The sequence below is a fragment of the Seriola aureovittata genome, chromosome 24 (genome assembly GCF_021018895.1).
Source record: "Seriola aureovittata isolate HTS-2021-v1 ecotype China chromosome 24, ASM2101889v1, whole genome shotgun sequence".
Taxonomy (NCBI): Eukaryota; Metazoa; Chordata; class Actinopteri; order Carangiformes; family Carangidae; genus Seriola; species Seriola aureovittata.
In genome coordinates this window covers 307,675-360,687 of record NC_079387.1, presented here as the reverse complement: position 1 = coordinate 360,687, position 53,013 = coordinate 307,675, and the positions used below count along the sequence as shown (strand labels likewise).

Here is a 53,013-nt window from a genome sequence, read left to right as displayed (position 1 = left end):
TATGTTATGGCACTTTGAGATAAGTACAATTTTATACTCATAGCCTTACATATTTTTATTTCTTTATTTATATATTATCACATAGGTACATAGGTAAGTACATATTTTCATATTTTATGATTATATTTTATCTCTAACCGAATTTCCCCCTGGGATCAATAAAGCATTCCTATTCTAATTCTGATCATATATACCATTTCAGCAAAACAGGAAGATCTTCTGTTGAAGCAAATCATCATCATCATCATCATCATCATCATCCCTCGGTCTCAGAAAATTAGGTTAAATGGGTTTCACATTATTCAATGTGCAATAAAGACATTTCATCAGCCTCTTCCTGTGCAGCCTCGCTTCTTATCATTAGTCATACTTGTTGCAATTTGTTACCACAGGAAATATTTCTTATATTTTGTCTGGTGTGGATAGTATTTGCAAGATAAAAAAAAAAAAAAAGTAGAATAAAGCTCTGAATGAGCAGAACTAATCCCAGTAAATCTGCATCCAGGGGCCTCGTGAGGCCGGAACAGCAGAAACATTCTTCTTCTCTCGCTTTATCTGGACTACATGGTCTACGAGATGATGATTCAGGCGCCACAGGTTGTTGTTGCCTTCCTCCGATCCTGGTTTCACACTCTCTCTCTCTCTCTCTCTCTCTCTCTCTCTGGGTCAAGTTACAGCACAGATTTAAGGCGATATGATAATATACTAATTGGACACTGTCTGACGTCTTCCCACCTGCTCCATGACTTTCACATTTCTTCTTCTATTTGTCAATATTCTATCATTTTTAATTAGGCGGCCTGCACTGACTGCATCATTAAATTCAGCTCTATCAGATTTACTTCTCTACATTACATCTTCATTACAGAAATAACTTACAACTGCAATGAAATGATTTTATCATTCTATTGTCAATAACTTCAATAAGATCGGACTTTACTTCCACAAACAGAATAAAAACAGACACAATAAACACAACAAACTTGTCTTTGGAGTCAGTACTGATCAACACTGTGTGGATTGTTCTCTGTAAATCTGTGTTGAACAGCCTCTATAAATTAAGTTGATTGGAGCTGAAGGGTAAATGGCTCGTGCAGCAGGACGCTCCTCCGCTAATGAGGCGCGGTTCATTGAGGGTTTGGTGATTAAAGGCTGTCAGTGAGTTGAAATCTCTCTGCGGCGGTCTGCAGTCGGCATGACTCCATCAATAACAACAACAGAGAGGACGCTCCTCCGTCGCATGCAGGTAAAAAAAAAAGACAAAAAAACGAGTGTGTGATATAGATTTATACTTTAGAAGACAGCTACTCAATTTAAGCAACACTTTAAAAAAGGCTGCTTGAGAGTTCATATAATTGCTTTCCTCTGCAGCAGCTTCCATCAGTCTAATAGGCCTCCCTCTTTCATCTCATTGACAAAACCCAGATGATGCGTCCTAAAGCTGCTGTCAGAGCAGAGGCAGGAGTAGGTCTGGAGCTGACGTCTCCTAAAGACGACAAGAGGAGGAAAAACCCCGTCCTGAAATAATCAGCTGTTTGTGAAGATGATTACCTGCACATGAGGATTCAGTAAAGACTGCTGAAACACAGTGAGGAGTTTTAGTGAAGACCAGAACATCCACGTTTAATAATGTGCTCTTATTTCCTCCACATACACACATGATCTGCAGCTGCAACCTGTTATAATAATAAAATAGTCACAGTTCACATGCATGCTTTCTTTCATGTGAAATAAAAAGTGTTTTTGAAGATATGTGGATTCAGACAGCAGCAGCAGAGAGCACCATGTTTACAGCCAGCTGTCACCCTGTGAAGTCTTAAAGGTCGTGACCTCTGTTACTTTCTTTACACCGTGTGTTTGACAGAGACAAGTGTCTTTAAACTCTGAGGGCTGCAAACTATCTGCAGATCCCCCTCTCAGCTGACATGTTGTACATCCAACAAGTTCCTCCTGTCAAAGGTCAGGGCAGCTTATATGCAGCCTGATGGCAACAACTGGGAAAAAAGTTGAGGAGGACAAAAAGAGGATTGTGGTAAGTGAACGCCTCAGTATACTGAGGTAAATCAGACTAGTTGGTTTTGGTTTGGAACACAGCAGGCGCAGATCCTTCAGGTGGACTTTTGAAATCTCACAGCTGCCTGTGATGTGATGTAGACGTGAGCGTGCACAAACAACATCTCAGAGCAGGTGTGTGGACTGTGAAAGGAGGGAGTGAATCGTGGACAAAAACACAATCGGTTTGTTTACTTCCAGCTAATGATGGAGCCTGACGAGGACCAGGGTTCAGTCTGACTCAGTCTCCATCTTCCCCATCTTTGCAGAAGTGATGTTTGTTTTGTTCAGCTTCACTTCTCAGAGCCCCGCCCCCCCGGAGTCTGCTCTCCCAGGTGCTTTCTGGTTGGTTGATTTTGTTTTTGTTTTTAATATGTTTGAAACAGTCAAACTGTGGAAAAGAGCCACAGATCAGATGAGCAAACAGGACTTCCTATGTTCCTCAGACACATCTAAAAAAAGAGAGGAGTGACTGCTCTCACGTCTTCGAGTCACACAGGATAAACGGTAGAGATGTTGAGTTTAATGACCTGTGTGTTTACATCATCAAAGTGGTTGCATAATTACCGAATTGGTCATGTGAGGTCATATCAGAGCTCGGATGCTGGTGTTTTCAAAAGGCCGTGACTTGTGTCTTTTGTGCATCTTTGTAGTCTTGATGCAATGAATTGTGGGAATTGCAGTGCATACCTTCGAACAGTCTTTCCTCGAAACTGTTCGTGGTTGCGTGTTCGAAATAACAAGATGGACTGACCGCTGCACATCTGGCCAGCTGCTGCGTGATTACCACATCGTCTGTTTTCCAAGTTTACATTTTGAAAAAGTGGCTGGCGTTGCATTCACTGACAACTTGTAACTCTGACCCATTAAATCCACCATCGCGTTCAGAAGATCAAATCAAACAGTTGCCTGAGAGCGACGACCTCAAAGGCGTCGAGAGTCGACTCTCGGCTCAAAAGGAAACTTCACTTTGATCCGCTCCACGAAGGAACTGGACGACCAGAACGCGTTCAAAACAGAAAAGATACCACACGCTGCACTGATGCCTTCCCGCTCCCCCCTCGGTCAGGCCTGGGGGAGCTTTTTAAAGGCTGCACCCACAGGTTCCTACCAGGCTGCTAATTAGACCGAGCGGCAGCAGATGGAGAGGCGAGAGGAGCAACTTCTTTTACAGCTGAAACTAAACACATCATCCTAATTCATCTCATAACAGTCATGTGTTTATTTCTAAATTAAATATATCTTCCTTATTTCTGTCACTTTTCCTACTTGAAGCTTTTTATTTGAATTTCAAAAGCCTTCACTTTTAGCCTTTAGTCTTTTATTCAGCTGATGCTTTTGTGTCGGACTCAAACATTTCAGTCACATCCCAAAAGCTGGAGGATTTAGGAAGCCGTCAAACATCTCTCTGCCTCCCTGTCCGTACAGAGTGAATGCTGCAGCAGCTTCACAGCAGTGAAAGCGATGGGATTTATCCCTCCGCATGCCTTCTCACTCTGCACTGTCGGGGGGGTGGGGGTTGGGGTATGATGGATATCTGTGAGGCAAGTTATGAAGTGACTGGAGATCAGTGCAGGGGGCTCTGATATCCATGCAGCAGGCCGGAGTCACCTTGGACCTGCACCTTTTTAGAAAAGAGGATTTCTCACATTTTCAGCGTCTCCGGCTGAGATGGACATCGACTAAATCAGTCAGGCTGAAGTTTTCATTTATTCCACATGATGAAAAGCCCGCTGCACTTCAGCAGACTGAACCTGAGTCATTCTCTGTTCACACACAAAAAATAAATCACTTACTCAACTTGTGCTACATGTTCACTGAACGTCTCTACCAGGAAGAGATCGGATTATGTCCCATAAAGAGCTGAGGAGATTCTAATGTGTAACAGATGGTGTAACAGTTAAGAGCTGTTTTCAGTTTTCAAAAACATCTTGTGTTCCTCAGTGGATGGAGTTTTCAATTTATTGATTTTGAAGTCATTCATCAAAAAAAAGTTTTCTGGTTCCAGCGTCTTTCAAATGCATCCTTTGTTTCCCGGGCAACAAAAGGCTCCAACATGTGAATCCTTCATGGCCCAACCTATCCCAAGATTCATTGCAGTAATGAAAATAATATGTCAGTAATTAACACTGACAGAGAGCCTGAGGATCACAATGTTAAATGTCAGTAATGTGTTCCAGCTCAGTTCAACAGCTAACGGTACAACTGTTAAAACCAAGGGCCTTCAAACCTCAAGATTTTGTGTTAAAAAGTTACATGTTGTCAAGGTTGCTAAGCGACAGGAGCTGGGCACAGCTGGTGATACAAAATGGAAATCCCCTGTCTACGAAGGTGTGGCCCTTCGTAACCGTCGTAGACCGCGAAGACCAAACTGAAACGAGACGGTCCCTGAATTGGGACACAGCCATCAAACAGCTGTTGGGACATTTCACTGAAAAATGCAACGTATATATATATATAATATATATATATATATATATATACTTTTATATATGAGACAGGACTGAGCAACAAGGCATCTCTAGAGCCGTGCAGTTTGCATGGAAAATGACATTTATACACAACTAGCCAACACATACAAGTACAAAAGCATATTCAGCAAACTAATGCAGTATATATAAACATTTAGCAGGAGAGCTGAAGATCCACTCCCTGATCCTAAACTCCGAAAGTAAGGATTTGAAAATAGGCTGAGAGGTCAAGTGCAAAATGACGCTCAACTTGACCTCATGACTCATGCATGTGAAGGAACTCTGGGACCTCAAACTGTCCCAGCGTGTGATGGAGGTCAGAGCACGAAGAAGCAAATAGATCATCATCAGTGAAAAGTGTCAGGTGTGCAGATGGTTATGTCCCCACAGAAGCGGATCTACATAGTTTTGTTAATAAACCTGCCAGTGTTGTGATGTATTTTAATACTTGTATAAGTCTCTCTCAGAGAAGGGAAAGCAGACGCCTGCTGAAGTCTGGCACAAGAAGCTGGGAGTTGCACAGAGATAAACTGCTGGATTTGAGTCTGTGAGCGCGGCCGTTGCTGCCCTGTAGTTCAGCTCTTGTTAGAGGCCCAGACTGGATTGGACGCGACTATTCATCTGGGCTGAATGGGAACTGTGGGATCTGAAAAGGAGCTTTCTATTCACCGCTCTATCGGGGAGCCTCGCTATCAGCGCGGCTTACTTTGCATCAGAATAAGCGAGCGTTTGCTTGTCAGCCAGGTTGGTTATGGGAAGAAAACGCCAGGAATTTGGTTTTATCTCAGATGCTGCCTGAATGCAAATACAGGGATTCCTCAAAATGTGGAGACGAAGAAATTGTTCTAAATACTTAAAGGAAGCAAAGAAAAGAAAAAGGCTGCAGAGGATTTTCTTTGTCCTTTCAGACAAAAAGGGTCATGGGAAAACCTCCAAACATTCGTCAGGTATCACATTACTAAAGTAGAAGTAGTTCATTTCTAGCTTTGATTATTGATTGCCGTAACATCCACGCTTCAGTAACTGATAACTCAACAAGTGTTTTACTGAACTTTTTGATCATTGTGTTGGTGTCTGTATTTTAAATAAACAAAAATAAAGAATACCATGAACCCCTTGATGAATACTACTCATATTAGAGGTGATTCAACAAACCCTTTGGGTGCTTCACACAGAACCAGTTTGGTTCTGCTCATTTAGGCTTGATTTAAAAACAACCAGACCAGGACAGATGGTTTTCAGTCTGGTTTCAGGCTAAATCTGCTGTGTCTTGTTTGTATATGTGTGATTTTAAAGGTCCCATATAGTATAAAGGTAGAAGTCCAAGTTTTCATTAATTATAAAGCATACTGTGAAAGTATCAAATTTACTTCCAAAAAAGTTTCAGTTTGTTTGTTGTAAATCATTTTTGATTGCTCTAAACATTATTGTGATTAATTTATTTTTTTTTGTGTGATTTTTTTAAAGGTCCCATATAATATAAAGATAGATGTCCATGTGTTGTTTGATTATAAAGCAGGTCTAGGTTCTATATTAAGAGAAATACACACAGCCTGTATTCAGAAACTGAGCCTTAAAACCAGCTGTCAGGACTTCCTGGAACTTTGTGATGTCACAACAAAGCAGTCACTGCTCTCAGCCCCGCCCACCAGGACCCACCATCCAACCTTACAGGATTTGTTTTTTCTTTGACTGTTTTACCTGAAACCGCCTATATTTTTGTTGGATCACTCAGAAAACAGTCAAAACTTCAAAATAAAAGTAAATAATAAAAAACGTAAAGAGTAAAATATGAACCTTTAACATGAAATAAAAACATTAAATCCATCTGCAGATCATCAGAACTATCAAAGAGCTAGCCCCCTGTATTATTATGTTACGAGACGTCTCTTTATCACTATGTTTCCACCTTAAAAAGGCAGCAGTGGAGCATTTTCCTTTGGTCTGGATCAAGTGAAAGACTTTGAAGTACTGTAAAATCACAAAAATGTAATTATGGCTAACAGACACGAGTCCACAGCATTATCATCGTTCAAACACACCATGCAGAGTGTGAAACTGCAGGAAATCTGCTGTTTTTGCAGATAGAACAAGAGAATTCATCCTCTTGCTGTTCTCCTCTCCCCTCCATCTGTCCACACTTGAGGCTGCACAACCTGCTCACAGGAAATTTCTTATTCATCACTTGCTGCGGCGTACAACAGCTGGAAAAGGCCGCAGATTAGAGGGGTGTAACACACACACACACACACATACACAAACACACACCTGAAATATGCAGCCTCCTCTGTCCTTGCGCAGCATTTTGTAGGATTTAGTGTTAATTCCTTAAATGAGAGAAATTTGCATATAAGCAAACTATAAATCATTTCAGTAATCCTTTGGAGTTTCGGTCAATAGCCAGTTTGAGGAAAAGCTGAATATCTGCAGTCTTTATTCATCATTTCTTGTATTTTCAGCCTGTAGTTCAGTGGCTTTTTATCCGACTGCAAACTGAGAGGCTCCATCTTCAGAGGGAAACACACAGAAACCCAGTCTGTGAACGTGATGACACCCAATGATGCTACTTTCTGAAGGGTGGCCTTTAAATCCTCAAATCCTCAAATCCCTGGTTACTAAATGATGAACATTTCACTGGCTGGATCGTGTGCAGCGGCCTCATGTCTACAGCGCTCATCTTCTGCTGCTCTTATCCACAGCAACTTCACAGAGAGAGCGAGAGGGGATTTAGAGTTTCGCTCAAGGACGCTCAGACCAGATACAGGATGATTAACACCGGGTCGTGGTGTTTCCTCCACGCAGATGGATGTGTGGTGTTTGGCAGCAGCTTCAAGTGACACAAATTCATCTTGTAAAATGAAATAAGTTACGTCTCGTGTCGATGGGGTCAAATACTTTACAGCTCATTCACTTTAAAGCTCGCCTCTCATTCTGAGTTTCCTGAGAATATACTGAATAACCTTGTGAATGGCTGTCTTTGATATGTATTTGATAGATTTATGCTCTAAGTAACTCCAGTGTTTCTGCAGCAGAGGGAAGCTTTAGATTTAAACTAATGAGTCATCATTTAGTCTAAAAGAAAACGACCCATCAGATGTTCAAATATTCTTATATTGATCAACCATCAATCCAACAAAGACTTTTAATGTTATAATGAGCACCTAAGGAAATATTACATTACTGAGGTGAGTTCCTGCTCATTTCCATTAGTGCCACTGAGTTTCCCTCTGCTTTAATTCATAATTAAATTCAACACATCAGCTGTAAGTGTGTGTCTGGTTTTCAAACGATTTGTCTTTGACTTTGTTACTGAAGCCCAAAACTCAATTTCTGTCACTTCTAAAGAATGTGTGGATATTGAAACTGTTGTCAAAGAGCACCAACAGCAGCTGAACGCGACTTTAAATTCATACATAACATTTACAACATATGTGAGAGAAGTGGCTGCAGCTTGAAATGTGTCTTTGACTGTGTTTTCCACTGTGGTCTGAGGTGATCACTTCAGTGTTCAGACTGACACTTTACAGCTGGGGGCTAAATCTCATCGGGGACTTCACGGACGACCCCCCCCCCAGCGATCAATCAACAGAGACAGAGAGAGTCTGCACTGCAGAGCTGAGTCCTCTCAGTAGGATGTAAAATCAATAGCCGCGTTTCCACCACAGGAACTTTCCTCAGGAACCAGGAACCTTTTGAGGAACTATGCGTGTTTCCACCACGGGAACCAGGGTCTAAATTTAGTCCCGGGGTAATTGATCAACCCCCAAAAAAGTCCCTGGTGGGGGGTTATACTTTACAAAGGTTCAGGAACTTTGGGGGGTGTGGTCTGCAGTGCTGAAACTTTCTGACTGGTTGAGTACTCGCTGCATTTTTTTTTCACCCACGATGTTTAAAAATCCGCAGCGAGTGAGCGTCACGTATAATATGGGATAATCCCATATCTGAAAATAAAATGCTGCGTCCTGTGTTGAATATATACAGGACGCAATTTGTCCCGTATTTTCGTTCATGTTATATCCTCAAAGTGTTGTGAACAATGTAATGTCAAGTAACAATTTCATGCATGATCTTCCTGGGACTTTAGGCCGCGTTGGAAACACAGACAACAATGGGCCTGAAGAAACTTAAAGAACGTAAAGTTCCAGGTACTTTTTGGTCGAAACACAGCTATTATCCGTGAACCCTCCGTGAGCGCACTTCAGTTCAACACCAATTACCCAGGTTCCCCTCTGTCCGGAGCTTTCCCATGGCAACCTGAGCTGTCTGCCCGGATCACCTGTGAGAGTTTAATAAGGATGATAAATGAGTTTCTGCAGGAGTGAGAAGTTTCTTATTCTGATTTATAATTAATGATCATCACCACATTGTTTAACAGTATAATTGTAATGTGTGAATTACAGGGAGGCAGACATTAGTTTTTGGGTTTTTTTTGTCTGAACATATCTCAGGACTAAATCTGTATTTTTATTTTTTTTATTTTTGTTTGTTTGGTTGTTTTTTTTTTTAGAATAAAACCAAACTAAATTCTCCTCCCAGTCGATTCAAACACTGAGCTGGAAGTTCACGGACTGTACCTTTAATATGTTCTGCATATTGTTTTTAATTGCACATTTTCTCTCATCATTTTTCCAAGTTTTAGTTTTGTTTTTTGTTTTTTTGTCACTCTTCTAATTCAGTGACTTGTCTCTCAGGGCTTCCGTAATCTTGCCATGTGGTAAGTTTACATTTTATTTCTCATTTTTTATTATCGGCATCAGTTACAAAGTGACAAAATTGTAAAAATACAATATCAGTTTAAGAATGAGAATTGTTTGATGGGAAAAATGAATGTTAATAAATGTTTAAATGAAATATATGAAATATTAAAGGTCTAGAAAAATTTATGATCATTATTTAACCACAAATATTTCAGTATCAATTAGCATCAGTATCACTACCAATCATCTCCTTAGTAACCACTGACTGCTGTAGAAGAACAGCACAAACGATACAAAGCAGACTCCCAGGCTCGGTGATGTCTCATCTGTTTCCAGTACTCACACTGACGTCTCAGTATTAACGTGGTAATGATTTACTGATGTTAGCACTCCACCTTCGCCCTCACTCACTGGCTTCTATCGCCGTTAATCTCACACCTCTTCCTCACGGCGCATGGCGAAACGTTTCTCGGCCTTCGTTTGCCCGAGCTCCTCCCACATCGATCACCATTATCAGCCGTGATAGATGAAGTCGCCGCGGAGACAAGACATCCTCTCCACGAGGTCGGTCAACTAGCGGAAGTCGTCAAACTCAGCTTTAATCTCATCAAGAGTGTGTATGTGTGTGTGTGTGGCTGGGTGTGAGTGGCTGTATGTGTGTGGCTGAGTGTGTGTGTGTGGCTGCTCAAACCTGCCAAAAAGTTTATAGGGCTCCTGACGTCGTATAAATCTTATGTAACTGGGTGAACTTGGAGACTCGTTGGAAAGCCGAGTGAGAATTAAAGCTCAATTAAAAGGTTAAACGGCTGTTTCACCTCTGGACCAAACACCGGGTGAGGAGGGCAGCTGGTGTGTGGAGATATTTAGAGTTTAATGAGCTGAAGTGATGTTTGAGTAGAGCAAGAGGCTAAGACTGCAGGAATCACAGTGTCAGATCAACTCAGAGGTGCCTGACGGGGTTCAGGTCCGGGCTCTGTGCTGGTCTGTCAGGTTCTTCATCACCAGACTGGGAAGCTGGCAGCTGTTAGAGTTAAACCGCTGCACTGGTCAGTAGGATTCATCCTCTGGGGACCATGAATGTGTGCTCCCCTGAGGACGTGGTTTTATGAAGGTGAGACCTATGTAGACGTTGCAGGCTGAACCAAAATGAGACAGTCAGGTGTACGGAGGATTTCCACTTTGCATCACCTGTACCCACCCTTACCGCTGCTCCTGTTGCCTAGCGACCTTGGCTTTAAGACCTTTGGTTTTTAACAGTTCTAACATTAGCTGTTGAACTAAGCTGAAAGCTTTCTGTCAGTGTTGTTTGCTGCCATATAAGGCTCGCAATGTATGTTGGGATAGGTTGGACCACGAAGGATCCACCTGTTGGAGCCTTTGTTGCCCAGGAAACGAAGGATGCATTTGAAGGAGCCTTCAAAATGAGAAAACGTAGTCGCACTGCTGTGTTGCAAACGGTCTTCAAATGCAACCTGATCGAATGTAACGGGGGAAATCCCAGATCTGCTTTGCTCAGATCTCTATGCCTGTAAATGTTTGAAATACTGAGAGGAAACCTGAGAAAAAAATGAGCTCTTTATATTTGCAGTCGAATAAACACTCTTTGAGTTTGCCTTGCAGGAATTAGCCAGAGCCCACATCAGACTGAAACGCTGTCAGAGCTGATTACTGCATGAATCATTTCACACTTTAGAGGCAGACTCATCAATTTGAAGCCAGAATTAAAAAAACCAATTAGTCGCCAGAAGCTGCACAGTTTGACTAAAACTCTCTTACTCGTGGTTGTGTTGCAGGACTCGCTCAAGGACACGTGGACGATTGCACCGGTGACCCTTTAGCGACAGGAAGCGCCTCCTCTGATGTGGGCGCTCAATAGTAGCTGCTTCGACGAGAACTTAAAACAGAAACGAGAAAGAGAGAGCGAGCTCATTATGATAATAGGAACCGGCCGGGGAGCTTTTCAACGAGATTAAAAACAACTTGATTAACCCTACTGTCAGTCACGCAGCTCCGCCGTGAGCCACTCTGAAATCCAGTGAGTGAAATGAGAATATACCAGCGTCCCACGAAGACAAAGATAACTGAAGTGTTGGACTTAACGAGAGACTGTGCTGATTCACAGTTGTCAATATGTTGACACAGGGAATATTAATTACTCTGCAATCAATCACGCTTAAATTCCCCCCTTTAAATCTTGTTGTGTGTGAGTCTTTGAAAGCTGTGGGATTTAAGGTGAAGCTGCCGTACATTTGAAGAGGATAAATTATTCATGTATCAGTTTCCTCAGGATCAACTTATATAGGTATCACTGAGGACGTGAAGCTGCTCACAAAACTTAAATGCCTCATTTTCATGAGAAGATAAAACCTGCTGTAATGAGAAAAGCAGTAGCAGTAGCTGTAGTTCCGATGCTGATGGCTGCTTAAAACTTTTTTACTGTTGCTCCAAGAGTCTGAATCATGAACTTAAACCAGAAAGAAAAATGTGGCTGTTGTTGTACTGGAGTCCTTGCAGCATCAACCAGAGATGTAAAACAAAGTCCAGGCTAAAAGATGATGGATTTAAATAGAAGGGAAAACATGTCTTGAAAATGATCTCTTTTTAATTGTGTCATTTTTTAAATTCAGTAAGAAAGTCAGAGCTGGATGAAGCGCGGCTCATCGTTTCTTCGACATCAGTAATCTCTAACGGTTGCGGTGAAGTCGGGGCAGCGATGCTCCAGCCTCCCTGAGTATCTGAAGCTCTGCTGTTATGACCTGACGGGAGCTTAGTGTTTCACCATATGGTGTTGTGGTTAGTCGGGAGCTGTTTTTGTGTTTCCGTGGGAAGATTAGCTGTGTGTGGTCGCTGTCACGCTGGGTCGTCACTACAAGACTGTCCATGTCTTCACTGCTGCATGGAATGACTTTCTCAGACATAAACACTGAGATAACGTCAGAGAACTTGTGACAGATTAAGTGTGTCAGACTGTATACTGTATACAGGAAATTACTTTTAATCTAATTAAGTTGTCTTTTGTGTAAATCTTTTACAGTGTGGACTCTCGATATTCCTGATTTTTCACTTAAAGACACATAAAACAATATTTTTCATTTTCAAGAATTTTGTTAAATCTGGAAGGAAAGATTTTAGTTTAGCAACATTTTTTGGCAAACCGACCACAGTTTTGGGCTCATCTATGTAAGGACAGTAGAGGCTGTAAAGCTGCTCTCTACTGTTGCTCAGGAGGAGAATCAGATACATGATACATTCAAATTTACTGTGGCCCACAACCTGAGATCAAATCAGAGACAGGTTTGATTCACCTGTAGCTGCAGGACTGGACTCTGACCAGGCCAGCTGACTCTTCACTTGATGGAGGCAGATCAGGTTTAACTTCATGGGTAAAAGGATCCAAAATAACAAATCTAACAATCCTTTCAGAATAAAGTCTGTCCAACTCAACATTGTCACTCTTGGCCAAAGCAGGCCAAAGATTCAGTAAAACTTAAAGACTCAGGGGGATGATTCCATAGGGTTGAGGCTAAAATGCAAAGTCACCGAAGATGATCTTTTGTTTTGCAGTTGAAGCATTGGATGGATAATAGATTTGTACTCTACGTTTTGCAGGAAGTCAGTGGGGGGATGCAAGAACAGGGGTAATGTGTGGTTCTGGTTAATAGCCTGGCAGCTGTAATCGATTAAGAGCATCTTCACTGAGGCGTCTGTAGAGGGAATTACAATAAACGAGACAGGAGAAAATGAAAGTGTGGATTAATAGTTCAAGATGAGAACAGTATCTGTCGGGGAAATGATGAAAACCTAAATTCTAGTCACGATTGTCTCATGAGCTTCCTCAGGTCCGTCTGATATCTGTGACTCACTCAGACGTAACGAGCGCCGGCTCGGCTCAGACACACTCACCTCAGGTCTGAAAACCTCGTCTGGGACAAGGTCGGATAAATCGGGTCTGGAGTGGAGCTGGCTGCTTACGAAGGAGGAGATTTTCTCCAAACATGGCGCTTCCTTCCTCTGCGTCAGGTCTTTCACCAGCTGTGAGATGTCTGTGATCTGATTCACTTAGTGAACTGACTAACAAGCTAAAAGTGGCTTTGATGACACAGACAGGGTTTGAATGACAGTGAAAAACTACAATAAACCAAAACAATGCTGCTGTTAAAGTCAAGCTCAAGATGAAAAAAGCAAAACCATTTGCATTGTAGCGTTGCCACTTTAAAACAATGAAGTTGGAATAACATGTAATTTGTCCAAACTACTTCAGACTCTCCCCACGTCGCCTGATCTTAAACTAAAAGTGACATTTGTTTATTTGTGGCTTATTTGTTTTATTGCACAGCAGGAAACCACAAGTGCAAAATAGTGCAAAAAGTGTGCTGTGTTTGAATTGTGTAAACTGTTCCTTTCAAAATAAGAGGAAACAATCTTTAAAATCGAATTCTGTTCTCTCTGTTTAAAATGAGTTTTTTGTTTCCAAGATTTTTGGACTCAATCACATATTTCAATAAACGTCTTCAGATGGAGATTTTTTGTGTACATGTTACAGCAGAAAATTCAAGAAAGCTCTTGAAGTACATTGATTTATATTTAAAAGGTGAATGTATCTTTCAGCAGTGGATAGGTTTAGTGAGAAAAATAAGATTGAAAGGATCAGAGTGAGACTAAAGAGCTTACGATGGATGGTGATTCATCACCGTCCATTCAGTCTACACTCTACAGTCTGTTGTGCTGTGTCTCTAAACCTGTTTATTGTCTCGTAGTTTGTTTTCCCATCAGAAGAGGAAGTAGATATGTGGGCCATCAGGTAGGTGTGTGTATATGTGTGTGTGTGTATGCATTTGTGTGTGGAGGATAGAGCACACTGATCCAGGAGCCTCTAATCCAATCGGGGGTGGGGGTGTGGGGGGTGAGAGTCGAGGCAGGAGAGGATTAAGGGATTAGGGAGGGACAGATGCGACATGAGATGGCCACTCTGCAGCTGGCAGAGTGGCCATCTCTTGGTTGCCATGGAGACAGAGAGGGTGCAGGTTCAAATCCACCACAGTGGCTCAATACAACAACAAAAGCAGTTTCCTAAAAAGCTTAAATTTATTAGTTAAAATATAATTTCACATCATCTGCATAGAGGAGGATTCTCAGACATTAAGACATGAATATTTTCTGTGACTTTGCTTGTTGTTAAAGAGCAGCTAAATCAGTTTAATAAATACTGAAGTTATTTCTGGGGGCATTATATGCTTTTATTTGAAAGGACAGTGTAGTGAGACAGAGAGAAGGGATATGACATGCAGCAAAGAGATGGCTAGCTGGGAATCAAACCGGGGATTTGCTGTTCAAAACATCTGAATTGACATGGTATGTGCCTTAACCACTGGACTATCAGGTCATCCATGTTTAACCAAAGTTAGTTCAAAATTTTCCAAATTTTGAGTTTGAGCACAGCAGGTTAGCTAAATCTGAGACATGTCTTTTTGTTTTACGTTCTCTCGTTAAGTTTCCTACCATAAACTTGTATTCACTTGGTTTAAATGTTTGTCTTATCTCAGCTCCATCACTTTGTCTGCAGCAACAGATTAAACAGATAGTGAGTTGTAACCTAAACATCTTTGTAGAAACTGAGGTGTGAAATTATGGAATCTACCTCCATGTTTTTGTAGAGTTTGACCTACAAAAATCAGGATGTATTCCTTGTAAATTTCTGAAATAACCAACTATTTGTCTAACATCAGCTTGACCTTGTTTCTCCAGGCATGATGAATGACTGGTTAGTAAGTAAAGTAGTTTAACTAGTGTTGTTTCCATCAAATCTCATCAAAGTTTTTCTCTCAGTTTAATAAAAGTCAGGTTTGAAGGGCAAATCTGAGACGCAGTAATGTATCAAGATGATATTGTTTTGTGGTAATAGTGTGATGGAGAGACAGGAGGACACAGCAAGACAGAAAATCACCTACTCTGAGCTCCAGGCGACAATAGACAACCCTCGCAAATCATCTGAGTGGCTTGATTGAAGCGATAACTCAGTGTAACACCGAGCGCAGTAACACTCACAGCAGCCCTGACCGTCCACAATAACACTTTCCTCCTCCCTATTATCCAGGTTTATGACGGTTTGTGAGCCACTGCAGTGTGAACAACCAAATGAGCCAGATGGGCTTTGGGATTGAATGACAGATTGAGGATTCGTCCAGATTATGCTGTGATCAGCAGCCAGACATACACATGCTCTGCCAGGGAGTAATCCAGCGGAGGGAAAACACCAGCCAGGACGGGCACCATGATACCTCTGGGCAGAATATCAACCGTGCTGTGGTCAACACTGTGGCTGCAGCCAGGAGGAGGAAGAGGAGGGAGGCAGCAGCTTGTTGGGACACAATGAGCTGATACCAGCAGTGGTTAAACAGTTTGAATAAACAATTAGGTTTGGTTAGGGAGGGTTATCTAACAAATATTTTCTTACTAATAAAAAGAGAGAAAGGAGATGATATGCAGCAAAGGAGCTGAGTGGGACTTGAACCCAAGCTGCTGCTGTAAGGACTGAGGTTAAATGAAACTCCAGGTGAACCACCATAAATGTGATGGGATGGGATGATTTTTGTGGGATGATGTTTAGCATGTTAACATCGCTCTCTGCTTGGAGAGCATTATTTTTATATATTTTTTGCCCATTGAAAATGACAGTGAGATCCTCCTCTAGCTGCCAAAGTGGCTTTACAGGCTGAAGATGGTGCTGGAACATATTCTTGTCCACTATCTAATTGTCAAGAAAAAGTCGATACCAGACACTATAAATGTCTGCATGACCCTGATTTTCACCTCAGATACTTCATGTTATTATTGTCATTTTGCAACAGCTCAGACTGGACTGGAACCTCAATCAGTCTGAAAGGAATCAATACAGCCAATCAATGACAGTCTGATGTTTGTGTCAGACTGCCCCCTAGAGGTAGAAACACGGATTTAACAACATCAACAACCTTGAAGAAGGAATAAAACTTGCTAAATAAATAGAGAAATACAGTTTTGATCAAGGAAAAAAATGATTATTGTCACTGTGTTTAAGAAACACACTCTACAAACCACATACTCCTTAATCTCAAATATCACACGGTATATTCTCTCTTAATTAATCCCAAAACCAATCTTCTTAATAACAGGATTTAAAGCCATGAAAACTTTTCCAAAAGTATAAAGTTTATTCATGAATTAGATTTACTTTTACTGTCGTTTTAACAAGTAATCATTTAAACCCTTTTCAAGTTGTTTAATCAACTACTGTAATACTGATTTATTATTTTGGTGCACAGACCTTTGGTTTATTAGTGATATGTGATTTGATGTTATTGATCTGACATGAGGTTGTTGGGCAGTTGACTTATGATGCTCTGCTGCCATCTACTGGTGAATTATCACCATGACAAGCACTGTAGAAACAGAAATGCAGGATTTTATTCCTTTACTTTTTAGAATATTCCCTTTTTTTTCTCCTCCCAGAGGAACTTGAAGTGAGGTCACCACAAATTCCTGATCTTCCAAAAATATATTTTGAATAATGAGGGGATTAAAGGTCAGAGGTCACTGCATACTGACAGTAAACGGAGCAAATGACTTGACTTTAGAAACAGAAAAAACAACAATTTAAAAATGAAAATAACCAAAAACCAAATTAAAAATCCTTATCGAAGAAAGAAACTAAAACACCAGTAACCTCAGTTCGTGTGTGTGTGTGTGTGTGTGTGTGTGTGTGTGTGTGTGTGTGTGTGTGTGTGTGTGTGTTTGTGTTTGTGTGTGTGTTAATCTCAGGTTATGCTCGCCTGCCAGGTGGTGACTCAGCAGCCTGGCAAACCTTTTCCAGACCAGCAGGAGGTGTAGACCGGTTGCCACAACGACGGCTCAGTCCCCGGGGGCCCGGCTGGCTCTGAGGACGCCCCGGGCCGTTTGAGGACGCCGTGTCCCGGGAGAAAAAATGCTGAAAGAGACACAAGAGAGGAGGAGGAAGAGAAGCTGACTGTGAAATGTTGCGGTGTAAAGTCTGTCTGGGCTGTGGCTTTATCCTGTAGGTGATAAACTGATTGTTTTGTTGGCAAAGGCGAAACTGTGAAATAAAAATGACTTTTAATAACTTATTTATTCATTTTTAACACTATAACATAGATTTAATGTAACCTAGACTTTATTTATCTACTTCTTAAGGAGAGTTTCAAGCAAATTTCTTATATTTTAATATGAGGACACCATTTCTTATTCCTTCCTGAACTAATGACACATAATAATAATAATAATAATAATAGTAATGATAATAATAATAATAACACATAATTCACTGAGAAAAAATTCAACACAAGCATGTCAAACAAAAAACAAACGCAAATGTAATATAGCTACATACATTGAATTTCTATTTATAGAATACATGTACATATAAAATAAAAACATATATGTGATAATTATTTAAGAAGTCTGCTATCACACTTCCAGAATGTGAAGATAGACATGTTTAAAGTTAATAAGAAAAACATATATAAGCAAATAGAATTCTTATATGTATGTGTTCTTAATAAACTGGCATATATATAAATTAAATAGCCTATCTTTCATTAACATATGTGGTTACAAAATGTTTTACCATAAAAAAATCATGTTTTTTATATACGTAAATATATAAATTTAACTATGGGTATTTGCTATATGTCATAAACTTATATCTTCATATATTCAAGTGAAAATTATTCTGTTGACTTATTATGTCCTATTTTTAATTAATTAGGTCTCACTCCTGACACACGTTGAGCAGAGAGAGAGAGAGAGAGAGCGAGAGCAATGATAGATGATGCTCTCTTGCCCGGCTGTGTGACTCCAGTTTCCAGTATCTTTGGTTGTGTCTCTGCACAGTGTTTCAGTGTTCGACGCCAACAATGAAACAGTCTGTGGTCGTCCGCGTGAGGAGTGTATTTATCATCGAACAAAGACACAGTTTATCATGTAATAAACGCCTCTGTTCTCCAACACGCTGCCCGACCCGAAACACAAAGAGTGGATGGAGGTCAGAGGTCAGAGAGGGCGATGGAGGAACTCATCCAGGGAATTCAGCACACTATGAAGATTATTGACCTCCAAGATATACCTGCTTTGTCATAATGTTACACCACAAATCAGCATGTGATGGTTTTTCCTTTTGCAGCTGGAAATGTAAATGTTTGATTGGCCTGAATTACATATTATTTAATATAATAAGTTACATTGTCATGAAAGATTAGTAAAGCAAAATCCTGTATATACACTGCATCCACCCTTGCAGAAAGAAATGGATGAAGATTAACAAAGCAATTAATCTTTTATTCTATAGCTTTTGTTTTTGCCCTTCATGATACTTTAGGTTTCATTATTTGTCATATTTAACATCAAAAACATTTAAATAAACCTTTCAAAAGATGAAAATGTTGGTGATAAAATATCCCCTCTGTTGACTCACCTGGTAGAGCACACACCTTGAAGGTCTGGTCCCCAACTCAGCAGTCCAGGTTCCATCCTGATGTCCTTTGCAGTATTTCATCATCCTCTTTCTCTCTCACTGTGTTTTTAATCATGGAAAAAAATAACTTAAAAAATATATCCACTTTTATTTTGAAATTCACTTCCTGTCTTATAATATAATTCCCCATGTCTGTCTTTTGAACTCAGAAATTGAAACCGAAAATTTCCAAAGACACAAGAGTTGCATGTCATAAAAACGAGCCCACAGGTCGTCTTGTGCAGCAGGTTATTATGGCCCATAGTTACGTATTGTTGCTAGGCGACATCTCGTGGTCACAGTGATTATGACAGGAGCAAAGGGGAAAGTGCAGTGAAAGTATAGAGCGACAAAGTCCACATCAGGAGCAGGTTGTGGTGGATGGATGGGTCAACAAGGAACAGGAATGACACAGGAGAGCAGTGTTCGACTCCTATGTAAAACTAGCTCTTTAAATTGTAACCATGACAACAATGATTTGTGTAATGGAAAGGAAGTAGTTAATTTAAACAAAACTCTTTTCCTAAACTTAACCAAGCCATCACAGTTATTATACTAACCATGGTGACACAGTTTGGTACGCCGCTATCGGTACAGTCCGCGTGTTTATTATTGTAACCATGACAATCACCGTCCGGTACGCCTGGATGCTATTTCAGGAAAACACTCCTATGGGTCGTAACAGAGGGTTAAAAAAACAACCTATACAGTTCAGGTTGGAAGACTTGTTGAAGATGTTGTGTAAAATATATTACCTAATGATACTGACTAAACCTCATATGTATTTCTTTTTTTGTCTTTTAAAGAAATCCCCTCAGTTTTGGAGCAGAAACCTGGCACTGGGACATGTCAACTTCAGCCCGTTTGGCCGGAGCAGCTGTCGTGTTTGTGAGCTCTCTCTGGGCTGCGGAGGGCACACGTCTGGCCAACATCAACAGTGAAAAGAACGTCTTCATTAACATGCACGGCCATCCGCTTCCTCTGAAACGGGGCCTTTGTCGCCCAGCAGATGCCCCAACACAACGAGGAGAGGCAGATCTGGATCAAAGGGGGACCACAGATAGATGGTATACGATCCATGATGAACGGACAGAGACACACGGGGAGGCGTTTGGCGCATTTACGCTTGTTTGTTCATCTCATTGAAACTTAATTAGTTGAGGTGCTTGGCAAGGTTTTGGTAAATATATCTCAACTAGAAAAGACCTGCTGCTCCTCCTCTAAGTTATCCATTTTATGAGTTAAATTACATTAATAAACAGCTTCATGTGTGTCTTAATGAACAGCAGAAGGCGTGACAACTGACAGGGTAGATGGTTAAAATCTATTTCAATGTCAAGTTATTTGTTCTGTAGTTGTTTCATTCCTGTTAGCATGCTAACATGCTCACAGTGACACCACTAACCATGCTGATGTTTAGCAGGTAATGTTCACCATCTTAGCTTAGCATGTTAACATGCGAACATTTGGTAATTAGCACTAAACATAGCTGATTTGCAGGTATTTGTTCATGAACCAAAGTATTGCAAAAATTCAAGTGTCGACCTGATGGTGGCATTGGAGGAAAAGTCCCATAATTCATTAGGATGCATCCTCAGGCAACCATGAACGTCTGGATAAATTGCATGACAATATACCCAGTAGTTGTTGCACTAGTTGTGTTGGCTGTGGCTCAGGAGGTAGAGTGAGTTATCCTCTAACCAGAAGGTTGGAAGCTCGATTCCCGGCGTTTCCAGTCCCCGGTTTATTGGGCAAGATACTGAACCCGAGTGTGTGAGTGAAAGTTGAAATCTTATATCTTACTTTCAAATCTTGAAAAGTCCTCAATCCTTTCAAAATAAGACATCCTGTAACATTAAACTATCATTTTAAATTTCAACAATGTCTAGAAGTGAGTGAGACAGGCCCATCGGTGCTGGTTAGTGCAGAGTTGCAGTGGAGTGAGTGAAGGTGGACGGACGGGATTGGTCGGCAGTTTGATTGACAGGTTGGCTGACCTCAGCGCTGCAGCCTCCACACCACCACCCACCACACTGCCACAGTATAAAGGCTGCTGTCCATCCTCAGCCTCCACTCTCTGGATACACAACACACAGCTGCCTGCACTAACCCTGAGGTAAGGTCATCAGCTTTTTTTTAATTACGGGAGAAAAGAGAAATTGGGCTTTGTATTGTGCCAAAAGATCTGATAAAATATTTTTAATAATCTTAAGTTTTTCAATACCACATATGAAGTTTTTTTTTATATATTATATCTTATATAGTGACTTAAGTGAATGAGGCACTTTTCTGCACTGTCATGCTGATAAAAAATATTTTGGAAGTAGTATACACGGAAAAGTAAAGATATTTGTTTCAGTTGATGAAGCTGATTTGTATTCTCTATGGTTAGTGTGGGTTGTTTTTAGTTATTAATGATTTTCATTTCATGGCAACCAATCAATACAAGCAACTTAAATATTAATAAGTCAGAATTTTAACTATTTTTGCAGCTGCTATTTTGAAATGGATACCATCTGTCACAGGTTTTTAGTTAATATCTGTAACACAAAATGGTGCAACCAGATAATAATGTGCTGATTATAAATGTCAAAGACAACAGGAAAAGCAAGAAATCTTGACTTTTCTTTCACAAATTAAAGTAATTTAACTTTTTCTGCACCATTACATTATCTTCAGATAAAAACTGATACTTAACAATCCAGGATTTTACCACTGGAGAGTGTAACAGCAAGTCAATCCTGAATTCTTTGTTCATCTGAATGTCGAAGGTGAAAAGACAGGTGACGATGACTGACCTGGAGACCTCGATGGCCACCATCATTGCAGTATTTCAGAAGTATTCAGAGAGAGAAGGAGACAAACACAAGCTGAAGAAGAGCGAGCTGAAGGACCTGCTTCACGATGAGCTGCCGGAGCTGATGGCGGTAAGACACCGAGAGATCCGGGTCTGTGGCGAGAAGCTCCAGCACTGCAGAAAAGTCTCAAAAGATGGAAATACTTCATATTATGATTCAATAATACGATCTGAACTGATACCAGCTAATTTGAATCGAGTTGTGTTTTCATCCCAACATGTTTAGTTTTCTCTCTGTCATTGTATTTGTCCTGATCTGACCTCCCCCCCCCCCCCCCCCCCCCCCCCCCCCCCCCCCCCCCCCTGCAGCATGTGAAAGACCAGGCCACGCTGGACAGCCTGATGGAAAGCCTGGACACTGACGGCGACGCCGAGTGTGACTTCCAGGAGTTCATGACATTCATCTCCGTGGTTACCGTCTGTTGCCACGAGTTTTTCGAGCATGAGGACGAGTAAGGGGGGAGCTACAGTAAATTATAAAGAAGCAGTTAAGCCTAGCAACCTGCCGATGATGCCTTCAGAGCAGCGCAGGGTGGGAAAACACAACTCCAGCCAGCAGCCAAAAGACTATGGGTCAGGTTGGCTGGTGGCTGACAAACAGTCCAGTCTCGTCCTCAGCTTAGTCGTAGCGATCCTACCATTTTCTATTCTTCATCAATATCTACATCACTTTGAAAGCTGAGATTTGGCATCACCACGAAGCTCGTTACAGAACTAGCCACTGATTTCTAAAAGTCTACCACTTAATTAAAGTAGTTGAAATTCCTTAACAACATTTCACACGTCAGACAGATGTTAAGAGCTCCAGTTGGCTGCAGAAGTTCAGCTTGTAACTTTTTATTTATGTGCTTTTTAAAAGCAGAGTGGCTAACTAGCTACTTGGCTGTAGCAGCCGCACAAATCAATCCACTATCTAGAGGCGACTGTTTGAAAAGTTTGACATAAAATAGCTGACTCAAACTTTAAAAGTTAGTTCTTATATTAAAAACATTAGATTGGCTAGTGAAAGATTCAAAAATGGCTTCTGAGTTTCAGCCACTTACTTTGGAAACGGCCAACAAGTTCACTCACCCTCCACTCATCACCGTGGCGATCAACCAGCTAATTAGCAACACCTGTGCGAGAAACAGTTTCAGAATGACTTTGAGTTTTAGTTAATCTAGCTGCCACTTTGGAGGCCACAATTTAGGGGTTTACCAACTGTTATATTATTTTAAGAAATGGCAGATTTTAAAAATAATTAAATAAAAGCAACTGGCTGGTAGGTTTTGGATGTGGCTGGAAAGTTCTACTGGGCTTGTAAAATAATTTAAGTGGCTGATAATTGCCCTTTGCTCTTGTTTTGCTTTATTTCTTGCCCAGAGGCTCTTTTTGGAAAATCTTTTGACTTCATATTTAGGTAAATAAATAACGACAACTATTTGAGACATGAGACCTTCCAAACGTCTAGTCTGCTGTTGCCTGTAGACGAGTTTCCCTCCCTGCTTCTGCTGCAGGTTTGATCCTGTTAGATTCAGTAGAAAACAATCTAGAAAACAAATTTAAGAAACATGTACATGCAAAGAAAACATGGATGATAGCTCTAAAACTGTTAATAAAACAGAAGAGTTTGTCTGATGACGTGACAATGTGTATTTTGAAATGTGGAGCGCTGGTTTGTTTTGATGTTGGTGATGTGAAATGAATTAAATTATGAAATGTGTCACTGAGTTTGTGGATGTTTTTATGAGATACAGCTACAGCTCGGTCAAATGTTTAATGATGGGACAGATACACCTAAGCCATGTTAAAATATAAATATAATTAATAATTAATACCTACATCAGTTTGATAAGAGAATATTATTTCTCAGTTTCATTCAAAAATCAACAGTCTGGATGTGTTAGTAATCACAGAGCGATCGAGACAAAATGTACCACCTTCTTGCTCTGTAAGTTTTAACATATGCAGATGATAAAAGTTTACATTATATTTTACATATTTTTAATTAATTAATTATTTTTATGACTTTCTGACTGTGAAATTTTACAAGTCTCGTTTTGGCCTCCAGAGCTGAGACGCAACCAGGCAGTAATCCACTGTTTAAATAGGCATAGTAAAACAGATTGCAAAACATTTATCTCTGGTTGTTGTCCTAAGGCATTCTGGGAAATGTAGGAAACCACTAACAGTTGATAACACGCTCTATATTAATAAATAGGCTGAAGGTAAGATTATTAAACACAGTATAAACAGTGTGTGTGTGTGTGTGTGTGTGTGTGTGTGTGTGTGTGTGTGTGTGAGTGTGTGTGTGTGTGTACATATGATGTAAGAGGCGTTGTCAGCTGCACAGTTTCAGACATCTGCAGGTTGTTTAGCATCAGAGAGGAGGAGTCAGCCTCGCTATTGGCCGGCTGGGGAACAGATCCCGACCCTGGGGACTGACACCACACCCATCTGTATGTGTGTGTGATTGTGTGATTGCGTGTGTGTGTGTGTGTGTGTGTGTGTGTGTGTGGGTGGGTGTGGGTGTGTGTGTTTGAGTTGTCTAGCATATGCTCTGTTGTGTTTCTTCTTCTTGGTGAGTGAGGAGCTGACTGCAGATTCTCAGAACTGGTGAGTTTTTTAACCTTTTAAATGAAAGGTTAATGTTTTGTTGATGTTAAGTTTCTTTTATTCAAATGTTTGTGATAGTTTACTTTATGCATTGTGACTGTGTTTATCAGAACAAGCTGCATCCACAGTGACAGCCACTTGCAGCTGTTGCCCCTTTGTTTTCACTGCATCACATTAAGAAATCAGCCTCTAATCTGTCAACTAATGCTGATAAAGTCCTGTATCTTCACTGAACATAACTTTGCTGCCCATGTTTTCAGTTTGCTTATTTTAAAAGTTATATATGTAGAATTAGCTCCTGCTGCAATCTTAATTAATGAAAAAAAGAAGCGTGAGGAAAGTGCAGATTTAATCCTGAGGTGATGAAGCTCTGGATCAACAGAATAAAAATCTGTATGTTTAGTCGATTTCACATTAACAGCTGTTTTCTGAAGCATGACTCTTGTTATTGAGACAAACACTGACACTTTTGTTCCATTTTGCTGTCGTTCCCCTGAGGTCATGATTCAGTCTGTATAACCAGAGGCCATAAGTTCCCCGCTCCCCTTTAAAACATTATTTTAGTTACATTTTTGTAAGAGAGGCAGCGTATCCTGATATATTTGGAGCTGCTTGTTAATTAGGAAGTTTAAAGGATGATATTGGTGGTTTTGTTGGTTTACCCCTGATGATTATAAATCTTTAGTTTAGATTCAGGTTTTCATCTTGCAGAGAACTCAACTGTCTCGACACTGATCATTTTAAGGAGGATCCTGTTTAATTAATTGCAGGAGAAAAACTGTAAAACTTCCAGCCTTTAACATCTGGACAACTGCTGGACACATTTCCATGAAACTTTTGTACAGACATTCATGGTCCCCAGAGGATGAATCCTGAGGGCTTGGATGATCCCCAGATTTTTCCTCTCCACCATAAGACACCATTTGGCATCCCCACGACGAAAAATATGTTTTCTCTGTTCAGGTTGACATCAGCATGGACGTTCTCACGCCTACTCCCCATCCAGGTTTGACATTAAAGGAAATATTTACTTCTTCTTCTCCTCCAAAGGTCGTGCCCTGGGAAAACGGTACGTACACGTATGTGATAATGTAACTCCTTTAAAGGATTGAGAGTTAGATACCAGCTTCATGAACAGTCTTTATGCTAAGCTAAGCTAACCAGCTGCTCACTGTAGCTTCGTGTGAACCATACAGACATGAGAGTGGCGTCGATCTTCTCAACTAAGTCTTGGCAAGAAAGAAAAAAAAGTGTATTTCCTTAAAACTAATGAATTAAAAAGAGGCGTTCAAAAACCCTATGGAATCTACATCGTTTCTGTCTACTGGATAGACTAAAGTCGCCATCGCCGAGTGACCAAAACTGAATAAATAATACAGTAAAATATAATTTTATAGCAAAATATTAGCGGCAATGTGTGGCTGTAGATCGTTTAGTCAGACCTCAATACAAAAACTGATGTTTTAGACGGATGCAGCACAAACACTTTGATATTTCAATATGTGATCAAAGGAGGAAGTCTGAACTTTTTGTTAAGTTACATTCCTCAGACACTGCAAGTGTTTTCGGACCGGCTGAGGTGTGTGTGTGTGTGTGTGTGTGTGTGCGTGCGTGTGTGCTTAGCAGGGAGTGTCTTATCAGAGAGGAGCATGGGAAGGAGCCTCCAGGGTCTGTCGCTGTGGAGATAACGGCTGACACACTGATACCCACTGGCCCTGGTTTCCAAGCACGTTTTTGCACATTAAACTAAACTATAAGGCTGCGTTCAAGTTACAAGAACAACCCGAAGTGTAGCAGGAGGCGGATTTTCTCTGAAACTGTTTGATGAACGATAAAAGCAAAAAGCGAAGGCACTATTATTATTATTATATGAATAGAGTAGATTGAGTCTATTGATTGATCATTTGATTGGCAGCAGAATTTTGTTTCCAAATCATCCAATTTCACTTTAACTAACTGGCAGATTTATGGTCAATAAATGTCTGTCATTTTTACTGGTATCTTACAGTATTTCAGTTAGTTGTTCATGTAATTGGGCAATGCAATAAAAAAGCTGTATTTTTAAATTTTACAGTAATGTACAGGAGCCTTTTTTTGTCTCTATAACGCTGTAAAATCTGTAATTATCCAATGCTGTATAATTAACTGATTTTGCCACAAGGAAGGTTCAGTCCATTCTACTGACCAAAAACACCTAAATGCAACATCCAACATCCACTTTTAAATCCTTGTATAAACTTTGTAGAGGGATTTTAAGGCGGCTTGATTTAGCTTTTTTTTTAAAGATTTTTCTTGATAAAAAGTTTAGAGTCAAAGCCAATAGCAGCTGTGTTTGCTTTGGCCTGATACATCAAGACGTTCATTTATTCACAGTATCTCCATGAATCAAGTTGACTAAACAGAGCTCTTATTTCATTTTGAATATTTAAGACTTTAATTATATCAGCTTTTACATATGCTGGTTTCATAGTGGCCTTCTTTTCTCACTGTTAAGTAGAGATCCTCTGCAGCACTGCTGTTTGTTTGTAGGGTGTGATGTGAAACTTTATGATGATATTATGATGTGTAAACATGTGCAGGATGAGTCAAGCTCTCACACCGAGGCTCTAAAATAAACAGTGGTTGTTTGAATACCATGCATGGTTGGATTCTGAGTGGAGACAATATATATATATATATATATATAATATATATATATATATATATATAAAAGAAGTAAGTTGAAAAACAAAATCCTGTGACACTACATGTCTGTGGTGGTTCAGGGCTGAGAATCTGCAGACTGAGACAAACTACAAACTCAAACATCAAAAGGAAAGAGAATTTAAAAAAATGTTCCTGCAGGAACAGAGTTGAGAAAAAAGCTAATTTTGATTTCTTCTTTTTTAGAAATTCTCTTCTGGGCTCTTGCTGGTGTTGAAAGGAGCTTTGTGGCATTTGTTCCTACAGAGTTCATGAACCTTTTTTTCCCCAAATACAAACTCTGCTGGAGGATTTAATATTTCAACCTAATCTTTTACTCACTTGATTTTATCTAATATCAGACAGTTACATCCATCACTTTTAAGATGATTCACTTTCATCTGGTATCATTTAAAACGTTAGAGTTTTAAATATGAGTCTGTCAACCCTCAGTACAAATCATTCACTCAGTTTGGCTGCACAACACGAGTTTGGATAAGTGGAGCCACTTGGTGTTTTAGGAAACAAGATGCTGTTTCCAAGGATTATGTTTTAGAAAGGTGGATAAACAGAAAATTAATGAGTAAATGAAAGAAGGAATGAAAGCTGCTTTTAATCCATTTTTCAATTCATTTTATGTCTTTACAGACGCCCACCTGGACGATGGAAACATTGCAGCCTTAATTGGAGGTGAGATTTTGACTTTTATCCTTTTCTTACGGCATTTCTTATTATTTTATGCCCATATTTAGTTGTAGTTTTTTAATGAATTCCTCTACGGTGCAAATTGTCCTTTAACCCTTTTTGTGGATGCAGTGACTCATTTTAAAGATATCAGAGATTTTGAACCAGAACCCTTTATCCCACATGACTTGAACGCAGCATAAATCTGTCGAAATATACTACATATCAGTATAGGATTAAACTATCTTGGCTACAGATTGAGACCAGTCAGGTATGGAGTCCTGAGTGTGACTTTTTCAGTCCTAAATTATAATCAATGAGATGACAGGTAAAGGTATTAGTAAATGGAATTTGAAAAAAGGGAAAATGATTAATTCACTTCTTTTTAAATCAGTTATTATATATGAAATCATCTGTGATTAAATATATGATGAGGTTGGATTTGTAAGTATTGACATTTATTCTCCACCCTCCAGGGATTGTTGGTGCAGTACTGGTGGTGCTGATCTGTGTAATAGCGCTGTTGCTATGGTGCCTGTCCAGACATAAAGGCTCATATGTCACCAACGAGATGGACGACGACGACGACGACATCGTCAACGATGACGAGGACGATGATGATGCCGAGTCTGTCGGTTCCGATATGGGGCTCCAAACCCAGGAACCTCTGAAGATCGAAGAGGAGGAGTAATGTAGAATACGGACTTGAGATGTGCAGTCAGGGATGACATAGCTTTGTAGCTTTGTCACAGAGACCAGATGTGAAAATGAAATTTTTTCAGGGTTGTTATTTTCCAAAAGTTACCGATGTCTTACAGCTGCACTGAGCAGATTTGCACTTTGGCAGATTAATGAGGGCAGAATTTAATTTGAAGAAACTTTTCTCACATTCTGTCTATTCTGCCTTTTTTTTTACCTAAATATCAAACACATTAAGGAAAAAAACAACCTTAAATTAACCTTGCCTTAATAATTAAGTGCCATTTCCCTTTTTAAAGTCTCTCATTTTCACCATCTCACTGTCATTTTTTAAGCAGAAACGAACTGTACATGTTAAAAACTCCACTTGCCGATACAGAAGCTGCTGGTTTCTAAATCTTTTACAGCTCCTGTGACTCCTCCACCAGACAAATGTGATTTTTACAGAAAAATAAACTTCCTTTGTTTTTTAAAAGGGGCCAAACTAACTAACTTACCAGACGCCGATAAACATTTACCAGCATCTTAACTCCTGGTGTTTTTCCACCCTGGTCGCTGTCATATTTTAAGCTCCTAACAATGGCCAACTCTGACTAACACACCACACTGTTATGAATCAGATGTTAGAAATAATGTGGGTAAACAATTAGACAACAGAGTTTATTGTAATTTTCCAACCTGAATTCAACCCACACTGATGTTTTCTCTCTGTATTTCTGTCTTTTCTTTTTTACTAACAGAAAATCTGTTTTTCACTTTTTTCAATAAACAGAAAAACGGTGATTAAATATAAGATGAAAAGACTAAGAGAGAAAGAAACAAGAAAGGATGCCAACACTTAGTTGCAATAATTATTCATGTTATTTTGTTCTGTTATAAATAGTGTGGGAGAAGAAGAATTTAAAACAATCATATTTTTACAAAATCCTTGTGTAATTATTAAAATCTCGTCTTTTGCTTTACTTTTATAGGAATAAAGTTTACACTTTTTGACACTGTGGAGTCCCTAGTGTTTGAATTTGGTGCCTCTGTCTGATGAATAATTTAAACTGCTCCATCTGTTGGCTGGAATGGAGTAGTGCAGCCTGGATTGAAGAGAACACATTTCATTGGAGCTCAGTTACAGCCACACTACAGGGATTTATTAATACTTCTTCTACTTCTACTAAGAAGATCAGAAAACTGTTTTTCAATTTTCCATTTTTCTATCAGGTGTTTATGATTTAAATATTTTTTACCTCATAGTTTTGTTAATTAATTAAATGAATGTAAAAGAGGACACTGGGATATGAATTAAATTTTCTAAATCAGTTTAATTTTCAGCTTTTTTAAAGCCTGAAAACAGGAAAACTGACTAATTGTTGTAGCTGTAATACCACCATTTACCTGCAGATGGTGCTAAAAGGTGGAATAAAATGAATCTTTACAGCAAACAGCAGAGAACTGATAGAAAACTAATTCTATTGAATGCAGTTTACAGTCATAACCATAAATAGGGGAAACATGAAGAGGAAGGAATAACGAGGAAGAGGAGGAAGAAAAGAGATCAAAGTAAAAAAGGAAGAGGAAGGAAAATATACTGAATAAAGGAGAAGTTATTTGATCTGATACATTATTGTCTCATCCTGTTCATTAAAGCAACAGCAGTGTGCTCATGTTACCTCATTAAATATTTAAACAGACACACACAGAGTGGCAGAGTTAATATAACGTGTCTGTGTGTTTATCGACTAATAAAACCCACAAATTAAAACCGTGTGACGCTTGTTAATGAACTGCCTTTAAACAGAACACACACACACACACACACACACAAACACAAACACACACAAACACACACACACACCACAGCAGCATTATAACAGCTGAGCGGGCTGAACCTGAACCACTGTGGGTCATTTAGAGACAAAACATTTAGCTCAAACTAAAAACCACCCGTTTAGGAGCTTAAATTCTCAGAAGAAAAAGTGAATGCTTGTTGATTTTTCCAATATTTTAAATGGTTAAACATCTGAAATAATGGTAGTTTGATGAATGTGTTTTGGTTTCCTTCACTTCCACGCCTCAGGCTACGTTTTCTGGAGTGATATTTAGCCAAGAGGAGCCTCTCCTAAATTTTCCAACATCTGATCATCTGTCAAATGATCTTTCTAATTGCAGTTTGGCATTTTTCCTCACATTTGTTCAGCCAAACCAAACAGTAAGTCGTCTGTGGTCTATCAGGTGTCAGAGTGATTAGGCAGCATGGAGGTTTGGTATGGTGTGAGTCTTAAACCTGTAAATAACCCAAAACACCTGAATCAAATAAAGGATAAATCAAAACGAATCTGTCTCCCAATAAAGCAGGGTTTCTCAGTATAATAAAATCTTTATAATAAACTTTGCGCTCTTGAAAGTGAAGTAATAAAAGTATGTTAAGATGGAGAACTTTAATGTTAAAGCTACAGAAATGTCACTGAAATTTAATTTAATTTGCAGAATTATACAATAATACGACAAGATTATTAATTACACATACCTCTGCTTATTATATCAGTTCTTTATCAATTTATTATCTTTATTAATTTTAGGAGAAAACTCTACTCTCTATACTCTACTCTACTCTACTCTACTATACTGTGAAAGTATCAAAGCGCTCAGTCCACAGAGAAATGCACACAGCCTGTATTCAGAAACTGAGCCTTAAAACCAGCCGCCAGCGTTCCTGAACTTTGTGATGTCACAACAAAGCAGTCACCACCCTCAGCCACAACCTAAACCTGCCCAACTGAATCCACCATTCAACCTTACAGGATTTGGTTTCTGAGTATTTACCTGAAATCTGCAATATTTTTATTTGATCACTCAGAAAACAGTCAGCTGTTTAGGCACGTAGCCTTCTCTCTTCTGATTGGCTCACCAACCTGTTGTTACCAGAGAGAATCCTGAGAGAGATGTAAAACTACACTGAGATGGTTTTTGGTTCTTAAATTTATCTTGTTATGGATCAACACTTCAAAATAAAACACAGGAAAACCTTTAACTATGCACTTCTAGTTAATGGTTTTTCTGCAGTTCCTTTCTGACTCCAGGGAAGAATAAAAGACCTTAATAGACATTTTCTCACAGCAGATAGTTTGACTCATTGAAGCAGGGAAAGCGCAGGTGTATCTGTTAACATCATAATGAGTCAGACCGATCCGCTGCCGTTCAGATTTGGTTTCAAATGTTCGTAGGTGGACACACAAATAGACGATAATGAAGCCAAAGTTATTTGAGAGAAATGGTGACAGAAACAGAACTTTTCAATTTGTTTTCACACTGCAGGTGGCAGGAAAGTGTGTGGGAGCATGTGGCTGTGAGCGTTAGCTGCTGGAGTTAGCATGGCCTGACCTATACCGTATGACATGCTGTGGTCACCCTGTTGTCACTGTGCTGTTGCATGCATCACCTCTGCTTCTCTTGTTTTCTTCCTGAACGCAGGTATAAACAGCACATTGACAGTTACAGTGGTTTTTAAAGGGCAGGCCAATCCCACCATCTCTCTCAGATTATCTTAGCAGTTGTGTATCTTTCTGTTTCCAAGGCCAAAGGTCATTTTGACAGAAATACCCCAACCCATGAATGTATTAATAGAACTGAACACTTTACTCCCACATTTTGTTTAGCAACTTTCCACTGAAAATAGTTGGCAACACAGCACTGCATTATACTTAAGAGTCCAATTAGGTATAAATGAACAACTGTAACGTCCTCAAACCAGCCTTTAAATGGAGTATTTCCATTTTTTGCGATTTCTATTTCAAATGAAAAAAATTGCCGTTTTTAGGATTCATGTGACACCAGTCCACTGTGGGCAGATTCTGAGGGTCTGGATTCATTAGGGCAGTTTTCACCTACAAACAGTTTGTCTATATTCCAGAGGTTTATATGTGAGAGAAACTGTGTGGGATGAAAGGGACAGGTGCATGCAGGTGTTCTAAAAACAACGGGAAATGAGTTTGTGTGGTTTGGCTGCTTATCAACACAAAGCAACACAATGCTGCAGCAGAAGCAGTGGTAATTAAGGTAAGCTATACTTTGAAGTATTTAGTGTCAAAAGTCTGAATCATAAATCAGTCAAATCTGAACAAAGAGGCTGTTATATTATTATAATCCCTGACGTCCATTGGGATTAACATCCACAAACCTATTTAGAAAAAAAACTCCAGAAATTGCTTGAGAATCATCAGGTTTTTACATTTTCTTGAGTATCAAAATAATCCGGTGATAGTTGTCAGGACATGTGATGGTGAATTACAAACAGAGACTGCTAATAGTGAGTTCAGTGTGCTTAATGTTCCAAAGGCTAAAAAATGTTGTTTGTTTCTTGTAAAAGTTTGTTCATATAAGAGAGGGCTAATGAACATTAACCAAAAGACTTTGTAGAAAAATAAATAATGTAATTGTGATATGTTTTGTCGCCTACAAAAATTAAAATTTTACATGTTAAACAAATGATGTAGCACCAGGAGTATCATAGTTTGATATAGCATCAGCTGCTACAACATTAAAACGCTGATCAGCCTGAATAACTGAAAACACCTGAGAGGGTGTACAGGTCTTTTACACAAAGGATCTCAGTAAGTCTTCCACCACTCACCAGCGAAAGGAAAATCTATTTAGAGGAGCCAGACATTCAAAAGGCATCCACAAAACCTGATTTTCAAAATTGAAGATATTTACATTTTTCCATTTAAGCTTCTCAAATTCTTTTGTTTGTTTTCTAATTTGATTGACTTGGGATTTTCCAGCTTCAGTATTTCAGACTTGACTCCAACCAGCTGCTGAAGTGCTGATGTTTGTTTTACATAAAACTCACAGATCTGACTCACGCTGACTGAGACAGAGACAGTTCAGAGTGCACCTTTGAACTAAGCAATGTGATGGTTGATTAACTTCTAGTTTTACGAGGCTGCGTGCGTGACAACATCTCCATTATTAGGAGTCTGCAGGGAACTGAGCAGGTGAAGACATTAAAGAAAAGTTCAGAGGGAAAGTTTGGATTTGTCAGGCCTTTTCCCTCCTCCTCACAGTCATAACTGCGTCCATTAAAGCCCAAACCGTTGAGGAACGAAGGGGCTCTGAGCTCCGCCAAGGTGGGAAATTTCATCTGTGACTCACATGCTCGCTGTTTGTCAAATCAATTCGAGAGCTGAGCTGAGTTAACGATGTTCTCAATAACAAAAGTGCTGTGGCGGCCAAGGAAAGAATGAGCTGAAATTGTTTTGAGGAAAGAAATCAAAGAGATAAAATACACTGTGAACTTCCCTGGAGAGCTGCGTAATTTCTCGACAGTAACGCAGTCATTTCCAGAGAGCGAAGGTTTGGCAGCCGCCAGATTCCCGCCCGGCGGTCCCACAAGATCATTACTGGAATGTGAAAATATATCAGTTTTAACAAGTGATTTATTTAAACTGGTACTGAGTCTAAAAAGATGACTCCAGTGTGATTGTAGGGTCTGTTCATTTCCTGCAGCCTCTCAGTGTTTTCCATCTCTGTTGATGGTTTTCCAACTTTTGTCATGAAATGTTCAGTAAGACTCTCCAGTGAAGAGGAGAGCAGCAACCTCATGTTGTAACTGTGTAAAATACTGTAGGTTTAACATCTTGCTTTGCTCTGTCTGTACACTCTCACACAGCTGATGTTAATGAGAACAGTGTGATTTGTATTTACTTCTGGTCATTATAATTGACGTCACTGGGTTTGCTTTGCATAGAGTTGAATTTGCTTAAAACTTAACACAGGAAAACGTCTATCTTTGTGTGTGTAACTACTGCGGACAATGATGGAGGCTAATGAAATGTTTAATAAGAAGCTGTATAACATGTGGACCGACCCAGTCTAAACTGTTTTCTATAAATTCAAGTGGTTAACCTGGTTAACATCCATATGATGTTTTTATACAATACAAGACATATCAGGAGTGACATAATCAGTCAACACCATGACTGAGTCTGTCTCATAAAAAACGATTTAGACAGCCAGGGTTTCATACGTAACTAACCTAAGGAACCAATCCTGTCACCTTGTGGGGACTGGGGGTGGGGCGAAATAAACCTGAAACACACATACACACAAACAGAAACAAAGCCCATCCAATGCTACCCACCTTGGTCCTTAAAGCCCACCTTAATTATTTTTAAGCTTCCAGTCAAGCTGGCAAATCACACACTTATTGGTCAAAAGCTGAATATCTATTCGCCCTGAGCAGGGAACACGTACGCCTGTAGCTACAGTTCAATAAACCAAGTACTGCCATTTCTCTCACAAATCACAAGGATTCAGCTGATTAAACTACAAACACTGTAAAAGCCAACATATAATGTACTTGACAAACCAACTTCCACATACAGGCCTATAGCAGCATCACACCACAATGATACAATACACATTATGCAAACAGCATATCAAATAAATGAATCCACAAAATAAATATATTTTACATTATCTGGTCACACAATCACAATGTATAATATTACTCAATGCACTGACAGTATTATGGTTCTTACTTTTAGAAGTTCTTTCAAGTCCTCAAAATCCAGCTTCCTCGTGAGCTCAGACTCAATAGCCATCAAAGAGAGTGCTGAAAGCCTCTTCTGGGTCATGGAGGTCCTGAGTTCATTTTTTATCCTTTTAAGTTGTGAAAATGTCCTCCCTCCCTCACAGTTGAACACGAGTAGTGTAAGAAAAAGCCAAAGGTTGTCTGGAGTCCATTTCTCAGTACAACATGCAATAGGTTCGAAGGAGTTTTGCTTGGTGCTGACAAAAGACATGAACTGCTCATCAGCCAAGGAATTATTATTCAAGTCAGTTGGATACGATCAGGAGTGAGCATTGGTCATCACAGTCAAGTAGGATCACCAAAGTGTCAAACTGTCAATAATCAAATTGAATGTCTCAACTTGGAATCATTTACTCTCAGTGAGAACGACTACATTGACCACTGTCTTCTGATGCAACAAGAGTAAAAAGGTGACATTAATGATGAATCATTTCACCACTGGCGAATCAGTGATTAACTGCAGTGCCCCAACACATAACTGGGATCACTACTGAGGGGAAATGATTTTTGCACCGGAATATTTCAGGTCTCGCTCCAGGTGATGGCAACCATAATAACAGTCCATGTACAAGTAGCTAAAATCAGCTAAGAGGTAACGCCACCAAGCAGCTAGTGACTGTTTTAATCCAATGCCTAATAAAAAAAATACATCCATTAAAATGTGTCCCTCGGTTACCTCACTGTATTTTGTTAGGTCCTGCCAGAGAGGTCATGAGTTTTCCACCGGAAGATTTCAGATGTCGCGCTGAGTGATAGTAACCATAGTAACAGCAGAATCTCCGTTCGTCACGACGGGACGACGTTAGTCTCCCCTTTCATCAGAATTTCCTCCCGAACGCGCTCTGTAGTCAACCCCTATAATGCAGGGTCTGTTTTGTCACCGTCGTGCCCATCTGTGTTCGCTTCCTCTCCAGTAGCTAGTAGAGGACAACGTTTCGGCGCTATCATCCCAGTCAGATAGCTCGACATCCTCCGTGAATCGATGTAGCTGTTAAAACCGACTCTTGGTTTTCAGTTTTTTTTTTTTTTTGAAAAAGCTACTGATGCTAGGGACATTTTGTTTTCTTCCTGTTCTTTTCTTTTCTTTTTCTTTCTTTTGGCAGCCCCGCTACAGCTAGCCCATTGTTTTGCTAGTTGTGATAGAAACACTTGTTTATAAGCTACAACCTGATATCAGGCGCAGCTCGTCCAATAAGAACATATATTCATCCGCTTGAAAACATAGAACTATAAAATAAACTTTTAATTGATTATTATTTGTTAACTAGTGGATTTCATAATGTAGAGCACTGCCACTGAAACTCCACAGCCATATTGTGCAAAATATAAAAGCACACTTGTTTTCTTTCCTCCCTCCAATGTAACAGAGGGCCCCTGGGCACGTGCCCAGGTTGTCCACGTGGTAGATCTGTATCTGGCCATGGGAGCAGCTACAGAGCAGCATGATCATTCAGGAGGAGTCTAAATCCAGCGTTCCCTCTCTTTAAGGTCTGTGTTTGGTCTCCACCAAACAATATCTGGCTCTTTAGCTGTTAAATGCTCCATTATGTTCACCAGCTGCTCTCTACCTGTGTACAGTGTATTGCATAATGTTTAACGGCTGCTATCTTAACCAAGAATATCATCACTTTATCTCCAGGGGTTTCACACCAGGAACACAAGTGCACCAATGCCATTATTTCCAAAGGAGAGAGCACAATGCTGAGTTTCCTCCAGGTTTTGCAGCCGCAGTTCAACTTAATTGAATTTAATTGAGCTTAAAGATGCAGACCTCCACACTGCATGCCAATGGGAATCTGGTCTTGATGGGAGACAGAGGTTTTGGAAAAGTTAATATTGTGCACCATTTTGTGAAAGTGCACACATCAGACCCACAGAAACTTAAAAAACCATCTGTAAATGTAAACATTAAATTATTAATTTCATAAAGAATGTATTTTCTCTTCACCATAAATGACTTAACTGACCATTCATTTCCAACCACAGACGTAAATATTGATTAATATTGCTAAATCAGGATCAGCAGTTTAAGGAGGATATGTCTGGAGCATCCTTGACCTTTTTAAGTCTGGTCCTGGAAAGTCCTGGAGAAGTTTGTACAAGTAAAAACAAGCAAATTATTTTAGAGCAGAGAGAGGAAATCCCAATCCTTAGATTTTATTTTGAAGGGGTGACTGAGTTCATGGGAAGCCGTCGTCACATCGCTCATAAGTGTGTGTTTATGTCTGTGTGTGTGTATATGTGAGTGTGTGTGTGTAGTCATAGAGACCCCCCACCTCCCACCATCCCATCTGTCCAAAACTCACAAACACACACACACACACACACACAATTTACACAGTCATACACTACAGCTCATGTCAGTGTGTGTGTAGGGAAGTGGTGACGTTAATCAACCCCAGATGAGCGGAGAGGCCAGACGAGCCAAGTCACAGTGCTTGTGTGTGTGTGTGTGTGTGTGTGTGTGTGTGTGTGTGTGTGTGTGTGTATGTGTGTGTGTAACAGCAGTAATAGTCTGGGCTGGCTGAGTTTGTCCCAAGGGCCGGCCTCAGAAAACCTACAGACACACACACCACACACACACACACACACACACACACATTCACCACTCACTCTGAAGTCATCACCTGAGAATGTCGAGCCGAAGCAGCACCTTTGTGTGTGAATGGTGCTTGCTGAGTGTGTGTGTGTGTGTGTGTGTGTGTGTGTGTGTGTGTGTGTGTGTTGTCAGACAGTGGAGGTTTGGAGGAGTGTGTACTTCACTGACAGGCTTGGTTTCCTCGAAGTCTTGTTCATCCAGCTCCTTGTCAAAGTTCACAAACACTTCTCCTCTTACACAGAATATAAAACCAAAAGCAATCAGTCAGTCACGCTGCGTTCGAGGTCGGTCTGGACAAACCGCCAGCACGAGCTTGTAGAAGAAAGTAACAACTCGTAACAGTCATTAAAACTCCATGTTTGTAGTTTTTTGTAGAACCGGGAAGCTCCATTATTCAGTCAGTGACGGTGAGTAGAAAGTGTTGCTCTGGAGATCTTTTTTTTTTATAGATATACAAGTTGCAGATAATTTGTCACAACAGCTCTAACATTAAATTGCGATTGAAACCATAGTTATTTGTCATGTAGACATCTACATGTGTTGCCTAAAAAAGAAGTCGATGAGTCATAATTTATCAAATCCAATAGGAATGATGACAAAAACTACCAAAACAGTGGAGTTTTCCATGATGGATGTGTCATCTCCCACCAACATAAAAACATGACCGACAGAAATATATTATGATTAACTTTATACCACATTTTTATTCTGTGCCAACAGGAGCAGCAGAAAATACACAAAAACCTGTCGGAGTTTGTGTCTGCAGCCGGAAAACTGACGTCTTTTTGTTGCGGCTCGTCAAATTAAATCCGTCTCTGACGGAGACAAAAGAGCAGAGGTTAGACAAAATGTGATTTTAGTGCTTTTGGTTGGATTTGGATTTGGATTAAAACATTTTTTGTGCCTTGAAGGCCGCGCAGCACCTCTGCATGTTTCTTTTCTTTCCTCTGGGGTCATGAAACACTTTCATTTCATCGCTTACCAAAAACGCCGGTTTCATTTTCCAGACGGTTTTATTGTTGGCCAGGAATGAGTCATCAAAACTTAAGGGTCTGGAAAGGATAGCCACTGACGAAAACATTTCCCAGCATGCTCGGTTAGTCACATAGCAGGATGATGGATTGAAAGCTCTTCCAAATAAATACATGAAAACAAATCTCCACTTCCCAGGTCAGCAATGAGGTTTTTATTCAACCCCTATTTATCCAGGGGAGGTTTGCTGAGCACGTTCACTCTTTCTCAACAATGCCGTGATTCACTTCCATAAAGCTGCACACATTATCATTTGAGAGCTGCCCAGTGCGACCACAGCCTCCTGGTGTGAGCTACTGGGAGCTGCCCAGTGTTCAACCACACTCTACTGCTGCCACAGGGCTAATTGGAGGTTAAGTGTCCTGTTCAAGGTCACGACTGTGGAATCTGCTTTCGCTGGTTCATTTAAAGGCTCAGTTCACACAATATAACATAGTTCCTCCCTTCTCATTGGCGGCGTCTAGTCATTCACACTGTTGGGGTTTCATGTGAGAAGGTTTTGAGATATCTTGCTCCTGTCATCTCTAGATTTCAGACTTTTTCTGTTAATGTGGAATCATTTCTTTTACAGATTTTGAACCCATTTTCCAAGATGTGACTTGGAAAAGATGGAAGCCGGAGCTGACATGTGAATGGTGCACCACCAAAATGGAAAGTTTTATTATTTAATACAATTTGCCTGTCAGTGAACTTGCCAACTGGGTACAGGCCTGGGCCCAGAGATACAAAAATTAACTCAAAGAAACCACAAAGAGATGCAAAGTGTCTTTAAAGAGGTTCAAAATGGCCGCAGAGAGATGGGGAGACACGGGACGGCTGCAGAGGACGCGGCTCCATCATTCGTCGTCTTTTTGTGTCTCCGTCTGTGCCCAGGGGGCCCAGTGTTTCACAATCAGTCCATGCCTGAAGTTGGAATCTTTTGTTTGATTTGTTTCTAACCATCCTCTTACTCATCACTCTGAACTTTCTCCTGGCGTCGTGTTTCCTCATATTTGAGTCAGACCTCTAAAGTAATTCCCATGAAACGCTCTGCTCTGATATCGATGGGCAGTGAAGAGCGTGGGTGTTTGATATCCAAGGAATGAAGTGCATTAAGAAAATATGTAGCTCTCCATCATGTTCCTCATATTTCTCCCTTTTTTTTTTTTGTTTTCATTTTTCCAGAGCTGGCGGAGGAACAGAAGCTCTCAGGCGGAGTTAAGCTCTCAGGCGTCAGTGTGTGTGTGTGTGTGTGTGTGGACGCTGGTCTTTAACCCGACAGAGCTGAGATAACCTCTGGACGTTTGATGTGCTGAGAGCGTTTCTCTACAGGGCCGTCTAAGAGATGTTTTTCGTCGGTCTCCAGCTTGTGAAACGTCTTTTTGCGAGGCAGCTCCAGTATCTCAAACTTGCCATCACAAATTCCAGAAGTGCATCAGATGCCACAAGCACCAAACAGGTCAAAGTTCACCGCAATTTTCTCTCACTTCTTTTTAATGAAAAACCACTCTGTGTGCGCTTTAGTTGCTTAGCTTAAATCCTAAATCTGGACAGGACAGGACAGTGAATGCAACATAAACTTCCAATTTTGAAGCTTATTTATTTAGATTTACTTATATTTAACAAATCCCATTAAAGGACCAAAACCAACAATGAACTCCTATTAACAGGTCAAATCCTCTCCCTCTGTGCCATAAAGCGCCACTGTTGTGCAAAAACTAGTAACAGGGTTAAAAAGTACAGGTATAATATACATGAAGTGGAGATGAGGCTGATGGGAATGTCATTAAGGTTTGGAGAAATAAAAAATGCAATCTAATAAAATGAATGTTGACCTGATGGGCCCTGGTGGTTGAAGCATCCATTCCATCATCTCCTTCTTTGCCTGCGATCAAAATAAATCCAAATAAAATCAGAATTTTTTTTCTTTTCTTTTTTGCCGACCCTGAAGTCCCGCCTCCAGCCCGGCTAACAAACACATCAGTGAGTCACCCCTGTTGCACTGACATGTTCCTTCATCACCATGAACACACACATTGTAGTTTATTTAGACTCGATCCCACACACACCGTCCTGCTGCAACAGAATACTCACCAGAGCACCCGATGTGGATTAATCCGCAGCTGAAAATAGTCCCCAACAAATTCGCTATTTCCTCCTGTTTCTTTCCAGCTGTTTTAGGAAATTACAACAACAGCGGCCTTATCGCTCAATATTCAGATGATCACATGTTAAAAAAAAAAGTAATTTCCATGGCCTTCCTTGATCTCCCGGCCCGTACTGAGGCGATGACAGGCATCGAGCACAAGGCAGCATATGAGCCACAGTCCTTGTTATTACAACCATACAGTAGATTCAACTTAAACGCATCTTACACAAACAATAGAACAGGAAACAGATGGGTTACATGAGCGGAGAGGTCTGTGTTCAATTCTCCCCTCTCACATCAATGATTCCTGGATATTTTAATAAAAAGTTGTGTTGCTGTTGTTTTTTTGAAAAACCCTCAGTGTTTTTACATCATGGTGTTTTGCGGATGAACTCAGCGAGCGTTCGTGTTGGACGCAATGAGCCGAGGACTTTTGATCGTCTCCCTGCTGATGTTGTGGAAAATAGAAAAGGAAGGAGGCAACAGTCAACAACAAGAATCTTTTCTGAATTGATTTTTGAAACTTGCAGATTTGGGTGTTAATTCTCACACTAAAAGGTAAATCGCAGTTTGCCACCCGCTCAGGATACGCAAGGTATCAAATATTCTTATTTTTAAACATCATAAACTGAGATATGTGTTTTATCTTCTTTCTTCTTTCAGATTTCTCCTACTTTGTCTTTATGTCTTCTTAGAGCTCTTTGATCCGGTCCAACACAGGATTGGTTCACACTTGCCAAAACAAGCACATTTACATGATAGTATCACATACTGTGCACATTCACTGACAAGCACTCACACACACACTCATCCTCAGATTCCTTTACTTTAACAAATGAATCCTCATCATCTCTGCGGCAGCTGAAGATCGTAGGAGGAGAAAGTTGATTCCTCGTTCCTCCTGATTTGTCATCTCTCCGCACGTTGCTGCTGACAGGGCAGGCGGATAGATGTTCCCACTTCAAACAGCTCCGAGGCAAATCATTTTCTCTCTTCTGGAGCCTTTTGACCTCGACGCGTAAAGTCAAACCGACAAATTAGGAGTTTCATTCCAAGCCGACACGTCCACAGCTTGAAAGATGCAACACTTGCTTTTTTATCAAAGACAGTGAAACGAGGAAATTTGTGCAAGGCAGAGCAGCGTTACAGCAGCTGCTTCTGACCTGTTATTGGTGCAGCTCCTTTAATCTTTAAATCTACCTACAAAACATTTAAAATAGCAATCAGATATAAATCAAAATCATCAGTATTGAAGCTTTTTTAATGCAACAGCAATGCTGTGCGATAACATTTCATTGTTTGCTTGGACACATGTGACTTCAATTTCACTGACCTGGGTTCAATTCCCAACTCATGAAAACAAGTTTTCTACTGAGAGGAACAATAACATTTTTGGCAGTGTTTTGTTCTCGTTTAAACCATGAATAAAGCTTTTAACCAAACTGCTCCAACGGCCAAACTCTACCCAAACTTTTTAACTGACAGTCCCCTGAACAACCCGCCATGCCGAAAAAGGGAAAACAACGTCTCAGGTTGCCGCTTTATTCACATAATCTCGCTTATTGAGTTGGAATATTGTCTCCAAATAAGTCTGTGAGCCGCAAACAATCTGCTTCGTTCAGTCTGTGCTCAATTTACGAGAATCTTATTTGAGATTTTATGAGACTTTTGCAAAGCTTCAGCGTCAGTCCCTGCTGTCAGAGACCGAGCAGTCAGAGCAAGGAGGAGAGCTGCGGTTCTCTGTCCTGGTTTTGCATCTCCGTGGTCGTCCTGTGTATCTTTTGTGGTAGCTTGCGTCCGTGCGTAGTCACTTACTCACTGACTTTATTGGCAGTTTCACCGCTTGGACCTGGTGTGCAATAAGTCACCCGCGCAGGTGACGTGCGTGTTTATCCGTTGTAAACAAAGAATGTGACTTTTTCCCTGAGAAAACAGCCTCTGAATGTTTACTACACCACATAAAGGAAGAGTGAACACAAGTCAGATGTTAAGTTCATTACGTTTTCTACTGAATTAGTCCTGATTTAACCTTAAATACTGTCCATTTCTTGAATTAAAAGTAAGAATTTTTCTTAGGGCTTCAGTCGAGGTTTTTCCAACCCTTGAAAAATCCTGGACATTTTAAAAGCAGATCCTTGAATTGAAGATGAAATTCAGCAGTAATGAGCTACATAGACGTACTGTGCAGCATGAAAGCGATCGTGGTAATCCTACCATCAGGAGGGGGGATCGTCCAAAACATTTGCATCCCCCCCCCTCAGGGAAATATAAACCTTGAATATCCAAAGTCAATTCAGAAACCGGCCAGTGTTCATTGATGATACCACACCACGAGGCAAACTGTTGGACAAACAAAACACTGGAATCTCTGTACTACTAAGTTATTGCAGAGTGATTTGAATATCTTGCGAGCGGGATTTGCATGCGGCGAGGATCAAAGGGACATCCGAGTTCATGTGCAGCTCACCGCCCGATAACCACCCCCCCCATCACCACCCACCCCCCCCACCCCCCCCATCCCCCAACGAACAAATTGCTAACGAGCTCACAGCGCACCACAACAGCCGCTTTAACGAGCAGCAACGTTCAGCTGTGTGACTGTGCGGTATAAATAGGAGCAGAGGGTTTTCAGAGTTAAAGTACAGGGTACAGGCGGCTGGGAGGTCACAGGTCCACACGGTTTCATGAGAGGGAGACGACTGGCAGCACTACAGTCCACCAGTGGGAGGGGAGAAAACACTAAAGTGATCTCTGTCCTTATTTAGTCTGAAACGAGCAAACGTATCAGTCAGCGTGGGGTGACCAAACAGCAGATCATCACGTGTTTAACTGGTGCTTTTCACAACCAAAACAAGTTTGGAGAGAGATAGTTTCTTTCTGGATTCTCTGGAGGAAACACAGATTTGGAAGTTGAACCTTCAGGCAGGTTGTAGTTGGTCCCATGAAGTGATGGTGAACTAGACTGATGCTTGTTACTGTTTTAATGGACTAGAAGTGACAAATCCCTCATGAATAACAGCACGAGACAGATAATAGAAGACTTAATAGTTTTCCTAATTATGTTGTGTGAATCAAATGTAATCCGGTGTGCTTTTAGCAACACAACTGCAATGACTGTACAGTATATCTTTGTATTTGTCAGCATGTTTTACTCATGTACTGAGGGAAAGTACAACTTTGAGGTACTTGTGCTTTACTTTCCACTTCCTCTCGACTACGTTTGACAGGAAAATGTTGCACTTTTTACTCCATCACATTTATTTGACGGCTTTAGTCGTATGAACCCAATAGTATACACAAGTAGAGCTGAAATAATCGGACGATTGATCAATATACTCGTCTTTTTACCGTGTTATTAGTCCTACTCAACATTACAAGCAGAAATCGTTGAAGTGACGTTGATGAACTTCAGATAAGAATCAAAACAGCTTGTGAATGAGGCATCAGTAAACAGATGTCTCTTCAGGTAGTTTTAACCATTCACCAGCAGTGTAGCCTCAGGCAGCGCACTTCCTCCAAACTGTCAACTGCGAACAGAGGAGACTACTCCTCCCCCCAGAGGGCATTTCATCAAAGACAACAGTCTTTATAGACTCAAACAACCGGTAATTATTAATACACAGTATCAGGCTGTACTATAGTATCAAACAGTTATTTCAGTGTATTTTAAGACCTGATCTTTTAGATGTTATTATTTAATATCTCCGGTATTTAAGGATAATCTAACCTTTTTATTTTATAACGCCGCCAACTTCTACTGCCTCATCCTGTAAACAGTGACTAATCTGAAGGTCATGACAAACAAGATCCCCAACAGCTCACAGTGACTCATTGGCTCACAGTTATCTGATACCGGGCTGCAAAAAGACAAAGTGAGACACCGTCATCATGGTGTTGAAAGGTTGTTTTTCTCCAGAAGTATGAATTTATTCTCCTCTTCCCAAAACTTTTTTCACTTTTCAGGTTAAAGAAGGTGGAATAAGGTGATTTACTGCACTGATATCGAGTAAATGTACACGTTTTATAAAACTATACCAGAGTTCCTTTGAGAAAATGAAGATTTATGGTTTCCATTTTGCACTTGCATCTTTTTCGGAGTCATTAACAAAAGTAACAACCAGAGAGAAAAAAAAGATTTCATATGAAATCTCCTTTCCTTCCCGTATTTTCAACATGCAAATTCAATTAACCTCCAGACTGAATGTGAGATTTTCACACAATGAGCATTACTTCACCTTAGATGGAAATCCACTGTGTAATCTGTTAAAAATTCACTTCAAACTGTTTCCCATCAGTGATGCTCAGGAGTTTCCAGTGGTAAACGCACGGTAAAGGAATCCACAGTAAATAAAGCATAGAAAATATAAAACAGGCCACAAACTGAAAGAAGATACAGACACAACACCCACATATCAGCTGATAAGAACAGAGCAAGAACAACAGAGATTTCCGGCAGGTCTCATAAAGATGCGAGACGTTGTTTTATTTTATGTGCAAATTAATCTGTGTAATTACAGTGAATGAGTCTGTTTCCTGAAATGTCACAGTTCCGATCCTGCGAAGGTCGAATTGGCGAGAAAAGATCTGATTTACAAAAATATACAAAACTAGAATAAAACTACAGAAATAGGAAGAATACAAGTACGGAAAGAATTGTCATATATTTGATTTTTTCTCTTTCAAAAGCAGAAAGACGGCTGTGTTCAATAAAGTGAAATGCTGCTCTTGTTGGGTGAAAACCTCATAACTTGAATTTTAATGATTCTGTCCGTTTAAATTTAACATAAAGATCAAAGATCAAAGATAACACACTCCTCTTTGGGTTCAGACAGTTTTACCACATTTGTGCTAATGAATTCCCTTTTCTGTCCCATTAGAGAAAGAAAACATTGTTTTCAAGCCAAAACCAAAATGGGTTTTCTTAAATTCTCGTCTTCAAAAATAACGTTCTGGTTACGGAGTCGCTGGGACGATTCTGCGCCTTGAACCACAAATTTAACAGACTAACATTTAACATACTATCGACAACACGTGGTGCTAAAATGGGGTCTAAGGGTCTAATAAACTCACCACAAATAAGCCGCCGCTCACAGCCTTGAAAAGGACATTTGAGGAGCTTCGCTGAAATAATTGGAAGTTTGGTGCCTTGTTCAAAAACTGCAGCATCTTTAGATCATTAAGGCTTCATCCAAATTGCAAATAATATACATGAATTTTCTCAGAATTTGTGCTCCGATTTTGGTCTCCACCAACTGTGACCAAAACACCAGTTTAGAGAATTACTTAACTTTAATCTGTCGTCTCTGAAATACAATAGATGGTGCATTTAAAAATGACATTTGAAAACCTGAACAGTGCGTTTACAGATGCGGCGCCCTTGTTCCTCTGAATAATCCAGGGACATTACAGTCAACGGTTTTAATTGGGACTACTTTCTACTGAAATAAATAGTTCCTTTGAAAACCGTCCAGAGTGAAGTCTATGATTATCCACAGTATCCTCATGTCTGGAAAGATGCAATCAGCAGGGGTAATTTTCAGAGGTCAACAATCAAAATCAAAATCTAAGCACATAAAATCAGAAATATAAATATACATGACTAAGGAAGAGTGAGGTCAGTAAAATCTGTTTCTCTTTTATAAATATCGACCTTTGACCCTCTTTCCTTTGCTTTATCGTAACAAAAACCTTTCCCAAAACCTTCTTTTACAGAAACCTAGGACCGAAAAATCTAATAAAATACAGTTTCTGAAAAAGAAAGTACAGTGCACTAATAAAACAATCTGCACCTCAAGGTCGATTAACTGTACCTATTCCAGAGCTTTCAGACATAATATCACATGATCTTCATCAGCAAATGAAGTTGAAACTGTAAATACTCAAATTTCCTCACAAACATTTCCTTGCAGTTTTAGATTTGAGAAACATTTCTAGTATTTCCAAATGAACAATAAATACCTCAGTGAATATTCAAGCAAGGAAAGTACTTGAAAACATCAGCCTGTGCCTCTGCTGTTTACTGTCTACTTTAATGAACAGTACTGGAACATTTGCCAACTCCAAACCCCTTCTCTGAGTGAATCAGGGCCTCAGTGTTTAAACTCTGTCATGGTGCTGTGCTCTGTCAAGTACAAAAGTTGGAATTAAAGTGCTTTAAGTTTGCACACAGACAAAACAAATAAGATTAAGGCACCAAAAAGAAGTCGGATAGGTACAAGTCCCAACAGAAAAACTCCTGACTTCCAGTAATGAAATCACTTCCAACCTCTCTCCCTCCGAAAGCCCCCGCTTACGTCCAAACTCACCAACATCTGCCACCAATTTACCAGAACACGCCTGTCCCGGATACAGCTATTAACCGGAGCAGCAGCCTGCCGTGTCTCCTCCGGCTGCACGGCTTTCACCGCCAACCCAGCCTGAAGGATGAGCCGCAGGTCCGAGCCCTTTCCAGACCGGGCCTGACATGGAAATAACATGACTGCAGCAGGCCTGTAATTTCCAGTGGCTGCGACCTTTAATCATATCTTGATCTACATCCTTTATCCCTGCGTCTGCCGGTGGCCCGAAGCTAATTTGAGACGTCAGATGTCTGAGAGTTTTTGACCTGATGGTTGTTCCATGTTTGGTTTCATATTTTGTGTCTGTGTCAAAGAGCCAAGAACGACCAGATGGAAACAGACGCTGACATCGTTCTGCACAAACAGCCAAACATGAGTCAGATGATATTGTTTTTATATATCACCTGTGTGGAGTTATGAGATTTAATCACGGTGAACTGAGAGATTCTTTAACTGTTCGAACTCTCACACACACACTCTGTGGCCAAAAGTATGCGGACACTCATATGCTGTTATGACTCCACTCTTTCAGGGTTTCCTGCAGTAATTTTCCTCCATTCAGACCCAAGAGCATTGGTGAGGTAAAACACTGAAGCTCAGTGACGAGGCTGGAGCTGGTCCAGTCTCCATTCTGCTCATAGATCAGTCTAACGCAAGCAAGACTGTTTCACAACAATAAAACCTGACTAATTTTAAGTCCAAAACATTAGACACCTAACCCCCAGGCTAACTCGGGCCGAAGATTAACGTTACCATAGTAACGTGGTAATTAGTGACACCTGCGCTGAGCAGTAGCATCCAACAACAAAAAACAAGAGAACATGGCTCATATTTTGTGGTTTATGGCAGCCATTTTTTCCCAAATCAGGTTGTTTCTTTTGTTTTTTTATTGTTTCACTCTTCAAGTAAAATGTCCAACATGTTCTGCTGAGGTAAATGGAGCTGTGTGGTTGGATGCGGTTCCACGGTTGGCCTTTTTTTTTTTCTTTTTTTGAAAAAAGTCTTAATTTACCCAGAATTCATTGTACCACAGTCTGGTTTAAGATAGTCAAGAACTAAACTGCTTCAGACATGTATCTGGAGTCTGACTGTTTGTTATAGCTAAGGCACAGTCAAAGTCTGTCTTTGTGAAACTGGACCCAGGATTCTGTGCAGCCCAGTCAGGCTGTTCCCACCAAGCTGAAAAAAAAAACCCATTTGTTTATGGACCTCTCGTTGTCACGTAGAAAACGGACACGACCTTCACCCAACTGCTGAAATGTCACTGAATGTTGCAGCATGAAGATCCAAGACCAAAAGTACACAAGAGCATGTGGTCAGGGTTGTCACCATCAGTGTTCACTATAGTTTTCATAAGACAAATTTGATCACCCTGGCTTTAATTGTGAAGTTGGATTCCCACTAAAGTTGAACTTCACAATAAAAGTCAGGAGGATTGGCTTATTTTCCCTCTGAAGCTGCATTTCTCTGTTATCCAGGGACTTGTTTCTCCATATTTGCAACATGAGACAATTTCATCCTGTTCATTTTGACACATTTCACAAATCAAAACAACACTGTACTTGTGACCCATGCATGACAATGAGAGCGCCTTTGTGGCATTTGTAAATTTGTCTTTCATTTGCAAATAGCGTTGCCTTTATTTGAGATCTGTATGTAAGTAGAGCAAATCGCTTTTGTGAGCCTTTTTCTTTTTAAATCTAAAAATGACATTCTTCTTTTTAATTGGATGACCTTTATATTGAGCGTCTGTAATTTCTTTCAAGAGTGCAATAAATTTCCAACAAAGAACTATGTAATCTGGTTCAAATCATAGAGAAAATAAATATTGTTCAACTGGTACATTTTCAGTTAATTGATAGTGACAGAGTCTTTCAGTCAGCCACAGTAGATCAGCTAAACAAGCAAAGATGAGAAATTTGTCTACAGGCAGAAATACAATAAAACTTCCATAAAGAACAAAGCTTCCAATAATAAATGAATAATGAATGAATATTGGTTTGAAATTGAGCTTTTCTTTCAAGAACATTCCCAATTTCCACATAATTAGAGCCAAATTACGCAGGGAAATAAAATAAAATGTTACTAAATATACAGAGGTGCAGTGTTCAAGATGAATACAAGACCAGTGGTCTTTGTTCTACAGACCCAGACATAGTTTAAGATATAAAGTATGTGTATGAATGACCTTTGGCCTCTTTTCTTTGGGTTTATCACAGCCTTGGGTGAAAAGAAAGAAGAACTAGACATATTCAAAGCAGAAAGACAAAGACAAAGATAGACAGAGTAAAAAGAAGAAATGAAAACAGTACATTTGAAAACGACATGAGATATTTCAAGAACACCAGAAAGTCTCAGGTCTCAACAACAACCTCTCATTTCATCAGGAGGTGTGAGGACCAAGATGTCCTTCATAGAGGAACCGTTATTTGATGTTATAGTTGTTGAGATGTTTGGTTTCTTTTTGGAAAATATGAAAGAAACTGGTAACTGTGAAATGTGAGTTGCTGCCGAGCAAGGCCCCACTGTGGAGGGCTGAGAGAGGGCGGGTGCCGTGCCCCCCTCCCTGCTTTAAATCAAACTTAAACACATGACGGAAAACACAAAGTTCTCAAGATGTAGACGGACCTTGGGAGCGCGTTTACCGCCGTGTAAACGCCACCTCTGCATGTTGCAATAAAATGCGGCAGCAGCCTGCGGTGGCACAGTGGAAAGTTACCGCAGCTCTTCGGCCTGTTTCGGTGCCTCCAAATATATAAAGTGGTGGAGTTTAGTCATGGAGCATGCTAATGATGAGGAACAACAGCTCCTGGTTTCCTAACCCGCTCTGCCCTCTGGTTGGTTGGTTCATCCCAAAAACAAAAAAAACAGGCCGCTGCAACTGACAAGTTCTGATCAGAGAAAAAACACCAAAAAAAAACTAGTGATTCTTAATCATGTTGTCAGCCAAGGATCTCGGTTACCTATTATCCTTTAAAAAGCACTATCATTAGTTTTAATTACAGCCATAAATCACTTTGTGGATGTCTCAATTAAGAGCAACAACCGCTCGGCTCAATTAGCTTCTCCAGATCACAAAACTCCAGGCTTTCGCAGTTGCAAATCAACCTGTCATCCTCGTCAAAATCGTACACGTTGAAGACAGAAAAACAGAGCCGGGCTGCAGAAAGAGAAAAAAGCTTTGGCTCTTTAAAAGCATCTCATAAAGAAAAGTGAGCGAGCGCGGCTGCCAGACACTCGGGGTTCAAGCCAGGCTGTATTAAAACAGGGTGTATTTTAAAACAAAGGTTGCATTTTAATAGGGCCAGAGGGTGGCATATTGTAGATAGCTATTGACTTTTAACTGCCGTGTTTAACGTTAAACACAACGTCTTGCCATGGCAACATGGATGCCAAGAGTTCCCCCTCAGCGCTGCCAGCCAACCTGGAACTGTTTTATATGCAAAGCAGTCGCAAATGAGAAGTACATTGTAATTATGAGGAAGCAGAAAAAAAAAATCCTTACACAGGATGGTTTATATAACTAAAGTAGATTAGTCTGAACAAGTATGATCATCATTATTATCATCGTCACAAGGTAAAGGAACAGATGACCTTGTGCTGGTTCAAAGATCCTCTTCACCTCGGTGAAATCGGTTCGGTTCTGGATGGATGGTCCGCCACTCACGTCCTCTTAATATCAATAATCAAATATCTCAACGACTAATGGAAGGATTATTATGATTCAATGATTTGGGTTTGGATCAAATACTGTACCTGTAACCCGTTCTGTGGTGACAATGATGAGGCGCTCTCAACGTCAGCGGCAGCCATCTTTGTTAGTAACAAAAACGCTTCTCTTCGCTTCAGCGGTGCTCCTCTTGTCAGTCGTCATATCAAACCTGCCCCGATTTACAGGAATTGCTGTGATTGATGAAGACGACAACTGTCCGTGAACCGTGACTCTAATAACAGCCTCCACTCTTATGTACAGTAGTAGCGTCCAGGTCTGACTCCCACACAGTTGGGAAATACACTAGACTGGCATGCCAACAATTGCGGCTTAAATCAGGTAGATAAATTATAATCATTAATTATAATGATAATTAAAAATGTCTCTTGCTCTTGTGTTTCTGGTTTTGGAGAGTGAGGGAGAAATACACGACCCTCCGAACTCTTCAAATGCAAAGAATCACAAATAAACTCAAACGTCAGCAGGATAAAATATTACACCACGTTTTGTAAAAGAGAATAAAACATGGATTAAATTATGGCAACAACTCTGATTTGACATAATCTTGGCTGCTACTCATCAGAGTTTGGAAGAAGGTGAGTATCATTATCTAATGCCTGCATTTTTAAAACAGCATTTCACTGCTTTAAAGTTGTTCCTCTCTCTATTGTTGTACCTGCAAAAGTTGTAGCTCTATGTTTCAATTTTCAGATCTTTTTTGTCAGGATTTTTGTGTTAAATAAAACAGGTAATAAATCTATTGATAAAAAGCCTGAAATGAATTTTCTGCATCACAAAGCAGCACGGTAACTCTTGGACTGAACTTTAAACTCAGCCAATAAAAAGCCCGCTTGTGTTTCATGTCATTTATTGTCATTTTTTCCATCCAGAAGAATCCTGCTGCGTGACAGCTCATAGAAGTCACAACCCAAAAATTCCACTTAGTTTGTATCCGACAGATGTTGGATAACAAATATTGTGACACAACCAATGAAGCTCCTCATCTCTGAGCTTTTATTTTCAAGCTGGTTTGGGTCATAAGAATTGATTTTTTTTTTTTTTTTTAAGTTGGTCCCTGGCATGCTGGAGCAAATCCCTCGCCATGCACAAAAACACCATGATATATTACGCTGACATTGGCTGCACTGAATACAATGAACAATAAAGGAATGCTTCAAATTCATGACTTTGTAAAAGCCGGCTCACCTCACTCTGACAGAGTGTAGGAGGACGAGGTGACTGACTGCCAGATGACTGAAGCATTGAATACATGCACATGCACCTTGGCTGATTCATGTTACAACTGCAAACATTTGCCAGTACAGGCAGAGTTAAGCAACAGGGGAAAGAAACTGAACCTTCACCTGTAACAACCCGGTTAGAGGAACAAATTTACCATTTGTAAAGCCAAATTATGTGTTTTTAAAATGTCAAACAAAATCTGACTGATGTTAGATATTGTTTTCCCAGGACATGCAGTATAGTCCTGGGAAAATTACATCAGCTTTTGTTTCCAGCTTGACCATCAGGTATTTTAAGGCTATATAAACAGACTTGTAGTTTCATAAGCTGAGTCCCAGTTCAGGGTCAGCATCCTCCATCATGACAATGTGTCCTTTGGAGGACCTGAGAGCTCAGTTGAACCTGTAATTCTCTCTAAAATAAGCATATGAAGACATTTTAATTATTGATTCATAACATATTAATTTATTTAAACGTATAATATATATAATAACAATGTATATAATATGTAATATATATATAGTCTGTATATACACGTATGGAAATAGATACATTAATACCATATCAAATGTATTTATTTGACTATATTGTATAACTTTAAAATATAGTCAGAAATATGGGAGATTTTGTAAAGTATTTTCTATGTGAAATATTATAATATTTATACATTTACATTATCAATACCATAGTAATTTTATTGATTTGAGTTTACTGTAATATTAGTAAATATAATTTTAGTTTTTATAGATTTATTAAAACTGTAGTATATTTATTAGTTATTAATTTAACTTAATTATTTATGTTGGTTGTAAATGTACTGTTATAATCTTAAATATAAAAATATATTTATTGATAATGTTAATATTATGGAAATATTTGTAAATATTTTAATATTCATAATATTATGGTACAGTAGTTGTATGTACTATACTGTACTATGTATTTTTTTCCTAAATTAAATACTGTACTGTAACAGGATGACAATGAAAAAAATCCTCCTTAAGGTCTTCCCGGGTGGAATGCGGTTTTCCAGTCATTCCTCGTCTGCATTGTCAGTCTAAGTTGGCCCACATTCGGACCACCTTAAAAATTTCCGCTCTCGCGTTGCAGTGACACACAAAAACACAAGTACGCACA

At 39.9% G+C, this 53,013-nt stretch overlaps 1 protein-coding gene across 1 annotated transcript; it reads left to right on the top strand.

Annotated features, from left to right (window-relative positions):
* The first annotated feature begins 20,706 nt into the window (after positions 1–20,706).
* Positions 20,707–23,284, top strand: s100b (S100 calcium binding protein, beta (neural)). Its single transcript, XM_056370859.1, has 3 exons — positions 20,707–20,841; positions 21,497–21,652; positions 21,892–23,284. The coding sequence occupies exons 2-3, from the start codon at positions 21,515–21,517 to the stop codon at positions 22,036–22,038; spliced, it is 285 nt and encodes a 94-aa protein (XP_056226834.1). The 5' UTR covers positions 20,707–20,841; positions 21,497–21,514; the 3' UTR covers positions 22,039–23,284.
* Positions 23,285–53,013: the final 29,729 nt, after the last annotated feature.

Excerpts from the sequence above, each read along its gene's own strand:
- s100b (XM_056370859.1), top strand. The coding sequence starts at position 21,515 with ATGACTGACCTGGAGACCTCGATGGCCACCATCATTGCAGTATTTCAG. Across the intron at positions 21,653-21,891 it reads AGCTGCCGGAGCTGATGGCG|CATGTGAAAGACCAGGCCAC; the intron begins GTAAGACACCGA and ends CCCCCCCTGCAG.